Source organism: Juglans microcarpa x Juglans regia, chromosome 2S (genome assembly GCF_004785595.1).
Source record: "Juglans microcarpa x Juglans regia isolate MS1-56 chromosome 2S, Jm3101_v1.0, whole genome shotgun sequence".
NCBI lineage: Eukaryota > Viridiplantae > Streptophyta > Magnoliopsida > Fagales > Juglandaceae > Juglans > Juglans microcarpa x Juglans regia.
In genome coordinates, this window is record NC_054597.1 from 6,924,930 (window position 1) to 6,997,018 (window position 72,089).

At 36.5% G+C, this 72,089-nt stretch overlaps 5 protein-coding genes and 2 pseudogenes across 8 annotated transcripts in view; 3 read left to right on the forward strand and 4 right to left on the reverse strand.

Annotated features, from left to right (window-relative positions):
* Positions 1-2,966: 2,966 nt before the first annotated feature.
* On the reverse strand, positions 2,967-3,914 carry LOC121252424 (uncharacterized mitochondrial protein AtMg00810-like). The gene has a single exon (XM_041152029.1). The coding sequence runs from the start codon at positions 3,912-3,914 to the stop codon at positions 2,967-2,969; it is 948 nt and encodes a 315-aa protein (XP_041007963.1).
* Positions 3,915-17,556: 13,642 nt separating this feature from the next.
* On the forward strand, positions 17,557-20,155 carry LOC121251535 (gibberellin 20 oxidase 1-B-like). Its single transcript, XM_041150806.1, has 3 exons — positions 17,557-18,198; positions 18,690-19,011; positions 19,748-20,155. The coding sequence occupies exons 1-3, from the start codon at positions 17,615-17,617 to the stop codon at positions 20,027-20,029; spliced, it is 1,188 nt and encodes a 395-aa protein (XP_041006740.1). The 5' UTR covers positions 17,557-17,614; the 3' UTR covers positions 20,030-20,155.
* Positions 20,156-26,286: 6,131 nt separating this feature from the next.
* Positions 26,287-27,017, reverse strand: LOC121252907 (annotated as a pseudogene).
* Positions 27,018-28,413: 1,396 nt separating this feature from the next.
* LOC121251962 lies at positions 28,414-35,268 on the reverse strand (annotated as a pseudogene). The gene is made up of 9 exons (XR_005938147.1): positions 34,923-35,268; positions 32,967-34,098; positions 32,737-32,886; positions 30,930-31,200; positions 30,600-30,710; positions 30,344-30,518; positions 29,369-29,642; positions 29,039-29,233; positions 28,414-28,943 (listed from the first exon to the last, which is right to left on the reverse strand). The product of XR_005938147.1 is annotated as a probable methyltransferase PMT26 (transcript).
* A 4,536-nt stretch (positions 35,269-39,804) lies between these two features.
* LOC121253130 (protein trichome birefringence-like 14) lies at positions 39,805-45,875 on the forward strand. Of its 2 annotated transcripts, XM_041153062.1 has the most exons (5): positions 39,806-40,066; positions 42,062-42,346; positions 43,159-43,353; positions 44,461-44,656; positions 44,982-45,875. In XM_041153062.1, exons 2-5 carry the CDS (start codon positions 42,190-42,192, stop codon positions 45,808-45,810), a joined length of 1,377 nt encoding a protein of 458 aa, XP_041008996.1. In that variant the 5' UTR covers positions 39,806-40,066; positions 42,062-42,189; the 3' UTR covers positions 45,811-45,875. The 2 variants fall into 2 exon arrangements, with proteins under 2 accessions (XP_041008997.1, XP_041008996.1); XM_041153063.1 differs by lacking the exon at positions 42,062-42,346 and having other exon boundaries at positions 39,805-40,066.
* Positions 45,876-51,474: 5,599 nt separating this feature from the next.
* LOC121253179 (cell division cycle 5-like protein) lies at positions 51,475-69,880 on the reverse strand. The gene is made up of 4 exons (XM_041153121.1): positions 69,554-69,880; positions 54,249-55,967; positions 53,306-53,587; positions 51,475-52,778 (listed from the first exon to the last, which is right to left on the reverse strand). Exons 1-4 carry the CDS (start codon positions 69,728-69,730, stop codon positions 51,915-51,917), a joined length of 3,042 nt encoding a protein of 1,013 aa, XP_041009055.1. The 5' UTR covers positions 69,731-69,880; the 3' UTR covers positions 51,475-51,914.
* A 1,166-nt stretch (positions 69,881-71,046) lies between these two features.
* LOC121253181 overlaps positions 71,047-72,089 on the forward strand; it is a 7,255-nt gene continuing 6,212 nt past the window's right edge. The window contains exon 1 of one of the 2 annotated variants that reach the window (XM_041153124.1): positions 71,047-71,336. In XM_041153124.1, the coding sequence (XP_041009058.1) occupies positions 71,136-71,336 (201 nt within the window). In that variant the 5' untranslated portion in view covers positions 71,047-71,135. The remainder of the gene's footprint in view (positions 71,337-72,089) is intronic. The other variant, XM_041153123.1, reaches the window with a different exon arrangement.

Genomic DNA, 72,089 nt, shown 5'->3' on the forward strand with positions numbered 1-72,089 from the left:
TGTATTTGCACATTAAATAGTGCGTGCTTTAGGTTGATCTCTTACAGAGCTACTCCTGAGGGCCATGGTTTGAGGATTAATATGTCCTTTGAAGTTTCATGGTGCTTGATTTAAGACTCTTAGCTTATCCTGTGGAGATCAAAATGTGAAGATAAACAAATTTGTTTCCAGACCTTCTATAAGGAATTTTTGGATGAAGTTCCATGTTGCCTTGATGCTAGAGTGAATTGTAAATTTGTTGTTGAGCATGTTTGCTATCAATCTTCCTACTAAAATTGTGTCTGATATGACTTTTGCTGATTCTAGTGCAAGTTCTAGATTTAAATTTTGTCAAGAGAGAGCTTCAGTTTGTGTGATGAGTGAATCCAAATCCATTCGATACTTCTTCAGTATGAGGTGTTTTTTGTGAATGGTTGGCGGGTTCAGCTTGTGAGGGAAGGAGGGTTGTTTGTGGTGGCTGGAACGAAAGCACTACAATGTGCAAAGAGACTCTAGTGAGAGAGTGGCCAAATAGATGCCGTGGATCATGCTACCCCAAAATAGGAAAAATAAAGTATCAAACTATCAATAATCTTATTTTGTAAGGGCTTGTTTGGAAATAGATCTCATCCAAAAATTCTCATCTCATCTCATCCCATATTCTTTCAAAAAATAATTCAAATACAAAATTTTTAAATTAATCGTTACAACTTTTTCAAACTAATCGTTATAACTTTTCCAAACTTTCAAACAAAAAAATAAAAAACAATTCAACTTTTTTAAATTTCAAATAAAAATAATATTATAAAACTATATTTTAACAATATTTTAATTTTATAATATTTTTTATTCAACTTTTTCTCTCTCATTTTTTTAAAATTAAAAAAATACTCAATTATATCTTACTACAATTTATAAAATTCTCTTCTCATCTCACTCATCAATCGAGCCCTTAGAGTTCCTGATATCTAAAAACTAGGATCCATGCCTCACGCATGTGCCATCATGTGTGGAGGACAAAATCCATCAACCCCATTTCGTGATGATATATATGCCAATATCTTATTAGAAGTACGAGAATAGGAATATATATATAATCAGTTTTTAATATATTATTTCAGTAAATATAGACACATGAAGTAGCTAGGTTTTATAAAATTTAATTCTGTATATATAAATTTTTTGAACAGAATAATTATCAACTCACATTAATATATATTTAATATTGTGTCTATTTATGGGTTATGTCATCCAATTTAGTCAAAATATTTGTGAGAAACCCAATTGAAAAACCAGCTCCCATGGTCAAGATAACTCATTGAGTGATACAAAATTTTTATGAAGGCTGCAATAGTAAAATTGTCGCCGCGGTTTGTTAGCTCGGAGACACATAAATCATCTTCCATCTAACGTATAGAAAAGTTCTACTCATCAGTCTTACACTATATATTTATTTTTATTTTTTATATATTTTTTTTTTATCAAGCATGTGATATAAGAATACCGTATAGATCAAATAACTTGATTGCAAAACTACAAAATTATTGTGATAATCATATGTCCATTACCATGACATATCTGTCATCTATAGTAATAATTCGCTAGCTAGCTCAAAACATTAATATATTTTCCAAAGATGCCAACTCAATCGGCTAGCTCCTGCGTTTCAACTGTATTAAGGTTCTTTGGACCATATACCATTAACTAAGAGAATTAGGTTTGATCTTTCCAAGGAAGTAACTTTTCTTTTAAGGCATTAAATGCGTGCCTTGCTTTTTAACCAAAGCGCTATGCCTATTTCTTAGGTTTGTGGAATTTATATTGCTTAGCCAATATTTAACCTTTCTCAGACTTTTATCTCTCGCCGTTTTATTTTAATTAATATCATCTTATCTACTTATTATATATATATTTTAAATTTTTAAATAAAATATAATAAAAAAATTAATTTTTTTAAATTTTAAAATAAAAAATAATATTTTATTCAAATTTTAACTTTTATCTCAACTTATTTGATTTCTACTCACTATCCAAATCTTTCATAACTCATGTCACTTACAAAAAAAAAAAAAAAAAATTTACGTAAAAGGTGAGAGAGCAGAAGTAAATGGAGATGTCATATACGCAAAGTGAAAGGCAATCAAATGTGCAATTCTATGTCATAAGAGCGCGAGACTTAGGTGCATGCAGTATGGAAGTTGTGACAGTCTCTGTTAGTAGATATAGCCTTTTTAAAAGTTGAACGGCTTCAATCTTGGTATTTTATGTGATTGTTGCATGCGACCTCTTTTATTTTTGAAAACAAATTTGAAGGGAAAAATGGGGACTATGCGAGATGATTTTTAGGAGTGAAATTAAGATTACGTTTGGATGTTGAAGTGAGTTGAATTGAGATGATAAAATATTGTTAAGATATTATTTTTTAATATTATTATTATTTTAGAATTTGAAAAAATTAAATTGTTTATTATATTTTGTGTTAGAATTTGAAAAAATTGTAATGATGAGTTGAGATGAATAAAATAACTGTACGTAAGCAAATATAATAAATAGATCATCACCAGAATGTATTACATTGGTACGTAGTATATATTTACAAAGGACGTAAATCTATATAAGTTTAAATAAATCAACTAGAAATGCGAAAAAAAAAAAAACAGAAAATTGAATTTAAATACAACACCAGATAGATTTAAATTCAATATTATCCTATATTTACGTAAGAGTCTCCTCACTAGCCTTCTCATGATGATAGTTAGAATGATCCTTGGTGCATGATATGACTTGCTAACATTCTCCCGCAAGCGAATGGGTGGGTCACAAATCACAAACCATGAGCTTGGTTTTGAGAAAAGAAAATCGATTAGATGTCAAGCCCTTGGTAAAAGTATTGGCAACTTGATCATCGGTAGAAATAGACTTAATGCACATGACATCCTTATTAATCATTTTCTCACGAATAAAATGAAAATCCACCTCAATGTGTTTTATCCGTGCATGAAATATAATATAAGATTAGAATCAAGAGCCAATGCATTAATATTGTCACACCAAATAATAGGAGAAGAATGTAAAGGAATATGAAGATCTCTAAGAATCATACACAGCGGGTAAAGTTCTGCCACTGCAAAGTCCAATGCATGATACTCTGCTTTGGTGCTAGACTGAGATACCATCGGTTGCTTCTTAGCAGACCATGAGATAAGAGATGATCCTAGGAAAACACCATATCTTGTTGTTGAGCGACGATCATCAAGGTCATCAGCCCAATCTGAGTCACTGTAAGTTTGAAGATTAAGGCCATTATGAGTATAATATAAGCCATGGTCAACTGTGCCCTTGAGATAACGAAGAACTTGGTTAGCAGAAGCCCAATGAGCAGAGGTAGGAGCATGAAGATATTGACACAATTGATTGACAGTGGAAGCAATATCAAGACGCGATAAAGTGCAATATTGTAGAGCACTAACAATTTTTCTATACTCGATTGCATCAGATAAAGGATCATGATCACTTGTATTAGCACTTAACTTCGCTCCAGACAAACATGGAGCACTATATGGCTTTGCCCCCACCATGCGTGCACGATGTAAAATATCTAATATATTCTTGCTTTGGCATAGATGAAGTCCATGTGCATCTCTAGTGGCTTGAATACCAAGGAAATAACCAAGAGCTCCAAGATCCTTTAAAGAAAATTCAGTCATGAGCTTTGTAATTAATGAAAAGATAAATGAGTCATGGGTGTCCGTGACCAATAAGTCATCAACATAAATCAAAATATACAGGTGAACTTTATCACCATGAAATGTGAATAGTGATGTGTCCACCTGAGAAGCCACGAATCCGAGATCAAGAAGCCATTGAGACAGGCGAGTATACGAAGCCCGAGGTGCCAGTTTCAAGCCATATAATGCCTTATGAAGACAACACATGTACTCAGGATGATCTGGATTAATGAATCCTTGGGGTTGCTCAATGTAAACTTCTTTATGTAAATGTCCATGTAAAAAGGTGTTAGATAAATCCAATTGTCAGCTTATATTCCACCCAAATTGTATAGCCAATGCCAAAACCAATCTCACTGTGGTAGGTTTAATAACGGGACGACTAAACGTCTCAAAAAAGTCAATGCCATCAATTTTTTGAAACCCTTTTGCTACAAGCTTAGCTTTGTAACGCTCAATGCTACCATCTGCCTTTTGTTTCACTTTGTAAACCCATTTAGTCTGAATGATGTTATGATGTGGAGGCCAGGGGCATAAAGTCCAAGTATCATTAGCTAAGAATAGCATGGCACCACTCAGGGGAAGTAGTAGGTTGAGAATAGCATATGGGCTCAGAACAATAAACTGTGAATGAACGGTTGTGATTGGATATTTAGAAGAGTAAAATGGTTTAAAGTTAGGAAATTGTTTAGGACATAGAGATCCTGTTTGTGTATGTGTGACTATGCAGGTATGGGTGGGTGGAGATAGAGAGGAGATGCAGGTGGTATTATGTAAGATGATGTTTGAAAGGAAGCATGATCCAATTGAGGAGATAAAGCGGTAGTTAAGGGATCATTATCAAAATGGGTAGGCAGATTTGATTCATGTGAGTTTAAATTAAGATAAATTTGGATTGGTAGAGGATGAAGGTTGCAAGTGAGAATGAGTAATTTGTTGTGGAAAGGATTGCATGACACCTTGAGTATTTGAAATTATCGTAGCAAGGTTGGATGGAATGGTACGTAGTGGAGGGTGATGTCATCCAATTTCCTAAATTTGAATTTTGGATTGGTTCTGCATCATTTTTGGAAGGACTTGAGTTAATGGATGAGAAAGGAATTAAAGGAGTATTAATTCATAGTAGCTAGCGCATGAAAGTTTATTTGAGTGTTGGTAGCCTTTGAAAGAGATGGGAATGAGTGTTCATCAAACACCACGTGACGGGACAAATATATATACTTTATTTGACACGGGATCAAGACACCTATATCCCCTATGATTTGAATAATACCCAATGAAAATGCATTTTTTACTCCTAAAAGCAAGTTTGTTCATTGAGTAAGGTCTCTATAACAGATAACACGCATATCCAAAAGTTCTAAGTTGAGAATAATCAGGAGACTTTGCAAAATAATTTGCTAGCTAAATGATGAGTCAAAATTGAGTAACGGCGTAGGGAGTCGATTAATCAAATAGATTGTTGGTAAAAACGCATTAACCCAAAAAGATGTAGGAAGACCTGATTATGCAAGTAGAGATAGATCACCAATTTTCATAATATGACAATGTTTCCTCTCAATAATACCGTTTTGTTGAGAGGTATAGGTCAGACATGTTAAACGATGATATTATATGCCATGCAAGGATAGGAAATTATTGAACTGATGCATGCATGGGAGGTAAATTCACCACTATTGTCAGTTTGGAATTAATGCTTGATTTGAGAAAGAAAATAAATTTTCAACCAAACTCTTGAAATTGAAAAAGCAATAAAATATATCTAATTTATTGATAAGATCAGGATACATCCATGTAAACCTTGAGTAATTGTCGATAAAAATAACATAATACTGAGAACTACCATTTGATGTTACAAGAGATACCCACACATTCAAGTGGACTAATTCTAAAGGACTAGACTAGGAAACACGCTCAGAAGTAGTAAACAGTAACTGTTTACTTTCCCCAAGTTGACAAGAGAAACAAACATAATCTAAATTTAATGAACCATTGACTGGAAGCTGGAAAGAGTCTAAAACAGGTCGTGTGATTGAAGTATAAGGATGGCCAAGTCTTGAATGCGCGCCAAACATACTCCAAACAAAGCGACTTGAGTATGATGCTTATTGATGGAATTATTATTGACACGAACATGATAATGGAATCGGTTAAGATAAAATAGTGAGAATCGGTTAAGGATAAAAAAAAAAAAAAAAAACCATTATGTAAATAAAATCGATTAATGGAAAGCAAGTTTGCCATAATCATGGGACAATGAAGAACATTTTTAAAGCGTAAATGGGAGGAGTGTGGGGTGGCTAGAAAGAAGGAACTTGTACTCTTAATCTAAATACCAAAACCATTACCCACACCACATCATTACCACCATATGGCTCTTGCAAAGTCAAATTACTGAGATAATTAGTAATATGTTGGTTAGCCCCACTATCAGCAAACCAAGTGTTCTTTTCTTGGACTGCATTAGATTGAGCAATCATAGTCGCCAACTCATGTGCTGGAGGATGGCGACCTTGGCAGCTATAATTCATCTGAAGAAAACAATCCAGGGCTTGATGACTGGACTTCCATAAATTTGACCAGGAAGTTAACCCACGTAGATCAAGATAAAGGAGCATTTGGGGTTTGAGAGCTCTACGAGTGAGAAAAGGTTTCCTTCAACTTCTGTGATGGTGGCTTTTGTGAAAATCTTTGAGGATAATGCTTGTTCTGCTTCTTTTGACCACCAGGGTGAGAGGATCTTTTGGCCACCATGGCAAAGGTACTTTCTCGGTGGTGATTTTCCAAGAGTATGTCATAAGACAAAAGTTTGGATTGAAAATCATTAAAGCTCATAGTCTTCTCATGACGAAGAGCAAACAAGCATGAGGTGACAAATGAGTGATAAGAAGGATTTAACCCGGTAAGCACATAGGATATAAGATCTTCGCCATCTACGGGTTTCCCAACGACGGCAAGTAGTTGTTCGGCAAACATCTTAGCCATTTGGAGATAATCCATACAAGATCGACCTTCTTGCTTAAGATTTTGAAGCTGGCGTTTAAGATAATTACTACAGGAACTGAGACTGTGAGTATTGATTGGAGAGAGCTTGCTAAACCTAACGAGCAGTGGTAAGACCATATAGAGTAGACAAAACCTTCTCAACCAAGGTGGCATTAAGCCAACTCAAAACGAATTGGTATTTTTTTTTTTTCCATAGAAGATACTTAGGATTAATATTTACAATACTTTTGCCTGCTAAAAGAGGCAAATATTGAATTGGGAATGGATCACTACCATCAACGAAACCCAGCAAATCATTGCTGCGTAATATCAGCATAACTGTGAGACCCAATTAAGATAACTGGATTCATCCATTTTCACCAAAACCAAGTGGGCAATATTCGGTGGAGTAAAGGTGACAACAACATTTGAAGAGGCCATTGAGGCAACGGAAACAAGAAAACAAAAGGATCAGGCATGAGCCAAAATCTATGATACCTGCATCCATGTAAGCAAATATAATAAAGTGAAGTTTAGTCCAATAGACTAGATTAGATTGTATTACATTGATAGTATATATTTACAAAGGAAGTAAATCTATAGTTGAGATAAACCAACTAGAAATATGATTAAAAAAAAAAAATTTGAATTTAAATACAACACCAGGTAGATGATAGATTTACGTATCAATCTCCTATATTTACGTAACAGTCTCCTCACTAGCCTTCTCATCATGATTGATGATTGTTAGAGTGATCGTTGGTGCATGATATGTAAGACTTGCTAACATACAATGGCCTTGTATATTAAGCCCACGTGTACACCTCTCTTGTTTGTTGTTCGGTTGGACGTACATTAATGGCTCACTTTGGGAACTACAGATAATGTGTTGGATATGATCAATGTTGATGGATTAAGGAGAGTTAACATCGTATCCAATTAGTTGTCTGCCAGCTTGATCGATCTATACCCCCCCCCCCCCCCCCTTTTTTTTTTAATTTCTCTAGGGATCGATCATATATATATATATATATATATATATTAATAATGTTCATGATGACTCAAAAATATTCTAACTTACATGTCTTTCAATTAATAATGTGTTAATATTCCTTGATTGGCAGTTTTTTTTTTTAATAATGTTACTTGTCCTTAACAATGGGTCCCTTTTTTTTTTTTTTTTTTTTTTGTATTTTTACTTGGTGATTAAAGAAATGTTTTTAAATGATGTTGTGATTTTTTTTTTTAAAATATGTAAGGGTATAAAAAATGAATAAAAAATTAAAATAAAAAAGGCCAAATGATCTTATAATCGGGACCCATCCTCGGGCTACATGTTAAGAGCGTCGGTCTAGTTCTTAATTATAAGCCTTCCTCTCCTTAGACCTGAATGATGAAGCATCCTAGCGATCAAGGGAAACACAAGATCTCCTATCACAAGCCTAGATCTGACAATATGAGATTAAAGGTTGGTATTCGAGTTGAATGAAGGTTCAGGTAGGTGTTTAGAATGCAAATAAGAAAATAACATAGAATTGAGTCACTCTTATTCACGGATTGTAAAGAGCCACTCTCTACAAGGAATTCACGAAGTGCACCCTTGTAGCCCAAGTGTAGAGCAAATCACCCTAGCACCGAAAATCTAAAGAACTAAACAAGCCTAGCCGAAATTTCTAAAAGCCAAAGAATGATCCAAAACTAGGCCACAAGGCCTTTATTTATAGGGCTTTCTAGCAAAGTCCCTACACAAATGAAATGCTAAAAACTAGGAAAATAAAGTCTAAAACATAGGAGATAAAGTCTAAAAGCTAATGGATAAAGCCTAAAATGTAGGGATAGACTTCTCCCCTCTTGGTGGCCGGCCACATAGTGCCCTCATGGTGTCTTGGTTCGTCTTAGCTTCATCTTAAACTCTTCCTCTCTCTTTGTCTCTCTAACTCTTAGAGTCAATCTTGGACTCTATCTTATCTTGTGCAATCACTTGAGAGTCCTGCTTGATCTTGTCTCTGTCCTCTCCAACAACCTTATCTTCTAGAAGTATTGAGTCCCCCTCCTTCATGTCTCCTTGGTGGCCATGGGTTGGGCTTGCTTGACCATGGTTGGCCATGGGTTGGTCGTGGCCTTGCTTAGGCCATGGCCTTGGTGTGGCTTGCCATGGCATGCTGTAGATTAGCCTGTGGCTAGCCTCTGGTTGGCCTTCGTGGGCTGCTTATGTGCAGGCCATGTGTGGACGTGACCTGTCCTTGGCTGGTCCTTGGTGCTGCTGAGGTATGGGCCATGGCCTGTCTGTGGCTCGCCCATGGCCTGTTGTGGCATGGTCATGAGAGTGTCCTGCTGGCCGCTGGGCAAGGGTCATGGCACGACCAAGGTTGGCTCATGGCCTGCATGTGGCGTGAGCCATGGTGCCGCTGAGGCTGGGCCATGGCCTGCTCGTGGCATGGGTTCAAGGTGCCATGGTTGGGTCATGGCCAAGGCAAACCTCGGCCTTGGCTGAGCGATAGAGTCCTTCTAAGACCTGGCACGTCTCCCCTAAGTCTTCAAACGCGGCTGCCCAATCACTCCTATTTTCTCTCCCATCACCTTTTCTTCTAGGGTTCTTGTCGCTACACCCTTGGTGGATGTAACACCACTTTTTTTTTCCTCTACAAGCATGCATTATATTGAAAACTGAATTATAGAATACATAGAGTTCAGGATGGTAGCTATGTACCTTACTTGCACGTAATTGGCGAGTAATTATTCTGGTCATGTTTGGTGAGTACACATAATTAGCAAAAAACAACTATTTCTAAACTAACTCTTTAATAGATACATGCAGCCTGCATATATACTGCTACTAATAATAATAAAAAAATAATAATAATAACAATAATGATGCTAGTACAATAATATTATTGTTATTATATATATAAATTTTTTGGGGAGGGAGAAACATATGATCTAATAATATATGATCTTGGTGATTTTCTTCATGACCAAATGAAACTTTTCGATCTATCTTCGGATATGTATTGAATGTTGATCTCTCGATCATGTGTATTTTTAGAAAAAGTAGGTTGATATTGTCATGCATGTCGGATGAGATCATGATCGAGTAGAAATAAAGAGTAATGTTACATACAGTCGTGGAATATTGTGTAAGCGTCACGCAATCGTTTTAAAAAAGAGTGAGGTACTCTACTATTAAAAAATTATTATTTTTATATGAGTATCGTATTTATTCACTTTTTCAAAATGATTACGTAATACTTGCGTACTCGATGACTACAAATATCATTTGATCTCAATAATAAAAGAGACATTAAAGATAGAAGGGAAAAGTGGTTATTTTAATTTATTTGAGAAATTAAGTCACCAAACTAAGGTTTAAAATTAAGGATGGACGCGTGTCCACTCGTCTAAGTTGTTGTCACCTAATTAACTACCAACCATGCAGCTTCCAAACCTTAATTTTCAACGACCTTTCCAATGGACGGTCTTGCAATTTGCATGGCCTTTCCCTTTTCACAGTTTTGCCCTACTAGTCCACCAACATCCTTAATTTGTTGATCTTACTCCTACACTACAATCTTTAATAATTAAGCCCTGATCTTATATAATCATATTTCTTTATATATATATATATATATATTGTTGACAGAATCACCATTGCACAATATCAGGACAATCAACACCAAATCAGCATCATCTTGATTTTAGGAAATTAGTCATAAAATTGTATTTGTAACATATTTTCATACTTGAATAGCCTAGGCTTTGTATCTATTTATTTGATTATTCTTCCATTGTAAAAATTAACTTTTAGAAATACAAAGATTGAATTTTTAACATGGTATCAGAGCCTAAACTGGTCCTCTTTCTCATGCCCAAATGGCCTCCTCCTCTTCAAACCCTACTCCCTCATATCTTCTCCACCCCTCAGACTCACCTAGCCTTATCCTTGTCTCTAGCCTTCTTATAGGGGACAATTTTCTCAAATGACAAAAAGCCATGACCCGTGCCCTTAACGCCAAAATCAAACTCAGTTTTGTTGATGACACCCTCTCCCCACCCGAACCTACCTCTACAGACTGTATCCAGTGGAACCAAATCAAAGATATGGTTCTTACCTGGCTTCTTAATTCCATTAGTCCATCCATTGCCAATTCCCTTGAATTTCATACCGATCCTTGAGAGGTATGGCTTGATCTTTAGTCACGATTTTGCCACGGCAACAATGCCTGCATTTATCACCTCAAAAGAGAATTAGCTCTCCTGCAACAAGAAACCCACTCTGTCCATGAATATTACAACCAAATCAAAAAATTCTAGGATGAACTCAGTCATCTATAGAAAAGCAATGATCTCAAAGAGTTGTAATAACAAGCTGAAGATGAAAGAGTTTACCAATTTTGCTTGGTCTCAACGATTCTTTTTCCCAACTCAGAACCCAAATCCTAGCTATAGAAACCCTACCCCCCATCACAAAAACTTTTTCTATTTTGCTTTAGGAAGAGCAGCAGTGCCTCTTTCATGTGCGGCCACCACCATCGGATGCTCCAGTCCTTGCTGCCCAGTCCACTGGCTCCATGAAAGGCCCTCTGCGATGCATCGAGTACAGTAGAAATGGACATTCCTACAACCGTTGTTGGCGCATAATTGGCTATCCCGTAGGCCATGAACCGCGCAACCAAAAAATCACCCTTTCTTCTCGGCAAACTCCCCACTGGGTTGCCGCCAATGGCTCACCAAGCTTCCTCCTTTGATCTCTCATCGCCTGTCCCTGGTCTCTCACCCGATCTCTACCAAAAATACCCCCGTCGCCTTTTTCCTCTGCTAGTTGCTGATTATAGGTGGTTGATAGTGGGGCAAGCCATCACATGTGTTATGATTGAACCTTGTTCACGCAGCTCACCCCACCTCCTCATACGCAGCATGTAGTTAGTTTACCCACTGGTCAGACTCTCTAAATAGAAGGAATTGACACTTGTCCCTTAACCGAATCCCTAGTTTTACACAATGTCTATTTTGTCCCTCAATTTACTTTTAATCTCCTTTCTGTCCCTCAGCTTACCACTAATAATTCTTGCCTTGTTTCTTTTTCTTCTACTAATTTTTTTTTTTAGGACCCACACTTGACGAGGATGATTGGAGCGGGTGAGCTTTGCAATGGACGGTTTGAACTTATTACGGCTCTTTCTACTCAAATCACTGCCAATAAAATCCTATGGCACCAACGCCTAGGTCACCCTTCCCGCTTTAATATTTCTAGTCTTTTTAATAATAATCCTTGTATTATTTCTGATTGTAATGTCTGTGCTCGCTTTAAACATACTCTACTTTCTTTTCTTTCGCATGCTAATAAAAGCACTTTTGTAGCGCCCCGTACCCAGAAGGGTCGGAGGATTACTACATGTCACTTACCAACATGTCTCTTCAAGCACCTAAAATCTCAAGGATTTCATAAATAGCACACAATCTCATATTACCCAAATAACCACAATACAAACTCCATAAGTCATCATCACAAAATAACATAAACCAAAGGGGTCCAACATTTTCCAATAATCTCAACGAAACATAACGATACATCTTTAAATCTCAATAGGTCCAAACGACTCAAAGTATTTCAATTACTCAAGTTATACCCTTTTTTCTAATAATGGAACTCGACCTTCTATCCATATCTAGACAAGCTCCAATTTCTAATCCTGACCCCCAGCTGGACAATCAATGTCATATGAAAATATAAGAAGATAAGGGGGTGAGTTATCCACAACTCAGTAAGTAGAGAACATATACTAGTATGTAAACATGAGCCAATTTTAGAAAGTTTGGTATGCAGAAATAAATCATTTCATTTTCATATGCACATCTCAAAACATATTGTCAGGAAAATCAGAACGACTTTTAAATCTTTTCATACTCATAAACCAATTTCATATTCAAAAACCGCTTTGGCATAATGTAAATGCACGTCTTTATCTTATTATATCATATCGTATCATATCATATCATGTCATATATCATGTTTAACCCCCGTGGTAGGGTTGTACTATCCCCGGTGGCCAAATCAGGTAGTATCATGTTGTGAAACTTCTCATTTTTCAATCTCGGAGTCCCGAGTGTGCACACAGGAAAGAATACGTAAAATACCACTTTGTTTCCAAAGTGGGTGCTCTCATATCATATCATATCATATCATATTGGTACCAACCATATCAAGAGAACCAATATCATCATATCAGAACCATATTCAAAATCAGATTCAGAACATATAAGTATGCCAAATGTTTATCATATCCATATCATATCAAAACACGTGCAAAATATATTCATATCATTTTCCCATAATCAATAACAGTTCCAAAATATTTCATATCACATGTACAAAAATTCACAGATATTGTATTTGCTCTTTTGCACATTTCAGAAACATGTCAAATATTGCTCATGTCTACACATTTCATGTCAAAAACATTTGTTTTCTCTTTCATACGTATCTCATGAGTGAATGCAAAACATATACTGAAGTTATTTTTCACTTTTTTTTTTTTAAAACAACATGCACATTTTTACAAATCAACCTCAGTTCATTTTTTTTTCTGTAAATTTAGCATATAAATCCCGCTTACTTGGACTTCTTAGCTTTTCGAAAATTTCCTCAAAAGTGCCGAACAAATATTAATCTTCACCTATAAGATAATCACGTAAATTTTCATAAATTTTCTATCAATCTCGTATTTCGATATTCAAGCCTAAAACTTCTAAAATAATCCATTTTTAATTCCTCAAACCCAAAATTCTCATTATTCCTGAAATACCTACATCACTTTCTAACTCATCAATATCCAACTTAATAACTTCGACTAAAACATTTAATTCTAACTTATTTACGATAGAGATCTTACTATAATTTATAATACTAAATAATATAACTATATCGAAATCATCATAAGCAGAAAATCATACTTGTTTTCTATCATACTTGTGTTTAAATAAAAAAATTATTTTAAAATAATTCAAAATAAGATTTTACACTTACCGCTCACTTCAAAAAAATTTATCAGTATTTACATAATAAATATTCTGTTAAAATATCAGTCTCTTACAAAAACCAGCTTAACAATATAAATCCACACGTCTACATCCAAATAAAAACATACTCTACAACCCACGTAATATACTCATGATTTCAAACCCAAAGTACATAATATAAACTCATTAAACTACACCCGAAACAATAAATCTGGAAGGAAATACTATAAGGGGTAAAAAGGTAATAATACTTCTTACTATTCGATTATCGTAAGTTACATATATATATATATAAATATATATATATGTATACACCAGAAAAACTCAACAACATGCAGCTGTAGCACTTACGGAGAGATGGGGGCACGACGGTGTGGAGCTGGCGGTTGCCTACAGCGGATGGGGGGTGGCGCTTGGTCACCGACTACGAGAGAAAGAGAGAGAGACGAGTGAGAGAGGCACACGGTGAGAGAACGAGGGAGAGACCGAGAGAAAACAACCACCAACCGGAAATGACCTGAGCTTACCGTGGGAAAACCTGAGGCGGCGTGCGGCGGATTGGGGTGATGGGGAGTCCTTGCCGGCAGTTTCTGTGGGGTCTCTGCAAGGAGGAGCTTTCGGTGGAGGAGATAGCAGCAGCTTAAGGGGCTGAACTGCTCTGTTTTCAGCTACTAATACAGAGGAATGCAAAGCTTGGCCACGGGGATGCTAGGCAGCGGCTTCGTATGGCTGAGCACGATGGTGAGGTCTGGACTGAGTTTCACAGTGGAGAGTGATGACCGAACGGCTTGGGGTGGCTGAGGGGTGAAGAGAACAGAGGAAATGAAATTAGAGTTGAGAAAAACTTAACATATATATAGGATATAAATAGAAAACAGAACAAACCTAAAACAAAGGGAAGGGAAACGTGCATGGAAAAGGAAAGACGGCGTGAACTCGTGTGACGGAACCTAGAGACGTTATCCACGTATGTGGGTTTAGCAATGATTGGGTTTTACAACTTTTGTGTTTAATCGCATTTTTTGTGATATATGAGGTGGTTATCATACTTCTTCAATTTGTGGTGCTTATTATTTTCTTACAACTACTGATGATTTTTCTCGCACCATTTGGATATATCTCATGCGACATAAAACTGAAACTTATACTCATCTCATGCATTTTTTGCACTTATCCAAAATCAGTTCAACACCATAATTAAAATATTAAGAACTGATAATGGACAAAAATTTCTTTCCCACAAATTTCAAAATTATCTCCATGATCACGGCATCATTCACGAACGTACTTGTGTTGAAACTCCACAACAAAATAGTAAACATCGGCACCCATTGAAAGTCATTCGTAGCCTTTGATTTCAAGCACACTTCCCTCTAAAATTTTGGGGTGATTGTGTTCTTATCGCTACTTATCTCATTAATCACACCCCGAGTCGCATTTTCCCAAATAAATCCCCTTTTGAACTCATTTTTGACACTCCACCACACTACGCTCACTTACGCGAGTTCGGGTGTCTTTGTTATGCTCAAACCCTCCATACTTCCCGCTATAATTTTTGTCCACGTGCCTTTAAATGTATCTTGCTCGGCTATCTCGGTACTCATAAGGCATACAAACTTTACAATCTTGATGCCCAAGTCGTCTTCTATTCATGTGATGTCACTTTTCATGAACAAATATTTCTATTTCAGGATACCCCTGATCTCATAGATACATCTCTTCCAATTATTCCTCTCATTGTTCCTGAACCCATATTACCATCATCTCCTCCTCCTACCTCCACTATCAATCCCTATCCAACCCCTCTGCCACCTTCTCTCTCTTCGTCCTCGTCACACCACTACTCGCCCATCATATCTTCAGGATTATGTTTGTCCGACCAAACACATGGAGCCCACTGCATCCTCACCGGCTGCTTCACCCTCAGGTACTGCTCACCCTTTATCTGTTTTTCTTTCTTATTCTCGTTTTTCACTTTCTCATCTTAATTTTTTAACTGCCCTCACCACTTCTGTTGAGCCTTCCTGTTATTACATTGTTGTTCGCCATCCTCATTGGCGTGAAGCCATGTCTACTGAACTTCATGCTCTTGAATAAAATTCTACTTGGACTTTTGAGCCACTCCCTCCTAGTAAGACACCCATTGGCTGTAAATGGATTTTCAAAACTAAACTCAAGGCCGACGGTTTTATCGAGAGGTACAAAACTCAGCTAGTTGCCAAGGGCTACACTCAGGTTGAAGGCCTTAACTATCACGAGACATTTGCTTCGGTTGCCAAAATAACCATGGTCTGCTGCTTATTGGTAGTCATTGCTACCAAAAATTGGAATATTTATCAACTCGACATCAATAATGCTTTTCTGCATGGCAATCTTGATGAAGAAGTCTATATGACCCCACCACCCGGATATTGCCCTAAGGGGGAGACTTGTGTCTGTCAGCTCAGAAAATCTCTCTATGGCCTCAAGCAAGCCTCCCGCAACTGGTTTTTTAAATTAACAACTGTGCTCTTTGATGCAGGTTTTCATCAATCTCAGGCAGATCATTCTTTATTTACTCTTGTCACCTAGACCAGCATCACCGTTGTTCTCATTTATGTTGATGACATCTTGGTTGCTGACAATGACATCTCTCGGATCGAAGTTTTCAAGAACATTCTATCCACTCATTTTAAAACAAAAGATCTCGGTTCTCTCAAATATTTCCTTGGCTTCGAAGTTGTTCGTTCTTAGACAAACATCTTTCTCAATCAACGCAAATATGCCATTGATATTCTCTCTGATAGTGGCTAACTTGGTGCTCGGATTGCTCGTTTTCCCATGGAACAAAATTTGAAACTCACAGAACATGACGACACTCTTCTCATCGACCCTTCCGCCTATCGCCGACTCGTTGGGCGCCTCATTTATCTGACTATCACTCATCCTTATATTGCCTTTGCAGTGAATATTCTCAGTCAGTTCATATATGCTCCTTGTGTTCCTCACATGCAAGCTGCCACCCGTGTTCTCCGCTACATCAAAGGCAGTCCAGGACAAGACATATTTTTCTCTTCCTCTAACATGTTGCATATTACTGCTTATACGGCTTCAGATTGGGCTAGTTGTCCCACCACTCGTCGATCCACTACAGGCTACTTCATTCAGCTTGGTACCAGTCCTATCTCTTGGCGTACAAAAAAAAGACGACATTGGCTCTTTCCTCTGCTGAAACTGAATATCGTGACATGGCTGTCACCACTTGCGAACTCACATGGTTAAAACAGCTCCCCACTGATCTTAGTGTTCCTCATTTTGAGCCCATCAGGCTATATTGTGACAATCAATCTGCTCTCCACATCGCTCACAATCATGTATTTCATGAGCGCACCAAACACATTGAGATTGACTATTACATTGTTCGTGATAAAATCCGTTCAGGACTCCTCACCGTCGTTCACACTTCCTCACATGAGCAAATTGTCAACATTTTCACTAAAACCTTGGGACAAGAGCTCTTCCATCATTTTCTGCGCAAGTTGGGCATTACGGACCTCTATGCACCAACTTCAGGGGGCGTATTGACAGAATCACCATTGCACAAAATCAGGACAATCAACACCAAATCAGCATCATCTTGATTTTAGGAAATTAGTCATAAAATTGTATTTGTAACATATTTCCATACTTGATCAGTTTCCATAGATAGCCTAGGCCTTGTATCTATTTATTTGATTATTCTTCCATTGTAAAAATTAAGATTCAGAAATACAAAGATTGAATTTTTAACATATATATATATATATATATATAAATATATATATATGTAGTGTACTCTCTGTTTTGTTCTATTTCTCTCTGTCTGTTTGCGCTCCCTAGTTCATAATATATACCTTCTTCTTCAGGCTCCAAAACCCTTTAAAATCATGCCTCTCATAATGGACTCTAGCACTTCGCCACCCATTAATCCTCTGTGTCCATTAATGGATGCTAAAGATCATGAGAATGGAGCTTTCGTTTTCGACTCAGCTCTGATCCAAAAGCAAACCAGCTTGCCTAGCGAATTCATTTGGCCACTACGGGACTTGGCCAATCACAGTAGCACTACTCGAGAAGAGCTCAAAGAACCCATCATTGACTTGGGTGGCTTCATTACAGGTGACAATAATGCAGCAACAGCTCGCGCCGTTGAGCATGTCAGAGCGGCTTGCTTGAACCATGGCTTCTTCCAAGTGACCAACCATGGTGTCGATGTCAGTCTCATTCGTGCCGCGTACGATGAAATCGATGCCATTTTCAAGATGCCTCTCGACAAGAAGCTCAGCCTTTGCAGGAAACCTGGCTGCATCTCAGGGTACTCGGGCGCCCATACAGATCGTTATTCGTCTAAGTTGCCATGGAAAGAGACATTTTCTTTTGGATACCATGAGAATGATGATGATCATGACTCCGTGCCCATGGTAGTTAACTACTTCAATTCTATCTTGGGTGAAGATTTCCAACGAATAGGGTGAGATTATTCATATATATATGTTTGATTATGTGCATCCAGTATTTAATTCATGAATTTTTTATTGTTTGTGTTTTAGGCGCTAGCTAATACTGGCCGGAAATGACAATAAACAAGGCATTTTATGAGTTTTCAAGTCTTAACTTTTATCATGTTCATTCAGCTCACATCTTCTTTTTTGAAACTACTTCTATCATTATTTTCAATAAGAACAAAAAACAACTCCTGTTGACGGGTACTTTGACTCCTGTAACTCATTGAAATTTTTATATCACGCCGGAACAAGACCTAATTCATTTATTAGCTTCCCTGCAGCTTGCTTTGAAAGATTGGTTTTGATTGAAAGTTACATATATCGATGAGAGTAATGCTATGTACACGTTCTAAAAAGAAAAGTCCGGTGCAGTCCTCTATAAAAAAGATCACCGGACTTTTTCTTTTTCTTTTTGTTTTTTTTTTAATCCCTTAATTTGGTCTTTTTCTTTTGATAGTTGGGTTTATCAAAGATACTGTGAAGCCATGAAGGAAGTTTCTCTAGTGATTATGGAGCTCTTGGCAATTAGCTTGGGTGTTGATCGTTTCCACTACAGAAGATTTTTTGAAGACGGAAGCTCAATAATGAGGTGTAACTACTATCCTCCTTGCAAAAAATCTGGCCTCACCCTTGGCACCGGTCCTCACTGCGACCCAACCTCCTTGACCATTCTTCATCAAGATCAAGTTGGAGGCCTTGAAGTTTTTGCAAATAACCAATGGCATGCAATTCGACCTCGTCCAGATGCCCTAGTCATAAACATTGGCGATACCTTTATGGTAAGTACTACGTACGCGTACGTATAATATATATATATATATATATAATGGCATTGCCATACGATTTTAAATCTTTATAATTTATTTTTGATGATATTAATGATCAATGAATTTGAATTAATCGTGCAATCATGCAAAAAGAGTAATCTAGCTAGGTTTACAGTATGAGGCAAGCATATAATATAATATATATACACATATGCATGTGGACAAGTGGGTTATCCCAGCATTAATTATTTTCTGCTAAGATTAAGACATGATCATTTAACGTTCTGAAATGACTAATGATCGACCAATTATAGAGTTTCATGTACATAATATATAATTAAAGATGCTGGCCGCTTGATCTGGCAGTTTAAAAATACTTATAATATATATATTTGAAGTATTTCGAGATCGATCCATAACCACTAGTGGGTCTGGAGTGAATGACTTCCATGCATTTATTTGATCATCTGGGACCATGATCAGCACGAATCCATACTGAATTTATGAATATCTAGGGCTTATGCAACACATATAAGATCAAAATGATCCAAAGTGTAATAGTTTAAAACCCTACCAAGATAATTATTGGACGAACGACTTTTTTTACCAGTAGTAGTTGAGTAAGATGACACGTGGAAGACATGCATGACAATGACAAACAATTAAACAACTGTATGCTGCATGTATATAAAATGTATAAAGCTAATTAATTTTATGATCTGTTTCATGATGTTTTGATATGATCAAGGCGTTATCTAATGGGAAATACAAGAGTTGCCTGCACAGAGCAGTGGTGAACAGGGACAAGGAGAGGAGATCGTTGGTTTACTTTGTGTGCCCAAGAGAGGACAAAGTGGTGAGGCCCCCAAAAGAACTGGTTTGCGGAGAATTAGGGACATTAAGGAACTACCCTGATTTCACATGGTCCGACTTGTTGGAGTTTACACTAAAACACTACAGGGCCGATGTCGCTACCCTCCAAAGCTTCATCCAATGGCTTCTATCCTCCAAACCATCCAACAACTTCTAGTAATTCCTTAACTAATTTGGCTGATCGATCGGTTCTGATGATCATTGCTACCTAGCTAGCTCAGCTCAGCTCTCGGCTCATGATATTTTTCTCCCCAACCCCTTCCTCTTGATCTATGTGTGCGTGTGTGTATATATATATATATATGTATGTATGTGTATATATATGTATATACCCTGATCAAGTGGCTAGCTAGCTGTCTTGTAATCACATATATATAATATATATTATATTATTTGCTTTAGGCATGGTACCTTCTTTCATTGTTTATGAACACGACTTTCACTTTTCAATATATTCATAAATATCTGTTCGCTCTGCATGCGTGTATGGTGTACGTGAATTCGGGCATACGCATGCACTCTGATCTTGTTCATGAAGTAGCATGCATGTGGTCGTATTGTGATCCTCATAATCGAGAGGTGCTTACGCGCGCTCTCTTAATTATCTTGTTGATCAAACGGTTTCTAGTTTTTTTGGTCATTTTTATTACATACGACGACTCATCAACTTGTACATTTATTTCGGTTTCTTCTTCAACTATATTAAAATATATATAGATATATTTATATTATATATATATATATATATTATATAGGGTCTTTATTAGCCATTCGAATTGTAGACAAAATTCAACAACCAATGTTCGTGAGAGGAGCGCGTGGACCCTATTTGTCAGAGCAATTACTCGAGTAGGGGCGCATGCACGCCTGTGTATACGAATTCAGTGCAGAAATCTTGTCATATAAAAACAATAAATGAAGCGTAACGTGATGGGATTTAAACGAAAAAAGAAAGAACTTAGCATCAAGGAAATACATTGATCAGCTGGAAAGTGGAAAATCTTTTCATCCTCCCCCGTATCTATCGATGAACCCCGCGGCCACCTTCCAAGATAAAAAAGTGTAGGAAAATCTTTTCATCTGTGACAACTCATGACTAGATGCCACAAACGTGGAGGCCTCCATATATATAGACGAAACGAATGAACGTACGCTAGCTTAATGAGACATGCTGCCAGTAAAGCTCGGTTTCAGGAGACTAGTTGTCATTATCGTATCACTATAACGAGGACAAGGACTGATGCTGATCAAGGGTTGTCGTCGCATTCTCAAGACGAGCACGAAAAATATATAGTACCTAGGATGGGGCCCAAACAACGAGGACTAAATTAGGAAGATTTTGCATGCGAGGATCGGAGAGAAGATTTGGGAAAGGGAGTCTACGTCCAGTCTGAGCCATGAGATGACTTGGAGATCATCGATATAAATTAATGCAACAAATATTACAGACCAGTGTCAGTGTGGCCATGAGTGGCTACCCTCGTGTATTTTTCAACCATTTTTTTCCCCATTTCTAAGATTGTTCCCGTGATTGGACACTCTTTCAGAGATGCAATATATATATATATGTATATATATGCGCGCGCGACAACTTATAGTTTTTGGCTCGTGCATTCACGTGCGTGTGCATGATTTTTGGGCTAATTTGTTTAGTGGTATCAACTTGCTGGCACGTACATGGGGTCCAGACAAGATTTTGTTTCCGACCTGTTCTTAAGGAACGTACTCGTAGCTAATCAATGGGGCCATAATTATTAACTAAGAAATTAAGTATTATTTGCACTAAAAATTAACTTTTAATTCACAACTTTAGTACCATATATATGTATGTCACGTTCGTCACAGATCGATGATAGTATCATATATATATATATACACATACATACACACCACACATCATGCCTTATATATATATATATATATATATATATATATAGACACAGTACATGATATACACACACACACCACGTTGATTAAACCCGGAGTCGATGACATGGTGAGTCTGCATATATACGTGGTGGCATATATGCACGAGATGAATAGCAGCATTTACTGATGTACGTGTAGCTTGCCGTGATGCTGTGTGGATGCACGGACATGTGCAACATGCATGCAGCTGTGATGGTTGCATATATATGTATGCGTGCGTGCGTGTGTACACATTAATTGAAGAAGTTAAGGCCATGTATATATACATGGATTTGTGCAATGGAACAAGCTAGGCCATTGTGTGCTACCTATTGCCGTTTTGCATATAATATGCCGTGTACATGCAGCCAAAGGGCTAGCTGCTGCTTGGCGTCGAGCCATGCGGCCGACGCCAAGCGGCCGACGCATGAGGCGGCATTATTTCTTGGATACTGGACGTTTATGAGCAATTGTGCAAAGAAATAGACCAGCAAGTGGCTGGTAGTTAATTAAAGGCCGTATTTTGAACAGCACACCGAATAGATCGATGCAGTTCCTAGCTAGCTATGTCGACACTAAAGTGTCGTGCTCGATCCAAACATCAAGAGAGAGAAATAATGCTCATGTGTTGAATAATATTGTTCGTGCGGTTGCCAATGGCTTTGAGGTCGAATATTGGCATGCACCACCCATATAAATCTTTAGGGACCATGCATGCATTAAATACATGATCATTGGAGGTTCAAGTCCTTTAATCCATTATGGACGTAATTGGTCATGTTTCTAAAAATATTACATCCTTCGTAAGACTCGCGGATCGGTAACCATGCATATAATGTGGTATGTAGTCATCATGTTTTGATAACATCATGGTATATACCCTGGCCTAGTCCCTCGATCGGTGTCTAATTGATTAAAGACATATATAGGTGAGCGAGCATTTCTAGGATGTCAAGATTTCTTAGGTCATACATTGAGTTAGCGTAGACAAGACGTGGGGTGAGAAAAATTGGTCTTATTAATTTATTAACCAATTATTCTGTCAACTTTCCCGACAGATCATTAATGGTTTGACACGCGAAATTTCTAAAACGTTGCGATCAACAGCCTCCAATGTCCAAAATTTAAGAGAAGTGTATGCTTTTAACTGCAAAGATATTATATATTGCTTAGGGAAAATAAAATAAAAAAAAAAAAAAAAACTGCAAAGATATTATGGCTTAGGAAAATCAGAAAAAAAAAATGCAAAGATATTATTAAAAGTGAGTTCTAAATTGAAGTTGATTGATATGATATTTCAAATTTTAAAATAGATCTAACGGAAACATAAAATTATATCAATTTATAATTTTTTAATGAAATTTTTTTGTAATTATAATACTGTTCAAATGTCAAATATAATGACATGTTATGAAAATAATTAAAAATTTAAAACGATAAAACTAAAAAAAATGTATTTTAGAAGGAAAAAAACAAAGAAAAAGGGTGCTTGGGAGGGGATTCAATTCCATTTCCGAAGAACAAACCTTTAAAGAAAACATGGATAGATTTGTCGCATCACTGATATATATATTGTGCAAAACCTGACATTAATTTAATAAATATAGATTCAAATTAATTAGTCATGGGCTAAAAAGGAGATAAGGTGGGAACAAGAGGGGCCATGGCCATCACTCCATCCCCTAGAGGGTACAGAAATGACCACTCCAAAGGCACTATTAATTTGATGAGTAAGTGGAGCCCGATATATAGAACCCTAGTCCCGGCAGTATCTCATCAATAAAGTTTTCATATCTTTAGCAATTGACACTTTGTACTAATTAAGAAAATCATACACCTTTCAAATCGATCAATATATAATATTTGATACCTTATGCATGTACTTAACAGTTCGATCTAGCCTGAAAATCGAACCGACTGACTAGAGGGGCGACGAAGAGAACCAGCCAAACCGGGTCTAGTCGGTTAGGCGGTTTGGGGTCGATTTTGGGCTTATAATGATCTATCAGTCCAATTTTAATTTACATCTAAGGAGCTATAAGACCTACCAACTGTTTGGCCGACGAGAAAAGGGAAGAAAATGAAAGAAGAACACAAATTCCAAATGGAAACGAAAATTACAGCTTGACAATGCCAAAGAACATGTTCGAGATTCAACCAAAGAATTACACAATATTCAATGTAACTTACCAAGAGAGTGAGAAGGTTTCAGAGATGAGAGAGAGAGAGAGAGGGGGGGGGGTGTTGGGGCCAGTGAGTTAAGTGTCAACAATGGACAGCTGGAGGGAGAACCGAGAGAGGTTTGAGAGACGAGAGAGAGAGAGAAACGACATTGGAGAGTAAAGATGGGAAATGAAGAAGAGGGGAGGCGGCTCGAGTCGAGGCTTCAGTCCTAACCCAAAATGACATCGAATTAAACCAAATGAAGTTGTTTCAATTATTATTTTTCCGAACAGATTAAAACTATGCCGTTTAACTTAAGTTTTTAATTTACTTAAGTTAAATTGCATTGTTTTATATAAGAATAAAATAATATATATTATACCGGTCGATTCACTGGATTGAACACTGTTCAAACATGAACTAAACCAACCAATATCAATTTCCATCTGTTTGGACCTCCAGCCGACTGGTTCTCCACCGGTTTTGGCTGATTCTGAAATCCTGCGGCCAGTTTAGACCGGGTCAATGATGGTCAGTTCTAGTGGTTCCTGTTCACCCCTAATATTTCGATTCATCTATATATGCCCCCCAACCCCCTCTTGTGTACCACAAGAAAGCTGGTTTTATAATTTGCACGAAAAAAAAAAAAAGGAAAAAAAATCATTCTCACGAAGTTCACAATGGCCGCAATTGAATTATATATGTCAATTGCTCAAAAGAAGTAAAAATAAAAATAAATAATAATCTCTGGGTTTTCTCATTTTTAGAATATGGTCCCTTACAAGAGTTTCAGATTAAAATGATGGAGAAAATATATAAGTTGTAATTTATTTTGTTAAGAATGACCATTTGATAAATTAGTCATTTTCGTATGGAAGTTAAAAAAAAAAAAAGCAATTGATAAATAGGGAGGAAATTAAAGACACAAAACATGAATGCTTTCTATATATATATCATGTATTGGAATTAAGTACTAGTACTTTATGTGCACAGAATTAATTAGAGATAGTATATATTTTGAAACAAATTAAAATGACGGATCGAAAGGGATCATAGGTAATATATTTTTTCAGGTTGGTCATGATCATGTATACGAACATGTCATCTAGCTAGCTAGCTCGATCGATGCCAACATGACATGAGTAGGTTTTGTGTGTGTGTGTTTTCAGTCCTACTGAGACATCAACAATATTAATATATATCTTAACCACTCGATCGGTTGACCATAATACTCTGATGATCCCCATTTAACTTCCTTTTTCAAGTTGCATGATCTTGACTTCATCATGATCTGCGAGAAATCATCATGAATTAATCCTCCTAGTATATATCCTCCATGCATGATTACATGAGCTAGCTGGCCCAACTTCATATTGATACTGCGTAACGAGGAGTTTTCAAGTGAACTCTAAAACCTCGTTTGGGAACACAAATCATCTCATCTCAAAATTTCTTATAATTTCATTCTCATAAACATTACTCAATTAATCCGAGCATTTTTCAATTTTAAATCTTCAAATTTTTAATCTAATCATTACCTAATCATTATCACGTACTTTCACAAACTTCCAAACAAAACACAAAAACAATTCAAAATTTTCAAATTCAAAAACAAAAATAATATTATAACAATATTTTAATTATTTTAAAATATTTTTATTCAACTTCTTCTCTCTCATTTCTCAAAACAAAATAAAATATCTTAACTTAAACTATTTAACTACTATTTACAAATTTTTTTTTATCTCATCTTGTCTCATTCTCCAAGCCTTAAGTTTTAAGCTAGCTAGGGTTTAGGGTGGGTCAGGCTTCTGAAAAATATTAATTCTAATTAATTTGTGGATGCTAAAGATATCGGAATACAGGGAAAGAAAATTAGAGCCATATATGATAGATCCGGAAATAAGCTAAACTGCTAATCTATCTGAAAATAGATTTATTATGCATCAATCACTATTCACTCTCACACTCCATACTTATAATTTTTTTATAGGGTATGTGAGTGTTTTTCATAAGGTGGGGGTGTGGGGTGGTGAATAGTGGTGGATAAAAAGAATTTTTCATCTGAAAAATCACAATTATTGAAAGCAAAATAAAAGTTAAATGGCACTGATGATAACACGTACGGTAAGTACATGGTGATGATGTTCATTGCTGATCACGGTACAATTAAAATTGAACGTTGGAATATGATCATGAAGTACTGCATGCATGTCTAGTGAACCAATGATCGATGCCGATCGATCAGAAGAAGTATTGTTGATATGTGTATAAGAAAATTACATGATTAATACAATATTAGAATCAATATATGTACCATCAAGTAATTAGTTGTATCAAAATTACATGATTAATCCTAGCAAAAAATGAAATTAAAGCACTGTATAAGAGAACAACAGAAGACAATAATTACTGATCTCTCTCTCTCTCTATCTCTCTCTACCAATGAATCAATCTGGTGGTCTTGTGGCTGTAATTGTCTTTGAATTGAATATGGGGAGAACGGCAATTAAGGAGATCGAATGCAGGCCGATCGGCTGCCATGAAAGATATTGGCTGAGATATGAGACAAGTTGTAGAAGAATAGACACAATTATCGTACTGTATATAATTTTGTTCTTGCTGATATTGTTGGTTTTGCCTTTTGCTCAGATGATATTTGTTGCTTTGGAATGTTAACTCTCTCTCCTTCAATCTCTCTAAACTTTTGGAAGTACGTTTTTAGAGGGCTCACGTAGTCCTTGGACCCTAGGGTTGTGATGGCCCATATGATATCATCACCATTGATTGTCTTCCTCCTTTCTCTTTGGCACTTGTCGGAGACTTGGTAACAAAAGCTAATGAGCTCGGAGACACATTCTTGGAGTGTCTCTTTTGCATCCTTTGAGATCTTTCCGTTCGCCGGAATCACTTTCTTCATGATTCTGCCTACATTTGCTATGGGGAGAAAGCGATCTTGTTCTTTGTTGTTGTTGTTGCCGCCATTTATATCTGGTGCTGCTCTTTAAACATGGGCTTTCTAGGCTACCACTGTTGGGTTCATTTCCATGACTCTCTTCATCATCATCTTCCATTGATTTCCTTTAGAGGTTTAAGCCTCGTTTGGATACAGAAACAGTTTTATTTCATCTCATCTTATCATTACAATTTTTTTAAATTTCTATACAAAATATAATAAAAAAATCAACTTTTTTAAATTTTAAAACAATAATAATATTACAAAAAATATTTTACAATATTTTATTTAATTTTTAATTTTCATCTAAAACCATTTTATCTCATCTCACTATCCAAACAGGACCTTAGGTTGCTTTTGGATGTTAAGCTGAGTTGAGTTGAGTTGAGTTGATTTTTTTATGAATAGTAATGAGTTGAGATGATTGAATGAGTTTTGTGGGGATCCACTTGAGATGAGTTTAGGTGTTTTTGAATGTTAAGATAAATTTAGATATATTTATAGAAAATTGTAAAAATGAATGGGTCCCACTATTGAAATCAACTATTCCCCTAACATTCATTCTCACAGCCGGCGCAAAAGACAAACTTTTTGTACAAATCGCACTGCGCCAGAATGCAAAAATAATAAACTACAGCCTGAAGTAATAAACAAGTATGCAGTAGTATGACATTATGGCACCAGCCATGTGGGCCCCATGAGAGAGATGAAAAATATGCAATTAATATTTGTTCGTTACCGAGCCCCACGATGAACTCAATTTTGAACTAGATTCAAACGGTATAAACCGTGTGTTTGGATGCTGAGAGCAGTTTAAAGATAAACTGCACTCAATGCACTTCAGGAACCAAATGGAGCCTTAATCTTTAATACTATTATTGAGAACTTAATGCAGTTTAGATCGATCTAGAACTTGAAATATATAGAATTGAATATTCTGAGCCGCGTAGAACAAAAAAGGCAATAAATAGCACATGCTCAAAACTTGATCAGAAAACATATACATCTCTCTCCCTCTCTCTCTCTCTCTCTCTCTCTCTCTATATATATATATATATATATATCTTTGTGAGATTGGTGTGAGCTTAGCTTAGGAAGGAATATTGAGAATTGTATAGGCCAAGATAAATGGAGAGGTGGGCATAAAGATGAGCAAGTGAAAAGGAAAAAGGAAAACAGGTGTTGGTTGATTTTCACTTTCAGTGCTGTCCCCAGGGACTCGCCCTCTGTGTGGAGCAGCTAATTTAACTGCATGCCATTATATCCAATCTGAGCAACTTTTTTGTTTCTTCGATCATTGGTCAATTTGACTTTTAAAACCAGTGACTTGTTTCTTATTATCATTTGCACTTTGAAGTTTAAACTTCCTATCTCAGACCCTAAATTTCGAAGTGCTCATAAATTACCAAGATTGTGCCAATTGACTAAACATCGATAATACCGAGGCAGCACACAAGCACAACATATCATGACTATGATAAACTACCAAAATCTAGGCTCATTACGCTTTACTCTTGCAAGAATGTTCATTTCTCCATCAATAACTAGTATAGTAATATGATGTTACATGAGTGGAAATCCCGACAGCCACCTCTTACTATATATATATAGAGATCATCAAAACAAGGAAACAAATGATGAAAAATAACAGACTCAGAGTGAGAGACCTATCTAACATGATACATTGGCTAAGGTACAAGCACAGTTACAACTTACAATGAATATCAATTAGCAAGCAGAACAAAAAGAATATCGAATCTCATCGGAGTTGCCGTCTCAAGATCAATAGCGATTCAGGATGTGATCGGATCATGCTTATGCAATTGCATACTGGAGTGTCTCCAATTCGTTAGGTCGCCACATGGACTTCTGAACACACAACAATCCCTCGTTGTCCCTCGAGTAGGTTAAGCGGACCTCCCACTGCATAGACTTCAGCATATTCTCCAGCTCATTAATGGTCTCAACATTGTCACGGACAATAAGCTTCCCCTCTGGCCTGAGGATCCGATCAACCTCCACAACTACACCGGCTAAATTGCACCTGTAAGACTCGCAAAACATTTCAAAATTAGATCACAGCAAATCTAATGAACTATATTTCATGGAGAAGAATGAGAAGTAGAATATTGCGCACACCTCTTTTTAACCTTGGAGAACAGATGGTCTGCATGGAGAAGATCATAGGACCTAGGATACGTGCTAAAGGATTCACACCAGTCATGATATATTCCGAATAGACCTCGTTCATAAATTATGGGTAGTGTATCTGGGGAGTCTATGGCGACCACATTCATGACCCAAATCTTCAAATCTTTCAAGGCTGCAGCAAATCTGCAAGCACAACCAAAAGTTAGAAGGAGATGAGAAAAGCAAAGAGAATAAATAACCTAGTTAGCTAAGACGACTATCCGAACAATCAAAAGAACTACATGCTACACAACCCAGAGGCAAATTCATTTTGCTTACCCTCCATACACAGATCTCATGTCCATGGCATTCCTAATATTTGACCAGTCAACTCCCATCCCAGTAAGATATGACTTGGTCACTACTCGTTTCCAGTGCTCATAGTCTGCAGTGAAATCATCAGGAGCAGCTTTACCATAAACTCCGACCTGGGAGCTCAACAACCAGTACGGTGGTTTTTTCCAACCTAGCGGGCCATTGCTCTGGCCATTGAGACCCACGCTCAGATGTGTCTACAGGTACTTTGTGCATGCATGCTTGCAACGGTACGTTCCTATGCCAAACAAGCAGACAACGGTTAGGTTAGCCACAGCTAGAAAATTATGGAAGTGTTTGGGTTTGCATCAGACAGATACTTTTGGCAAAAATAAGATCACTCTTGATTTTCGCGCGCCCAGAGGGGGGGGGGGGGAGCAGTTTGTGTTGCTTCCTTATCCACAAAAGATTTGTCTTCTTGCACATACTCAGAAACACACAGGATTTCCATCACACACTTGAAAACAAATAACTGGGAATTCGGCCATAACCACAGCAAATCACTTTTATTATAACCAACATAAATCTTTAGCAAATAAACCTCCAGGAAAAACAAAATGTAAATTCTTTTAAATAAACTTCAATCCAAACATCTTTTAAACACCAAAAAAAGTCTCTCCAAAATACAAAATTCATCTAATCATTTGCCTAAGTTTTGGTTAAAGAAAAAAAAAAAAAAAAAAAAAAAAAAAAAAAAAAAAAAAAAAAAACACATCTCACAAAGATTTTATCTATACAACTTTTCAAGTCTACCTTCCCACTTTCACATACACCAATGCAAACTACATTACAAAAATTTGTATTCATAAAACATCTCTACCCGCTTTCATAAAGCCCAAAACCAATCTCAAAATCTTTTCAAGAATGCTAATAAATTACAGAAATTTTCATTTGGAAAGCAGATATAATTTTCATTTCACGGGTAATGAGAAAGGTTACCAGGCTGCGTTTGGATCGTCAGACTCTGGGCAGATAGGAGGCTCACTTTGTGATCTTTTCTCATAGCACTCATTAGAAATAGGCTTCTTAAATGTAGCTGCACCTACTTCATTTACCGTATCCTTGTTGATCGAAACTAGTTCCCAGCACATTGCTTTTGTTAGATCCTTCATTGCTGCAAAAATTTCCCAAAAAATGGACAAGTTAGATTCCATCAATCAAGTCAAGCTATGTCGGGGATTCAGAAATAACCTACCACTCCATATTTCAACATCTTCAGAAGTCTTCCGATAAATTGGAGTAGCAGACCAGACAAAGAAACCACCAGGACGCAACACACGATTCAGCTCCAAAAGAAGTTTACCACCTGCATATTGTAATTAGAAGTTAACTTACAAAGGACCATATCAAGTGGATCCCCCATAGATTATCAAAGCAACTGGTTTCAAGACCCCAAACCATAAAAGTATAATTAAACAAGATTCAAGTTTAGAGTGTGAAAAAACACAAAAACACCATTAACAAATATCCCAAGCTTGAGTTGAGCTCATTTGATCACCACTCTCAAATTAAAACATTGGAATACCTTCTATGTGCCATGGAACTCTACATCGTGCACAATGGACAATATCAAAAACACGGCCGGGAAATGGAAGTCTCTTTGTGCCCATCACAGCGGATAATGCAGGAATTCCCCTTTCAAGTGCAAATTGCACTTGGGCTTCATGCTCATCCTTCGGAGCAAATGACATAGTGAGTACATCTCTATCAAAGAGATAGCCTCCAAAGCTAGCAACTCCACATCCAACATCCAATATCACACGGGAGCGTTTCCCCCAGGCAACATCAGGCACAGACTGCATAAAACATGATAATTAAATTGAGCAAAACTTGTTTGAAGCTGACAAAAAAAAAATTTCCCGATTGTTCCTACAAAACGAAATAGCTACTTCATTCAACCGACCCTCCCCCATTCCAAAGGAAAAGATAAAACAAAATGAATATCATACAAAGAAGAAAAACATATGAACATTTTTCACGCTGAAAATTAATTGAGAATATTTACAGACAGAATATAGATTGTCTTATACTACTTTTCCCAAATTGTCATTTCCAACACTTGGAAATAAACCATGATTTCCTTGCCAAATTAATCTTGTGTACCACATTACTTAAAACTTAGTCTTGGTTTTCTATCAAGCATAGGTGCCTTTCTTATATATGTACCGTGTACTTGGGCTAAGACTATTATTCTCATCAATAAAATTCTTTTTTACCAATAAAAAAAAAAGAATTCACTTTTCTTCCTGGCATTGGAGTTAATACTCCTTCCCCAACAGCCTTATCGTAATTTCCAATTAACACTACAATACTAAATTATTCCAGATAGGCCGGTCGAATCAATTGAAGACCAGGACAACAGTGCTGACTGGAACGTGTATATATAGAAAGTAGACTAAAAGCTTGATGATCTGTGATCCACAATCAGTTGCACTGCAGATGATAATCAGAGTCTAAACCATAAGAAGCAATCATTTTCAAGCATCATACGTTTACTCTGTTTTAGGTATTATTTCAGAGAGTGCTGATCGCCTGCTGCATCTTTGAGCCGGAGAGGCCTGTATAAAAATTCTAGCAACAAATCTCCTACTCAGATGAAACTGCTATTGAAAACGACTCATAAGAATTAGGTTCCAGAACATGATTTTGCCTATTAAGCCATCCCAATGCTAGATCAATTCCCCTCACTCACAAGTTTGAGCCAATAAATATTGTTCATCAGACATCGGGTCACTTAAATCGTGTTTAAAAGGTGAATTTTCCAACCTAGGATTTCGGAACTGAGCTTAGAGAATCATGAAGATATTCCAGAAGGAAACAGCAATATGTGCCAATCAACAGCCAAAGGAATACTACCAAATTAATATTTTTTTTAAAGTAATCAAGTACCCGATTTATATAATTAAAGCACACAAACACCCACACCCACACCCACACCCACACATAATTTTTATTGGTGGCAAGATGTTAGATCCATTAAAAGAGGAACAATCTATAGCTTCCCATGAAAATATCAAGTACTCTGCCGCCTTAGTCTCTAACATTTGCATAACACACTTTGAGGATAAAAAAGACACATGATGAATATAGTAGACCTTTTTATCTAGATAAAATATAATGGATGATATGCATGTAGGATACACATCTATCTACACCTCTAAAATAAGAGGGTTGAGAAGATAGAAGAAAGAAATAAAAAATGCAAGGACAGTACCAACTAAATAAGGTCACAGTAATGCAACCAATTACTGTACAAAGTTCAAGAAGCAAGATTGAACAGCATGAAAGGTACTTGGGATAGAATGGAGTATGACAGGTATCAAATGACTTACGTCCTGTATGAAGTCAATGTAATGAAGAGCACCATGCTTAAATTGGGTGCCACCACCAGGAAACGTAAGATATTCACCAGAGACTTTCACCCAATTCTGATGCCCCTTGATTTGTGCAAGTTTGGTGTGAGGAACATTATAGTACCAGATCTGCAGGAATGCACTTTATCAGTTCATCTAATAAGAAGAATCACCAATTACAAATGAACTTCACATTATTTTATTGATACCTTTTCCCTGCTTGTAGGCCACTCAATTGGGCGTCTATATCCTTCAGGGAGAGAAACAAGGCATGTGGGGGCTTTTTCAGGACAATGCCTCTCTCGATGTTCATAATGCTTGGTACTTCTAAGATTTTTTATTGCTTCCCAATTGTCAAGGCATGGGATGTAATCAGGCCCAGCAGTGACATTGCAAAGTTTCCAACTATAACCAGTCTGTTGCGTAGATGATTTTTGAATGTCCTTCTCATTCTTTGACTCTGTCGCTTGAGTTGACCAAGCCCCACTTTGAGTGGTAGTTTCATTCAGGAGCTCTGACTGAGCCCCAGAAGGAAATACGTTATTTGAACTCTGGTTTTGGGCCTGGCCATTTTCCTTCTTCTCACCAGAGTTTTCATCTGTTTCCTTCTTCTCACTTTGATCCACCTTCTCATCTATCTGACCAACAGCCTTTTCTCCATCCTTTGTTTCCTCTGGGTTCTCTGATTTTTTCTCACTGGAACTCCCTTCAGAACCACCTTGTCCCTCAGAACCATTCTCACCCCCATCTGTTTTAGCCTCCCCACCATCTGAATTGGGCCCTTCATCAGGCTTTTCCTCCAGCTTCTCTTCAGAATTCTCCTCGAACTTCTCTTCAGGCTTCTCCTCGGGCTTCTCTTCAAGCTTTTCCTCAGGCTTCTCTTCAGGATTTTCCTCAGGCGTTTCTTCAGGATTTTCCACGGGCTTCTCTTCAGGATTTTCCACGGGCTTCTCTTCAGGGTTTTCCTCGGGCTTCTCATCAGGTTTCTCATCTTGGGTTTCTTCTGATTTAGAGTGGTTCTCAGAGTTTAAATTACTGTCTCCTTTGGTTGCATCGTCTGGCAAATCACCCGAATTATCCTCAAACTGCCGAGTAACTCCACCATTGCTCTCGCTCACTTGTTCCTTTGCCTCATTCTTATTCTCTTGAGGCACATCCACGTTTTGAACAGGAACCACAGATGATGATGTCATCATCCAAACCCCAACCAAGCAAAGTGCCACGAAAACAACAATTGACACAGTCGAGCAGTAAGATGATGAGGATCTTCTGTTGTCTACTCTAGTATATTTCCCTAACGCCATGATTTCTTACCACAATTCTTCCTGAAAAATTTAACACCTAGAAAATTGAAACATAATTAAACTTATGTCACTTCATTCAAAAAAAGTCGAACAGATCCAACAGCATTGACATATAAGTAAAAAGATCACGCATACAACTAACCACACAATCTATCTACTTATGAGCATTAAATCGACGGAGATATCCAAATTGCACCTGCAATTACAAAAAACTGTTAAATTCTCTCACAGATTCAAACATGGAATGATGAAATCATGAAACATAATAGAAGGACCCATCAACACCAATTAAATAACCGGCCCCAATATTTTAAGGTATTAGGCGGCGAGGCTAATGCATTAGAAAAATTCAATTCCAACCAACGTGGCCCGTGCGACTCTCCGACAGTAATCGCCGAGATCAGCCAATAAGGTTCATAAAGTGGCATCCAAAACCGAACTTTAGAAACACACAGCTTATTCAGATTAAGAAAAGGAAAGAGTAATCACTGTGGACTTAATGTGTGAGAACCTAAATAGATCTGCACCGCATCTAAGCCAAAAATCGCATAAAACAAGAGATTGAAATGTCTCGGCCATGAGAATCACCTCTATGCGACAAGAAACAAACAAAAGCAACAAACTTGCATAAGATCTGCCTCAAAATCGTATAGCATAATATATCAGCAACAAAGAAAAAACGAAAATAAGAAACCCAGCATTGATTTAACTCGAATGCGAGTGTGCTAGATACAAACACAGAAACGCGGTGGGCGTACGCAAATATACACCCAGGAAAAAAAAAAAAAAAGGACATGCAACCGACGGAGTTGAAGCTGATAAGAAATGTTTTTATGTAAACGAATTAAAATTTTGAGATACCTTATGGGGAAAGAATGGAGATGGATCCGAGCAGGGTTGCAGGGCCAGGGGCTAGTCCTCCATAACGTTGGAGAGGAGAGACTGATTGTTGTTGCTCGAGAAAAAAACAGACGATATTTAACAGCAAATAGACAGAGGATCTGAATTGCTTGCTATTCAAACTATTCTATACAGTGTTGAATCGTTAAAAAAATATTCCCATTTACAATATTTCCCAAGAATTTACAGAGAGAGAGAGAGAGAGAGAGAGCGACGGCCTTGGGAGAGCGCAGTGAGAGAAGGTAGCTATCACGGGTACGCCGCGAAATCAGTGGGGATACGTATCAGCCAACAAAAGAAGCCCAAATTCGAGGGGCAGGAAACTTCAAAAACAAGTGATCGTTACTCAGATTTTTTTTTTTAAAGTAATTATATAATTATGTTTTTTCAATGAAGTTACTTAAAAGTTGGTCACATGTCACTCAAAAGTCAAAAGGAAAATAATAAACACGATATTTTTTAAAATTTTATTATATACAAATAAGTTTACATATCGATCTGTATATTAATATTATTACTTTTATATTTTAAATTTAAATTAATATTATTTTTAATAAAATTTACTTTTTAACCAATCATATTAAATGAGTGTACGTATTAATGCGCAGAATCGTTTGCAATTAAATTTTTCTTATTTTTTAAAATATATTTCACAATCGTGTTTAAAAAAATTATTATAAGATATCATATAAAAATAATATTATTTTACAAAAATATTTTATTTTATATCGTGTATGCATAAAACAGAAATGTTAAACTCATCAAAATAGTGTTCCAAAATATGTTCCGAATTCTTTTTTTTTTACTTAATGATTAAGAAAATATTTTTTAATAATATTGTGAATTTTTTTATTTTTTTAAAAATATTTATGATGATTAAAAAAATATATAAAAAATTAAAAATTAAAATGTGCTTGACACACATTCAGAATAAAATTTCGGTAGGTGCAATGTTACTCTTTGTAAAAAGTATTATGAAAAATGTCTAGTGTATTGAACAACACTCTTCACAATATTGCACATGTTCACGTTCGAGCGTTAAATTGATTATGAGATTTGACTAAATTGACCTTTATTCTTTAAAAATTTTAGGTCTGATTTGGATGTAAAAGTCTTTCAATTTATTTCAATTCATCGTATCTAATTCTTATAATTTTTTTAAATTATTATACAAAATATTATTAATAATTATATTTAATAAATTTTAAAATAATAATAATATTAAAAAATAATATTCTAATAATATTTTATTCAACTTTTACCTCAATTTATTATCCAAAACTCATTTTAAATTTTTTTGTCTCTCTAAAATTTTAAGATTGGGTTTAATAAGTGAAATAATCTCATATTCTTTCACTATTATTCATAAACAGTTCATTATTATTTATAAGTTATTAACTAATTTTTTACTATTATTCATAAAATCATAAATCATTTAAGATTATTTCAGCATTTAAACGTATCTTTATTTTTCTTCTCATTCTCTTCCTCCTCTGACGAGTAGACCCATGGCCAATCATGATTATGTTATGTTTTTCTAGATCTATGTAGTTTTGTTGAATTTGTATGTTGTGTTTGGTTTGTGTATTTTCAACTCTCTATAACAGTGAAACTCTATAAAAGCTTGGCACGAAGCACAAAAGCGTTTCAAAAGTGCATAACAGATGGAAGGAACAAATTAACATTTTCTTTAAAATAAAATAAGAAAAATTCTATTCGCGTGTTTAAATAAAATAATAAATTATATATTGACGTGCGATATAAAAAATAATAAATAAAATGTTTTTATAAAGTAATATTGAGAATCAGTCGGTGAATGGACATGAGTCCCGTGACGAAGGAAGGCATTCATTTCCCAATAAGCAATTCCGAATCCAACGCCATTGGGAATGGAAAGTTTTTCTTCTATTCTATTATGTTATATTGAATCAATTAGTGCAATATTTGAGTGAATGTCGGTGGAACGACACGGAATTCAAAGCAATACCGACTAAATACAGACCCTTGAGAATTAATTATAATCACACCCACCGCCTCGCCTCCTACACTACATGGGTCCCATTAGCGTGATTATCGGATTTAAAAATGATTTTACATATTATAAAAATAAAAAAAAAATCTATTCATTATCTCAACTCCTATTATTTTTATTAAAATAATATTAAATAATAAATTTATAAATAAAATATAATAAATAATTTTTAATAATTTATTATCACATCATAAAATAATAAAAAGATGATAAAAATTAAGATTATGAGTAACATTATTTTAAAAATAATATTATTTTATAAAAATATTGCATTTTAAAACATTGGTGTTATTTTTACTAATTGTAAAAAAATAGTAATCTTATTGCAAATTTACGCGTTGATATTAATATATAAGATATTTATTTAATGAAATGATATGAATTAAAATAAAAATAATTTTCATAAAATAGAAGATATTTTTCTTAAATTATTTTTTATTTTCCTTTTCAATAGGAAAAAAAAAATCCTACCGCTCCACACAATCTCACGATTCTAATCAGAGTCGTTGGCCTGGATCAGGTCCCGATGAGGTTGAGGAAATTTTTTCTTCTACTGAAAGGACAATGCGGTTATGATGCTCCGCTCACTATTTATCCGTTTAAGAACAGAGCTGTTTTTACACATTTTCAAATATTTTATTTTTAAATATCATTCAAATATATAACCTATTTTTAATTTCAAATCTTCCATTTTTTTATTTTAATTATTACATAATTATTATAATTTTTTTAAACTTATAAATAATACATAAAAAATAATTTAAATTTTTTAATTTTTAAAATAAAAATAATATTCAAATAATTTTTTTAATTTTATAATATTTTATTCGAATTTTTCCCTCTCGTTTCTTAAAATTCAATAAATCATCTTAATTTAAGTCTCGATAATAAAATGACATGATCTATAAGTAGTAATGAAATAATTTATGAATAGTAGTAAAATTATTTGACTTGAAATGTTTTGTAAAGTTTTGAGAAATGAGAGAGAAAAAGTTAAATCAAAATATTATAAAATTAATATAATTCTTTATTTTAAGATTTGAAAAAGATGAATTTTTTTATGTCTTTTTTTTAAAGTTTAGAAAAATTATATTAATTAGATAATGATTATATGAAAATTTTGAAATTGAAAAGTTTGTTTATGGCCTTCAGATATAAAGATAAGATGGAATGAGATAACATGACATGATATATTTTTATTATCCAAATTAGGCTTTAACTTATTTTATTATTATTTACAAATTATTTAATTATTATTAAAAAATATTTTGAAAAATTCTTAATATCCAGTATATTTTAATGCAACGCGCAAACTTTAGGACGTAGCAAAGCCATCTGGCAGGGTTGAACGTGGAACCAACATTATGCCCATATCGAAACTCATGTGAGTTCCCTCCCAACTACCTCTCCTTTCAAAGGAAATAATAATAATAAAAAAAATCACATCACAACTACTATATAATATAATTTGTAACATTTATTTTTTTATTATATTTTTGTTTAATGTATGATTTTTAATATCCTTTTATTCATGAAACAGACAGTGCATTCAAAAAGGAAAAAGTTATTTTACCTCCCTACTTTCACCGTTTCATTTGATTGTTGGTAAATTTTTTTTTTTTATTTAATAATTAAAAAAGTAATTTTAAATGTATTAATATATTTTTTTATTTTTTAAATATATTTAAATATATTAAAAAAATATAAAAAAAAAATACTATCCAACAATAAAAATGGGGCTGTATAGTAACCCTCCTCATTGAAAAAAGGGTGAGGGGAACATTAGATCTGATGAAAGGGACCGGCTCAATTTAGTTCACTATAATTATATAATAAATACTTAAGTATTATTTATACTTATATATATAATAATAATTAATACCATTATTATATGCTACTCTTCTTATAATTTACAAGTTTTATTCTCTAATGGTAAGTGATATCTATTTTATTATGAGTTATTTGATTTTCAAGCATGCGTGAAAAGTATATTATTTACATCATTTAAATAATAAGATTTTACTTGTTTTCATAATTATTTTTATCTCGTTTCATTTAATTATTATAATTTTTTCAAATTCTCATACAAAATAAAATAAATAATTAAAAATTTTCAAATCTTAAAATAAAAATAATATTAAAAAATATATTTTAATAATATTTTATTCAACTTTCATCTCAACTCATCTCATCTGTAAAAATAAATGAGGCCTACAAATTTATCTGGGTTATCTGTAAGATTTAATTTGTAAAAATTAAATTTTTAAAATTTATCTTCTAAGTTAAATTTTATCATGTAAATGTTTTACTAAATATGATTTATACACCGGCTTGAAAATAAAGTTTTTCTCTTATTATTGAAAACAAATTTCCCGTTTGATTTATTTCTAAATTTATAATTTTTTTTTTTTAATAATTCTCTTCACAAGTCACAACACTTTCAGCCTTTTCAGTTTTCAGTTAGTTTAAAAAGAGAACCATATTTTGTGAAAAATACTTCTTTTGGTCTAAAACATAAAACATATTCTCATTTCTCATTTCTCATTTTTTTTTTTCTAAAATACTTCTTTTGGTCTAAAATATAAAGAGATTTATTGTTAATCATCTTCACACATTATTTTTTTTATTTAATTTATTTAATATTTGTTGGTTTTATTTTTATTAAATTAATTAAATTCTTCTACTCATTATATATACACCACATATTTAATAAAAAATAAATAAAAATAATGTGTAGTACGTGAGATTGATGAGTAGAGTTTTTCAAATATGAAACAAGTTCTCATTTTTGTCATTTTTTCTCCTAAAATTCTAAATTTTAAGGTCACTAGATAATTAGCTGAAAGAATCACCGGTTAGCCGTGAAGGTGTTGCGCACTCGAACGAAAGCAAAGCACCATCTCTCTCTCTCTCTCTCTCTCTCTCATTTTCAAGTTCCGAAACGAGCTATGTTTCTCTTTCACTTTCTCTCTATCCGTAAGCTTTGGATCTGAGATCGTGAAAAGGGTTCAGCTGCAACCATCACAGGTTGCATCATGCAAGACAGAACCCACAAGAGGCTTGGAAATTACAGGTCTTTATTCTTGTTGTGTTCCCTTTTAATCTCATTTCCCTTTCTTTGCCTTTTCTCCTCTTTAGTTATTCAATCTCTATGCGTTTTTGAGGATCCTAATAAATGATTTAGTGTTCAAACATATTGAAGTGGCGGAACACTGTATAATTGGGCTTCTCCCGCGATGAATGCATTCGTACATTTTATGACAACTTTAGAAAAGAATTATTGGATTGGTTCTTAAGAATCCTAGCTGAATTATACTGTACATTTTCATTTTTTTGGCGGGTCCAATTGGGTTCACATCCTTAATTCTATAGAAGATATTGCATAATCTGATGCATTCTGGAATTGGTTTCTAGTCCAAAACTATTTTGGGGTATACTGGTTCCTTTCTTGGGAACACTCAGATTATTTTCACCGTGATGGGTGCTCTTATTATTATTATTATAATTATTTTGATATGTACGAATTTTATTGATATGAATAAAAGACTAGGCGAAGCCTGAGTACATAAGCACCTAGTTAGAGATAAGAAGAAATAAATACAAGAAATTCCTGAATATTAAGCCCATTGAAATCTAAAGATATTATTAATATTGATATTATGGTTTAGAGAAGAAGATGAACTTTTTTAAATAACATCACTAAATCTTACTAAAAAACACAAGGAACACTGCCCAAGTATACCGAGAGTATAGAACGCCTCGGAGGGGAATGAGTATAGGAATTCAGAAAATCTACAAAAGAAGAAAAGCTAAAATTGTTGCGGACAGATGACCACTCATACAATGATTTGAGCGTAAAGGTTTTTAACTCCGGTAATATTCTATAGCGGCCTTCAAAATATGAACATTGTGTTGATTCCATATACTCCGCACTAAGCACAATGGACCCATTGTGCATACATCTTCTCACCAATTGCTCCTGGTTTACCTTCCCAAACCGCCATTAACTCCACCATTGGTTGGGGCATCACCCACTCAACCCCAAGAAGGTGATATCCAGAGGACGCTCCCTAGATTTCTATCAGATCATTTTCCCTTGACACTTGATTGATGGAGTCGCTAGACACAGATGTATTTTAAATATGAAAACATGTGGCTAAAGTTGAGGGCTTTGTCGGGAAAGTGAAATAGTGGTGGCGTCCTATAGCTACCACAAATCCCATTATTTCGTATTGGAAGTAAGTTGCAGGCCTTGAATAAAGATATGAAAAAATTGGTGAGGAGGATTTTGGTTGTATCAAGAATTGGAAAAGATGTTATTGAATGATCTGTGTGGTCTTGATGGGATTGCAGAAGAGAGGTGTCACGAAAGGAGGTTTTTAACATTCAGTTACAATAATTCTGTTTATCATGGAACATGTCTTGTTTTAAGATTATCCACTATATTCTTGTTTATGTCAATTGTATATTTCTCAGAGCCTCAAACTCTCAAAGAAGTTGAACTTGCCTTCAATACAATATAATGCACACTCTGCCTTGATAAAAATAATCCACTATTATAGAAAACGATAAGAAGTCATTTTCCAGAGTTCATGTTCTTTTGGTCTATATTTTTGGTAGTAATAGTTCACCTGCTTTGAAGATTTCATGCAACATAGATAGGTCAATAAGTAAAGCATGACTTGTGACTTCCATCAAGAACAGCTTTTTCTTTTGACACCAATAATAATGGCTTCCATGCAAGGCAGTGTGCTAGGTGTTAGATAGGCGTCCACAATTTTAACCTTACACTTAAGAGTTCAAATTCTTAGTGTGAGTGGTTTCTCCTGGAAAACCATGTTCTTGGTCATGAGAAAAGAATTTCTTTTCTTTTTATTAAATAATTTTTTTTATACAGTGTTGCATATCAGTGAGGGCATAATATATATGTGAGTGCATTAAGCTGCTTAAGAAGTCCCATTAAAAAAGCTGCTCAATAAGTCCCATTTAAAGTTACTTGCTTTCCTGTTTTTTATTTCTGTGTAAAGTCCTTTGATCTTTTATTTATTTATTGGTTTATCTCATGCAGATGAAGCCCCCAATAATTATTGCTTCTGAGTATATGATGGACAATTACTGAATACAACCTGCATAGAAAAATCCGAAGAAGAATCAAGGTCTGCCCAAGGGATCTGTAATTTTAGCATATTAGCAGAGATGAAAGGAGGAAATAATTATAGATTGAGGGGGAGAAATCTTTCTCTCACTTTGGCTGTACTCATTGTAACAACCATAGCACTTTGGGCTTGGGAAAAAAATCCTTTTTCTAATACTCTACCGTCAGCCCAGGAGCGTTATATAATACCTTCATCAGGTTTGTTATTTTGCTTGTCAATAGAATTTCTTCTGTTATTTAAAATGTTATTATTTAAAAAGGAAAGGGGTGCATGGAGTGTACCAAGAAATGTAGGTACAAGACCCGATAAAGAGAACACAAATCTTATGCTCTGAAAATCAGCACTAAAAGATTTCAGTGGTGCATGTGTGTTGGGTCGTGTATGCTCAGCTTGGCTACTAGTTTAAACTGAGTTGGTAAATAAGGCCTCATGTATTGACCATGTAGTATGGATCAAGGATTTCTAGGCTTTCTTTAAGTAGTTTTTTTTGGATAAAAAAGAATTTATTGAATATGAGAAATCCCAAGTACAAATATCAAATGAATCTTGCCATCCAACCAAGGGGAGTCCAACACAAGCCTACACTAGATTACATCAAGCCTTGAACAAGGTGAACCAAATTAGTTAGCTAGCATTAAATATCACATCAGAATAACCCCAAAGTCTTAACTAAATCTCTTTTAAGCAAGAATGTTTTGATATCCTGGAAGGAATTAAGTTTCTCCCTTACCCAATACACAATCTCTGACACCATTTCGTGATACATGGTTAGGTTCCATTAACTTGATGATTTGAAAGTACGTTGGTCCTTGGATAGCAGTGTGTTTAGAGAAACATGTCCACTAAGTGACTGGGTTGTGTGTGCTCAGCTTGGCCACTAGGGTAAAAACTTTGATTTGACTCTTGACTGGTGATGTGTTTAATATGCGAGCTATCTTGTGAGCCTTATTATGTTTTTAACTTACTTTTATGTTTTCAGTCAGCTGATGAATTTTCTATTGTGGCTTAGAGTTTCATTCGGACACCCGAAATGAGTCTGCAGTATCCTGGAATGCAATGGAGAAAATTGGGGAAAATAGTTCACAGGTGATCATTACAGCAGCAGCTAAAGGAGAAGAAAAAAACTTTGGTACTACACCAGTGGATGCTATATCCGCAGGCACTCCTGAAATGATAGACAGTACATCCTCCTCTCAGACTAAATGTACGGTTATTTTCATACTGAATATAAGCATGGTTCTTTGACATTTTATATCAATGCTGCCCTTGTGATTAGATTAGCTGTTTCATCTTGATGACTCAGCTTCATTGGAATTCCAAGCTGTTTCTTCTTCGTGACACAGATAAAATAGAATTCCAAGTTTTTTTTTTGATATGGGAATGCCAAGTATTAATGAATAACTATTCAGTAAAGGTTCATTTTGAAGTCTTTCAAAGAGTCACTGCCCTGTGTTATTAGTACTTGTTCATGGCATCAACTCTCAATTCTTTTGATGGTCTTTTTGGTTAGTTTGGAAGGGGTAGCTATTCCCTTGGCTCACAATCATCTTCAAGTAAGTGATTGTGACATTTTGAATGGCATGGCATATTTTCACATATTATTTTCTTTTTTAAAATTTGATTCTATAATTCTCGGAAGGTGATGAGAAGAACTAGCCAGTCTGTGCAACAGTCTTTCAATCTTACTTTTACTCGTAGTTTTACACTGCCTTTTTTCACATGTTCTTCTCAATTGTTTGTTGTTGAGTTTATATGGCTTACAAGAGGTAAATGAAGCATATATTAGGTCCTCTAGCTTTTTTACACATGCTTACTGGTAGATTTCTTGTGATCACCATCTTGGATAAACATCAAAGATTTGCGTTGTCTCTTATGTTGATTTCATCGAAATGCATTAATCATACACTTGAAATGTAATAATTGATTTTGAGGAACTTATGATTTTTTATATCTGAATTTATTTTTAATATTTAAGGAACTTCTGTTCAGAAAAAAAGGTTTTATTATCATGAAGGGTGGAATTGCTTTGGAGGAGGACAGTACCATCAATTTAAGAGAAGTTATGCTGAAAGTAAAAAATTAATTTAAGTTTATGGGGTTAACATTGTTTGGATATTTATGCAGTTTGTCTGTGAAGTTATTCTGTGGAGTTTAGCAAAAATATAAGGCCCTTTTAAATTCTTGCTTCACACTTTTCTGCTGCCAAAAATTGTTAAAAGGGTCAAACCAGATGTAATTGATGCACAATCCAAAGGTAATTTGCTCACTCTTCAAATCTAAACTAAGTTTGTCCTCTTTTTTTCTTCTGCAGTCTGCAATTATGCTAAGGGTAGATGGGTTGCTGACAGCCGGAGGCCATTGTATTCAGGATTCGGATGTAAACAGTGGTTATCAGGAATGTGGGCATGTAGACTAACACAAAGAGAAGATTTTTCTTTTGAGGGATATCGGTGGCAGCCTGAAAATTGTGAAATGCCAGAGTTTGAGCGGCTCACATTCTTAGAAAGGTGGGTGTCTTTCTTCTGTTATTCTTATTTTTACAAAGTATCGTGACTTGATTGCAGAGCTTACTTGACTGTAATCAAGCATGTACAATGTAGTTAACTTTTAATTTTCTGTTGGCCTCCCACTTGGGTTATTTTTTTAACCATAGACTTCAGGTAGAAGTTTTTTGAGTTATCAATGAACATTTACGCTAATAATCATTGAATCAATATCTGTTCACATGGTTCAGTCTTGAGTTTGAAAGTTAATGCTATGGTTATATACACCAGGCGAGGTGTTTGTTTATGACTTTATGTCGATGGTCTAAAGTATGACTGCAACTTCCAGAATGCAGGACAAAACAATTGCATTTATAGGAGATTCATTGGGGCGGCAGCAGTTCCAGTCTTTAATGTGTATGGCAAGTGGTGGGGAAGAGAGCCCAGAAGTTGAAAATGTGGGCAAAAAGTATGGTCTTGTCAAAGCTCGCGGAGCCATTCGTCCCGATGGCTGGGCTTATCGGTTCCCAAAAACCAATACTACCATCTTATACTACTGGTCAGCAAGTCTGAGTGATTTAGTGCCACTAAATATCTCAGACCGAACCACCGATGTGGCTATGCATCTGGACCGTCCTCCAGCTTTCATGAGACGGTTCCTCAATCAGTTTGATGTGTTGGTTCTAAACACAGGACACCACTGGAACAGGGGTAAGCTCAATGCAAATCGTTGGGTGATGCACGTAGATGGAAAGCGGAATGAAGACAAGAAACTTGCTGAAATTAGGAATGCCAAGAATTTTACAATTTATAGTATTGTCAGATGGGTTGATTCACAACTTCCCTCACATCCCCATCTTAAGGTTTTCTTTAGGACTATCTCACCTAGGCACTTCGTTAATGGGGATTGGAACACTGGGGGAACCTGTGATAATACCATTCCATTGTCAGGTGGAAGTGAAGTTGTGCAGGATGAGTCAAGTGATCCTGTTGTTGAGGGTGCTGTAAAGGGCACAAGAGTAAAGATTTTGGATATAACTGCAATTTCTCAACTGAGAGATGAGGGTCACATGTCCCACTACAGCATTAGAGGAACTACTGGTGTAAACGATTGCTTACATTGGTGCCTACCCGGTATTCCAGACACATGGAATGAGCTCCTCATTGCACAGATATAGCGATTGAATTTGCTATTCTTTAGGGTCTGATATGGCCATTTTTCTCTTATATAATTATACTTCTTTAATGGCAATTAGCTTTCTTACTGGTCTCAGAGTAGTTAAGCACATAGTCCCTGTCCAATATTTTTCAAATATATAGATATATATTTATAGACTTAATTATAAAATTATAATCTAATGTGGAGTTTTTTAAATGTGGTATTCCTCGATTACTAATGGTAACAAATTATGCATATCAGAAGGAAAAAAAAAAAAAAAAAAAAAAAAAAAAAGAAGAAGAAGAAGACAGAAATGATATAGAGGAAATAATAGTGTTTTGGATTTTTTAAATTTCTAATTGTCTAATATTTATTGACATGATATTTTCTAATATATATATATATATTATATATATATATATATTATATATATATATATATATTTATATATATAAGGTATTTTGGAAGGAGTAAACAAGTTATTTTCGTTTTGAATTTATAGAAGACAAGTTTGCTTTCAATATTTGCTTTTGTTTTGTTGCAAAATGTTTTCAACTCTCTGTTATCTTCTAGGAGAAGAGAACTTTTTTTGTACCCAAGCTATACAAACTATTTTTGTTCTATCATTTTCTATATTTTTACTGTTTCTTAACTCTTTCCACACTTGAAAGCAAACTTTTCAGTTTGGTACTGAGAATATTTTACTATTATTTATTATTTTATTATTATTTTTTACTTACTTTTTTACATTATTCATAGAATACTTGAGAATATCTCTACCATTTCATCAACAGTTTGGACCGGAGAAGAATTCACGAATTTCTCTACAAAAAAACCACACCAAGATAATAATAAACTAAAATTAAAAAAAAAAAAAAGATTTGATTATTGTCCTCAATATATATTATTTATTTTTCATAATTATCTCAACTATTACTTGTATTATATATATATATATATGTGCAAATAAGGAATAATGTTTTCTGCCCTGCATTGCGTTGGTTAATCAGTACTTCAGTTGATAACAAGAGCTATACGCGTTAACAAGAAAAATACAACTTGTACAGATTTTTGCATAATTTAATGCTGATTGGTCAGTTCTCTTTTCCCTTTCCTTTTTCCGCAGAAAAAACTAAAAAGGCTAATGTGAACGGATCTTATAGATTGCATGCGTTAGACTTTTGGGTACGTACGTGTATATAGAACTTATCAATCAGCATTAAATTATGCAAAAATCTGTACAAGTTGTATTTTTCTTGTTAACGCGATAGCAAGTTTGCATACCAATCTGCATACAAATATTATTACTTTTATATTCTAAATTTAAATTAGCATTATTTTCAATAAAATCTACTTTCTGACCAATCATATTGAATGAGTGCGCGTATTAGTGCGCATAATCGCTTATAATTAGATTTTTCCATATATATGTATATGAATGCGTGAGTTACGGATGCACTTGATATAATGATTTAAATAAAAAAAATAAAAAATGAATAACTTATTTATTTGAGAAAAGAAAATACAAAGTTAAAGAAAGACAAAAAATAAGATTAAAAAAAATCTAAATTTTAAGAAAGTATGAGCATTACTCTACGTCCATATTAGATTATTTATTTACTCTATATATAATAATAAAATATTATTAATTTAATATTAAGGACCTTTTAGTAAAATATGATCATTCATTAAATTCTACGAGAGAGCTACATGTCAAATGGTTAAGGGTCTTAGGACTTTTTGGTAAAACATGATCATTCACTAAATTCTACAAAGGAGCTACACCTCAAATGATCAAGAGTTTTAAGGGCCTTTTGGTAAAACAAAACTTAACGGAAAAAAGAAAAGTTAACGAAAAAATAACAAAAATTATTATTCACAGTTAGATAATCACTTATTATAATAGAGTAGATATATATATATATATATATTATTGTTTTTGGTTGTCTCGAATCTTGATCGTTAATTTGACGTATGGTAGAGGTGGTGGTGGAGACGCTCAAGTTATAAGTATTTGGGGAAATCCTCTTGAAATTCAAGGATTCGTTATGGGGCAAGTCATGAACTATTTCTGCACATTTACATCGTCATTTCTCCTGTCTCCCAGAAATTTTCGTTGTCAAAACATCAGCTGAGGAGACAGTGACGTTTCAGTTCAATTTTGTCCACAAATTTTGGGTTGGGTTTGAGAGAGCTACTGCCCCCACTGCAAAATTAAGGAGAGTTCACACCAAGTGAAAATTTTTAGAGGTATCCTCTGAAGGGTACCTTATACGTAAGTTCGTGTAATAAAGAGGGATATATTTTACAAGTTCGAGTAGATAAAATTATCTATACAATTTTAAAGTGAACAAATCTCGTATAATTTATTTGAAAAAATACAAAACATATATATATATATAATTATAAAAAAAAAAACTCGCTTCATTATTATATATTTGGGTATTATTTTTTTAAAAAAAATTACGCAGACTTGTGTATCGTGTTCGACTGTATTTAACATTAACATTTCATATATATATATATATATATATATATATATATATATATTCCTATTTGACAATCACTTAAGTTCATTTACTTTGCCTGGTTGATTTAGGAATGGACTTCCAACTTCAATGAATTTGTGTTGAACCTATTTTAAGAGGTATAGTCTGAATTGACTGTTCTGTTTTTTTTATTCTCATTACTAGCTATGACAATTTTTGTTCTACTTGGCCTGTCAGCCTGACTCAACGTCCGGTGGACTTTTAGTTATTTTTGGGGTCTTTTCAGCAGTGTTTGACATCTATCTCGTGCTGGACCTCTCATGATGAAGAAAGGAGAATGAATTGGTTGCTTTTTACCTGGGTGCCGGGGGGGGGGGGGGGGGGGGGGGGGGGGGGGGGGGGGGGGGGGTGGTTTGAAAATTACTTGAAAAAGGAATTTTAATTTCCCAAAGGAATCAAGGATATTGATGAAGTCGGTTCTGTTTAGTGTTTACTTCCAGAAGGTGGCTGTGTGCGCGCTTTAAAGGCAATCTAATTAATTTGGCGTTGAAAAAGGTGGCTGTGGGCACAACATCTCAGGCTATGTATGTCTTCTTCTCCATGTTAAATTATATTGGCTACTCATGTCTTCTTGCCCATGTTATTAATTAAAGTGGAAGATATGAAATGGCTAATTTTTCAAAGAATTTTAATATATATATATTATATTTTTATCAATCTATTCACATGATCTCACCTTGCAGCACTATAAAATTAGAGGATTAGTGAGATGTTCTAAATGATTTTGAGGTTGTCAAATATTTAACAACCTAGATACCTAGATAGCTACCTAGATACCTTAAAGATGCAATTTCCTCGTACTTCTCCTACTGTATGGTCCCCTGATCCTCCATAGGGAAATTGACAAACAACTAATTACACATTTTGACATTTTTATTAGTCCATTTTTTCTCTACTGTCTGAGGTCTTTTCCTATATATATGAGAGATATTTGCTCTACAATGGCCAACTTCTCTCTCTCTCTCTCTCTCTCTCTCTCTGTGTCTCTCATACACTAACACACAGCTTGGATCTTGATGATGATGAAGATGGACCAAAGAAGAGTGGCCAGCATCAATTTCCAAATTCAAGAGCCAAAGATGAAATCAAAGAAGTATATTAGTCGTGCTGTTCCCCCGAAGAGAGGAAGCATCCAGCGTCGGATCTTCTCATGCATTGTCCAGAAGTTGATCAAGAAGATCACTATGCCAAAGCATCCATCAACATGATCATGATCTTTTAATCTGTGCTCAATAACCTTTCCATGATGGGTACAAACAATTCAAGTTAGAGTTTAGAGGCCCGGATCTGAGGCAACGATCAGATGAGTAGGAATACTGCACTACTCGTGGAGATTTGGAGGCTTTAATGTCATGTAAAATATCATGTTGTAGATTAAAACTCGAAGTTCTGTCTGCTTTCAGAATCCCGATCTATATGCTGTGTTGGGGCTTTTGAGTCTTTGACCTTATTTGTTTTTAATTGTCAGTTCAGGCAGGTTAGTTGTCATGTTGGTATATGTATGCTTCTGTATATATACATGTTTTTGTTTACGTACACTTCCCAAAGAACGAATATATATATATATATATATATATATATATATATATATACACGTGCAGTATTATGTTGTTGGTGTTCCTGTTCTTGTTCTAGTTGCCACAAGCCATGTTGTTGGTGTAACTAGTAGCTGTGATCACAACGAAACACCTTAAAAATGCTGCGTTTTCACCAGACAAAGTGTGTGTGTGTGTGTGAGAGAGAGAGAGAGAGAGAAAGAGAGAGAGAGAGAGCCAAACATACAGAAACAGACATACATAACTTTCAGGGAATGGTGAATACAAGCAAGAAAACGTGTGGGGACACCTTTTGCAAAAGATCGGATGGATGAGAATTAGCCATACAATGATATATATTATTTATATATGTAAACTTTTGATCTTAGTTTCAGATCAAAAGTCTGCAAATAACTCACGAATTAATTGGGTATGGCGTCAGATGTGAACTCTCTCTCTCTCTCTCTCTCTCTCTCTCTCTACATACCTGCTTTGGATTTTCCTCATGATCAATGTCGAATTCGCGGAGAAAGAACGTCCTCCTTCGCAAAGTGTGAATGTTTTAGAAAAACATGTTTTTTTTTTAATATATATATATATATATATATATATTTTATTGATTTTATGTATCATTTGGTCAAGATGACATTATATATTTGAGAAATGATATTTATGTGGACGTGTCATGTAATTTTTTTAAAAAAAGTGAATAAATATTATATCTACATGAAAAAATAATAATTTTTTAATAGTATATTTTATTTTTTTCAAAATAATTATACGGTATTTACGCATTCCACGATTGTATGAAAGATTACTTTATATATTTAGATAGTTTGCAGTACTATTGTTTACCGTTTTTAAATAATAGTCAATCGTTGGGGGGTGGGTCGCCTGGGGTGGGATCGATCAAGCACGCTTATAAAATATGTGAATGTTAGGGACAACATTAAATTTTTGTAAGAGTTTGTATGTTGTGTTTAATTGTGATCTCTCTTTAAATTAGATTCTTGTACAAGTGGCCTTTCGATCTTCTTACACGATCTCCCAAATATCAGTTTCCCAACACTCTAATCTCTCTCGTACTGATCAGGTTATGACTTATAATGCGTCTTACACTTTGGCAACAAGCCGAGCTTAAGGTAAAGATGAGTGAGTAGTTAAGGTAATTAAGCTTGCCATCTTGGGTCAAGACTCAGGAGTGGACAAATATACAAGAGAAAAGTAGATATATAATACCCCAACTCAAGGAAGTTTATTAACGTTGAATCTAGTAGTCTTGGTCTCCACAGCCTCAGGGGTGGCTCAATGCTCACACCAAGCTACCATCAATCTGTTCAATGGGGGTGGGTGATGGAAGGAATCAAGGGTTCGCCCCCTCCACCAGCCCCTTCCCTACAGGGGAGTGACAATTTTATTTTATTTTTTGTAAAAATCAAGTGGGTATTTGACGTCCCATTTTATTTTAATGACTATATATGCATCCTACAAGGAAGATTTGACCACAAGGCCATGAATTTTGAATTTTTGACAATTTTCAAAACATAGCAAAATGCAAAACCAAGTATATAGATAGCTGATACAATCGAAACTAGCATGTTATGGGAAAATCTTCAGTAGTTTCTCAATTAATAAAAGTTGAACAGTGAACATGCCCGAACTAAGATGTTATCCTTCACCAGTTTATGTTCTTACCAGACCCTCACTCTCTTCTTGGTGCATGTTTTCACAAAAAACAGTAGAGAATAATTTCCAGTTTTGGTACAAACACGAGACAAAATTATGAGAAATAGAGTATAGACCAAGTACCAAAGGTGCTGGTTACCATGCAGTTTACCCCTTCAACAGCAATAGATACTTCGATTGAGGAGTCCAATTGCCCAGAACTGTAAAATTCAACAGCCGTCCAACTTTGCCATGACCTCTTGGCATTGGCATTGGCATTGGCATTTGTATCTGCCATTTTCAATTGGACTATTGGTAAAATCAACATCCAGGCGAGGCTAATTCTCCTCAACCTTTAATAACACATTTGGTGTTTAATTATCGGTGTGCCCCCCTTCACCACCAGAGACCTGCATGACATCCCCGCCATCACAACTATCATTGCCAGCTGTTTCTGGGACACAATCTTCTCCCTTGCTCAAGCCACCATCAAGGCTCACGGCTTCTGCTACATTTTGTTGATCCCCAGAATATGGATTTTCTTTGGTAACCTCAGTAGTTATATTGGCTCCAGCAACCCCATCACCTGAGTCACTAGCTGTCACCATGCCGGGAACTGCCTTAGGGTTATCTCTACCTGGAAGGGAGAGCTGAATATCAGTACCTTCAAAAGTGTTACCTTGTACTGGTGTGGCGGCCTCTTGCTCCAAAGCAGTAGGGCTACTAGTAGGAAAATTTTCAACCATGCACAGTTGTGGATGCTCGTTCTGGGCATCAACATCCATATCAGATTTTGGACTTGCATAAGCAAGTTCTTGATTGGCATCCATTTGCTGTACAGCATTTCCATCATGTGATGATCCAATTGGATCTGTAGACAGGATAGGTGTATCCGTCACAATGCTCTGCGCAAGAGTCTGATCTTCTGCAGCCTTGGCCAACTCAAGGGTATGATTCTTGGCTGCAATTGCCTCTTGCTCTTCTGCTTGAACTCTGTATTTCTCCATGAGGTTTTGTGTCCTATCTAACTCTGGCACAAGATCTCCATATCGCATCTGTAAAGTTCGTTCCAGCTCCTTTTGCTTCTGAACTTCCTCCCAGAGACTATTTATCCGGTGTGAAGCAGCTAATTGCTCTTGCTTTTGTAAAGCTCTGAAACACTCAAGTTCTGTTGCAGCAGTGTCCATCTGTTTGAGGGTTGCCGCAATCTTTGGCCAGTGAGCTGTTTTAGCTCGTGTCTGAAATCACAATATCCATAAATTTAATAATATTATCAGGTTGATGTTAAAGTACCATGAGTATGACTGAAAAGCAATGGATCTCCAAGTAAAGTTCCCATATTATTAACAGAGGAAAAAGAATGGATCTATTAGTCAAGTCTGCATATCATTAACAGGGGAACACTCCATGAGCTTGATTAAACGATTGTTTATATGTGCTTTTGGAACTACATTGAAATATATGTTCACCTTTTCCATCTAGGCAAATTTTTGTTGGAGAATAATATTTCACATTTTGAAAGACATTTCTGCCCCAATATAGCAGAGGACTTCACTGCAAATATGTGAGCACACACACACATGCAAGTACAGTTTTTTTTTTATAAGTAAAATGCAAGTACAGTTATGGGAGGTATAATAAAAAAGGTTCCAAGGTTAACAGGGAACAAGTCCAAACATATTTCAGCCAAAATCATGCTATAGAGGAAGCAGAATTAAAGCAAAAAGACGCCAGAAACAAAGATTTAGCATCATGGGCCACGTACCTCATAACCATGTGTTAGAACTTTGACCTTATTCTCAAGGCTTTCTGCCTTAGCTTTATCACCATCCATCTTCTTCTTCACATTTTCAAATTCATTCTGCAAAGCTGCAAGCTTCTCCATGTTTCCAGCAACACTTGAGAGACCGTAAGCATTACGGGTAGGAAAGTACATGAGATCATTTAGGCAAGTACTGTGTGCTTCAACAAATTCATCAAGGGATTGATTTTCATGCCCCATTGCCAGGCGAAGATACCGAGCCTCTTCCCCTATCAAAGTATCAGCCTGCTGACAACAATTTTTCTTAGAAGTATGCAAGTGACAAATTCCCAGACATGCTCAGAGGTCCTCTCTAAAAAAATAGAATACTGAGGCACAAGAATATACTTTATCTACCTCAAAAATATTTTTTTTGATAGGTAATCAAGAAATTTTTTTCAAAGAAGTAGGCAAAGCCCAAGTATACAGGGAGTATACATGAGAATAACCTAACTAGAGTTTACAATATCTACCTCAAAAATATTGACTAGCACACAAAATTTAGATCCAATACAGAAAGAAGCATGCATGTTATAAATTTGTCTTCAGTGTCGCTGATATGTTCTTTCAGCCTGAGCTTCCAAAGTGTGATCGACACATGTTTAGGAGACACCAAAAAACTATTTCATGCATTCCCAAAATATTTACCTTCTTTTTATTTTTGAAGTTTATATTATAATATACACATCTTATAGTATAAGAGAGGTTACCAATACATTCCCTTACAGCTCCTTCATAGAATCATCTGAAATAGACCCTTACAAATCCAAATATAAAAGATGACAGTTTCAATTCTGCATTAATGATAGCTTTGGAGACGGGGATAGAATCACTTAAACAAGGCGCTTCCTTTTTTTGCAGGGAAGAAAACAATAACCTACATGATACAGCTAAACTGAATCCATACCTCTTTCAGCTCATCTTCCTCAAAACCATCTATCTCAGGGACATAACCAGGTCCATTTGCAGAGTGCTTGACACTTTTCTTTTTCTCCTTGGTCAGTTTCTTTTCAAGTGGATACTTAGCACTATCATGCTCTAGTAAGCTTAGAAGCTCCTTTCTAATCATTTCATCAGCCTGCTCAATGGATGTAGGAGGAACAAAGGAGCTCTTGTCTTCATCTGCTCTAATAAGAGAATTTCTAATTAGATCCAATGAAGCAGCAGGAGGTCTAGGGAGCTCCCTCTGCAGTACTTTTGATCTCTTCCTAAGTAATGCCTGCTGACGTGCCTCTTCCACAGCCTTTTCTCTAGCTATCCTATCAGACATATCCTCTTCAATCTTCACCTCTGGTTCTTCATTATCTTCTAAAACCGGCTGCATAACTATCTGGTACTCATTCTTCGGCTGTGGAAGATTGATTAGACCTGATCGCAAGTTCCTTCTCAAATCAGCTTGCCTTCTTTGATCAAGTTTGGCACTATCTTGCCCATCCATATCTTCATTAATATGGAGCTCATCCCTGACAGGTGTTCCCTTTGGGGTCATATTAAAATATCCATCTCTTGATGGTGTCATGCCAATTCTAGGAGTAAGACCAACACCTCCAGGAGTGGCTGAAGGAGTTAGCAGAGGGTTTGGCGTTTGGATCTCCCTTTTCTTAGGAGTAACCCCTGAAAAATCTGAGGGGTGCAACTCTGGATTCTGTCCCCCTAATAATGGTGTCTGAGACTCCCTCAACCTGGCTAGATTTTCTGCTTCCATCATAATAGCATCACCCTTACCAGCTGGTGTTCTTTGTGGAGTTCGTAGGGGTGTCATTCCTGGCTGTGGTGTCTGGGAATAATTTGCAAGAAGAGCACGTGTTGCACCACTCCCTTCAGAAAGTTCCTCACTACCCACAAGAATATCACTAGCATAACCCATCTTTGCAATTTCCTCCAATTCATGGTCCGAAATCTGTGGTGCAGGAAGCATAAGTTTTGACCTCTTTCTAACCGTTTCTGGATCATTCAACTTGTTGGCTTGTAGTATAGCTGATGGGGCATCCTGCCTTTGTGCAATTTTATTCTTTGCAATATCTTGCTTTCTTAGTTGTGTTTCCATATCCATTCTCCTTTTCCCTTCAAGTTCTTCAATTGTGGTAGGGAACTGGGCCTGCTCCACTGGTCTATCCTCATCAGCAACATCGTAAAAGCCTGGAGGAGGCTTCTTCTCAAATGGAATCTCAGAGTTATAATCTATGCCCTTCCTTTTCCTTTTGCGTTGCCTAGTGTCAATTCCGGCAGCCTTCAGCTCTCTCCTTTTCTGTAAAGATGCAAGCCTCCTAGCCTCCTCAAGTTGTTTCTCCCTGGCTTTCCTCTTTGCCTTCTTTCCCTTGGTGTTGGCTAAGCGGGCTCGTGCCTCAGAAAGCATTTCCTTTTCATCCTCATCCATATCAATGGGATCTGGACGTGCAGGCTTCGATTCGGGGTTTGGGTCAATCTCTCCTGGACGCAATTTCCGAGGGTCCTCAGCTGCTTCATAATTCTCATCCTTAGCACAAGCTGCATCGAGGAGTTTCTCATACCGCTCAAGGCACTGGGATGGAGTACGACCAACAATCGGGGCAATTGTTCTCCACTGTGTGGGCATGAGTTTTGCAAGATGTAGCAGTTTCTCATCCTCCTCTCTGGTCCACTCAGTCTGCAATAAGCATGAAGATCCAATCATCAGTTCCAGAAAGGTTTCAATGAACTGAAAATTTGTCATAAAAGAAAATATAAACTGAACAAAGTAGGAAAACTAAAATCCAATGTGGATGGAAAACAACCCTACAGATAATGAAGAAATATGCAAGCATACTGCACAAGCACCCATAGATCCATCTTCTGTTAAGATAGTACAGAGATACAGAACAAAACCCATAACAAACCTCGTACATTGATGCAGGTGGCTAAAATCTCACAGATAAGCAAGCTTGTTACCAAAATATTTCAAAATTATGGCCTAAATTTGATGTAGAACCTACTCAATACTACACATAGGCTACTTTTGTTGCTCATCTTAGTTTTTAGTTTTGTTATGTTAGGAAGATGGTGGATTCATATTGGTAATTTGTTCTTCAATTTCAAGAGTCCAGGCTCAATCTGTAATTTCCAGAATTCTGGATGGGCTATACTTTTGGGTCCTTGGGGTTTCATTTGAAGTTATATTATGTTGTTGGGTCCTTAAAGGGTTTACGAGTTATGTACTCAGAACTTAGTAGTCAAAGCCCAAGGAGTCAAGTCTATATAGGTCTAGGCATTAGACACCCATGTGGAGAGAGAGAGAAAGAGAGTGTGTGTGTTTGTGTGGATAGTGGATGTAATGATTTCTACTCATTGAATAATGTGGTTAAATAAATTTTTGGCAAAGATTGCTCACGAGGTTGTGTAACGCCCCAAGGGAGGCCCAAGCCATATCTGGACCTATATTCCAAAGGTGCCAATTAATGGTACAATTTGTGCCCTAAGGGAGGTCCAAGCCACATCTAGGCCTATACTTCAAAAGGACCAGTCAATGGTAAAATTGGAGTCTCATTGGTTCCAAGATGAGATGTTGAGGAACCATAAATGCAATGCATAAGTTTATCTATCATCTCTTATTCCTACATGCCTTTGAACTTCCAAGCAACTTCCTAACAAAGTCCAACAAAGACTAGATTAGAGTTTAGACATAATTGTTCCCTGAAATCCTTTTTTTTTTTTATCAGTAAATAAGAATTTTAATAAAATAGGTGAAGCCAAGTACAGGGAACATATACAAGAGTGACACCTATGCATAAGTGTAAAGATACAAGGAAATCATGTACATTCATCCATTAAAGTCTATTACAATCGACCAATGAAGTAGAGTATGAAAAAATAAAGTTCTACTCTCCATCCATATGGCACCACCATAGACATATCGGTATCATCTTCCACATAGCTGCAATTTGAGTGGTACCTCGAATGCCTTGCCAGTTGGCCAAAAAATCCACAACCCTTCATGGCATCACCCAATAAGCCCTACTCTAGCAAATATATCAATTCACAAACTCATGGCTACGTCACAATGCAGTAAAAAATGATCCACCGACTCTTTCACTGTTCTTGCACATATAACACCAATCCAACACGATGATTTGGCATTTCCGTAATTAACTAAGGTGAGAATCTTCCCTAATGAAGCTATCCATACAAAGAAATAGGCTTTTAGGGGGGGCCTTGGTCCTCCATGTGTTCTTCCATGGGAATGGGCTTGTAGAATGTTTCATAAGGGACTTATAATACGACTGTACAGTAAATCTTCCCTTCTTGGATGGTGACCACAAAATCTTATCAGCTCCTCCATTCACTCTACTATACACCAAATTAAAGAAATCTATAAAAGTGTCAATTTCCCAGTCTTGGACAGCTCTAAGGAACCTGATATTCCATTGGAGAGAGCCACTAGAAAGGTCCATGAGGTCTGCTACTGAAGCCTCCTGTCTTCGTGCGATGCTGTAAATTGTTGGATAAGCTTCCTTGAGGTCTCAATCTCCACATCATAAGTCAGTCCAGAATTTAATTTTAGAATCATCCCCAACTGCCAAACGAGTGTATCGATGGTGGTTTGTCCAGCCTCTTCAGATGTGTTTCCAAAGCCCCACCCCATGAGGTCTGCTCACCTCATTTGAGCACTATCCTCCCCACAATCCACTATATTTTAAATATATGATAACTCTTCACAAAGCTCCCCTTTCCTCATGGTATCTCCATAGCCACTTACCCAATAAAGCCTTGTTAAAAACCAACAAATTACGAATTCCTAGCCTGCCTTCACGTATTTGGGTACAAACTATAGCCCAATTCACCAAGTGAAACTTGAATTCTTCATCTATTCCCCCCCATAGGAAATCTCGTTGCAACTTCTCTAATGAATTAACCACCTTGCATGGTATTGGAAAAAGAGAAAAAGTAGGTAGGTAGATTGGAAATAGTACTTTTTCTCAACGCAACTCTACCAACTTTGGACAAATAAATCATCTTCCAACTCGCCAGATTCCGCTCCATTTTTTCCAACACCCCGTCCTAAATGGACTGCGACTTGAAGGAGGCCAAGGGAAGACTGAGATACTTCATTGGCAAGGTGGAGACTTTGCACCCCAAAATGTTAGCGAAGCTCAAAACACTTGGAACATTTCCAACTGAAACTAATTCTACCTTGGCGAGATTCACTTTTAATCTTGATGCCGCTTCAACACAAGGTAGAAGAGCCCCCAAAGCTTGAATGTGATTGTGAGTAGCACCACAAAATACAAGAGTATCATCCGCAAATAGGAGGTGAGTCATCACAATTTTGCCGATTATCCCCTACTACAAAGCCAGATAGAAATCCACCTCCCACAAGACCTACAGTCATTTTACTAAAAGCTTCCATTATAAAAACAAAAGGAAGTGGGGATAGGGGATCACCTTGCCTCAATCCCCTCGAGCTTCTAAAGAAGCCCCTTGGAGTACCATTCACCCAAATGGAGAAGCGTACTGTGGATATACAAAATTTGATCCAAGAGCACCATCTCCCTCCAAGGCCACACCTCTCAAGCATGTGTAACAAAAAAATCCATTTACTCGATCACATGTCTTCTCCATGTCAAGTTTGCACAATAACCCTGGTACACCTAACTTGATGCAACTCTCTAAGCATTCATTGACAATGAGGACAAAATCAAGGATTTGCTAACCTCGTATGAAGGCATTATGGGGCTTGGAAATGATCTCCAATATCGTACTCAATCTATTACCCAAAACCTTCAAAAGAATTTTGTACATTACACTCACCAAGCTAATAGGGTGAAAATCCTTGATCTCCACCACTTCCAGCTTCTTTGGGATAAGAGCAATGAATTAAGGCTTTTTTTCGAACGTACCTCGTTCATGAAACTTGTGGAAGAAGCTCATGATGTCATCTTTAACTACTTCCCAGCATGCCTTAAAGAAAGCCGTAGTGAACCCATCCAGAATTGGAGCTTTATCACCTGCCATACTTCGCACTACCTTGCAAACCTCCGCCTCCTCAAATGATCTCTCTAGCCAACTTGCTTCATGGTGATCAAGCAACTAAAAAATAAGACCTTCCACGCGTGGTCTCCAAGAGGATTGTTCCGAAAGTAATTGTTCATAGAAGTTGGTAATATGATCCGCAATCTCAGACAAATTCGATGTATCCTCCCATCTACTGATAATGACTCAATGACATTGTACCTTCTATGCGAGTTAGCCATGCGATGGAAGAACTTGGCGCATTTATCCCCTTCTTTTACCCATAAGCCCTTGATTTTTGTCGCCATGAAGTTTTTTCCATTAAAGCCATCCCCTCAATATCCGATGTCACTTGCTGTTTGTGATTCTTCTCTTCTTCTGTGAGACCCCTCTCCTACTCCACGTCCTCCAAAACTTATAAGTCGTCGAAGAGGGACTTTTTTCGGTGTTCCACATTTCCAAAAATCTGCTCATTCCACTTTTCAAGTCCTCCTTGAGGGCTTTTAGCTTGCAGGCCAGCACATAACTAGGGTTGCCCTGTATAAGATAGGTTGACCACCACTGTCTAACTCTCTCAACAAATCCTTCTGACTTCAGCCATATATTTTCAAACTTAAAATATCTTTTACCTCCCTGAATGCCTCCACAATCAATGAGAATGGGTAAGTGTTCCAAACACAACCTTGGGAGCCGTTTCTTGATTAGCTCCAGAAAGTGCGCTCCCCACTCGGGCGAAATGAGGAATCTATTAAGTCTTGACCAAGCTGAATATTCTCTATTGCTGGACCACGTGAAATTGCAACCAACTAGAGGGATGTCTAGAAGTCCTTGCTCATAGATAAAGTCGAAAAAATCTGCCATTGCTGAACTAGAGCTAGGACCTCCTACTCTTTCGCTTGGAAAGCGTGTGACATTAAAATCTCCCCCTATACACCAAGGAAAACTCCATAGGCTACAAAGTCCAACCAATTCATCCTACAAGCTTCTTCTCTCGATATTAGAATTAGGACCATAAATACCAGCGAAAGACCATTGATAACCATCTTCGACATTCTTGGAAGAAGTAGCCACCGTATATTCCCCCACACACTCGTTTATCTTTTCCGCCACCCTTTTATCCCAATTTACCAAAATACCTCCCAAAGCCCCCTTTGAGGGCAAATACAACCATCCCACATGACAACAATTCCACAAACTCTATATTGTGGTAAGGGAGATGAGTTTCATTTTTGTCTCTTGTAAACATACCACATCCGCTTTCCAGCCACACAGCTGATTTTTGACTTTGGTGCGCTTCTCTATCTTGTCCAACCCCCTTATATTCCTCGAGACTATTTTAGCTTCATAAAACCACTGATTTTGCCCTACCCTTCATCCCACCACGACTTGCACTTCCTTCATAACTCACCGAACAAGTAAGTCGCTTCAATTCCCTTGCCCTCTTCTTGTCTGAGTGGCATTTCATGCCCGAATTGGACTGTCCAGCTTCGATTGTAGCAAGAAGAGCCAAAAACTGATCTTCAAAGCCAATGCACGGGAGTCCTACACACATTTGAATTTCCTTGGCTTTAAGTAAAACCCAATCTGAAGCTAAATTCTGGTTTTTTTTTTTTTTTTTTTTTGCGGAATGATTGAATTCAAAGGGGTAGGCTCATCCCAATCCTTGAATTCAATATTCAACCCATCTGCTACCGTCACCTTCTTGTTATTGTGTTCAGAGACTCTAGGTGTGAATATTACCAAAGTGCCAGTCTCGATTTTTGTATCTTGAAACCCCGACAACTTCTCAGTGAACCTTTGAGGTTCTGGTGCATACAAGGTATCAGTGGGACTTCCCTCTATGGCAGAGAAGGTCACACCACCTTGTTCTGCCTCTCTTCCTCTGCCCGAGAGCCACTTCCATGTTGGAAATGGGTTGTTGCATCTTCTAACGCCATCGGCGACTTCAACTCCGGCAAGCCAACATCCAGTAGCCCACCCACTATGTCGCTGCTCTTGGCGATGGGTTATGTGTGACCATCGGCTCCTTTTGACCCTTTTCCACTACCCGATAGCCATTCTTCGCTTCGTTTTCCATCGGTGGCCTCAAATCTAGCAGCCCACGATCGAGGGTACCTCACACCATGTTGCCCGCTTCCGGCGATGCCTTCTGTGTGGTCGCCGACCAATGATTGGAGGTTGTCGGCGTGTCTTTGCTGATAATGGGCACTAGGCCCATTACAGGAGGCTTGTGTTGCTTAGCCTGCAGGCATTTGGGCTGGGCTGGTGCCTTGCCTTTCTTAGCCCAAGTAAATTTTCTTTGGCTCGACCAATGTTTGTCCAAGCTTAGGTGTGGCGGGCTCATGCCTAGGCCTAGGCCCCTATCCATGGTCTTATACATTACATTGACCGAACTCTTCAACTGTAGCAGATCTTGTTTAAGAAGAGGGAGATCTTTAGACCTTTTTGTGTGTCCTCTCTCGGTTAGAGGGCCTTTTACCATTTCAGTGTTATTTCTGTAGAATTGCTCAGGTTGTGCATGTCTCCATCCTACATCCACAACGACTGCCTTCTTTGCCTTCAAAATTCCAGAATTACCCTTCACCTTTGGTATCACCGTTGTTGCTTCTCCTTGAGCACTTGTTTCCGTTTCATCACTGCCAGCAGTAAACCCCGCTGACTGGACCACCTCTACGTAGGACTTAGGCAAATTATTTATCAGCACTTTCTGTGTTGGATAGTGAGATCTTTTTTCTTTTTTTTTTTTTTTGGATCAGTAAGAAGTTTCATTAATATGAATGAAAATAGGCATAACCCATGTACATAGGGAGTATACAATAGAAAACACCTAAATACATTCTCAAAACGCTAAATTAGAGATAAGAACTCATGTACACTATTTCCATTAAGAACAATGGATGAAAACCATAGGAGTAAAGTGTGTAGAAAAAAATTTTGAAACTCTGCCATTATTCGCTCCCTATCTTCAAAGCACCGTGTATTTCTTTCCATCCAAGTACACCACATAATGCACAACGAGATCATCTTCCATGCTACTGCTACTTGGGAACAACCTTGTAGACCCTTCCAACAAGCAAGCAGGTCAGCAATCTTTGCTGGCATAACTCACACAACATCCACTCTACTAAATATCCCATTCCACAACTCTCTCATCACCTCACAATGCAATAATAGATTGTCCACTGATTCTCCATTTTTTTGCACAAATAACACCAACCCATCACAATGAGGCCCCTCTTCCTTAAATTATCCATGGTTAGAATTTTTCCAAGTGCAGCAGTCCACACAAAAAAAAGCCACTTTGGAAGGTATGCGGGACCTCCATATGCTTTTCCACAGGAAATGTACATTACCTTGTGATGCCAAAATTTTACAATATGTCTTGACTGAGAACTTCTTGTTGCCCCTGCACCTCCATTGTAACCTATCGCCCTGTGCCGTTAATCTTCCTGAGGAGTATATAAAGCTAAAAAATTCTGAAACGGTAGACAATTCCCAATCATGGTTATCCCGAGTGAATAAAATATTCCACTGACAAGAGCCTTGGGCAAACACAAGCAGATCCGCTACCGAAGCCTCCCTATTAGCCGCAATGTTATAGAGAGCTGGGAAGGCCCTCTCCAAAGAACACTCTCCACACCAGACATCCTACCAAAATCTTATGCGAGTGCCCTGTCCAACCACAAATCTAATATTGTTTTCAAAGCATTGTCATCCCCCCCTTATATATCTCCACAAACGCACACCATACCCCCCCTTCACTACATTAGTGCACCAACCCCCCAAGCACCTCCATGTCTAGAGTCTACAACTTCCTTCCACAATGACTCCCCTTCCACGTGATATCTTCATAGCCATTTCCCCCAATAACGCTTTATTGAAAGTCCTCAAATTGCGCACACCCAATCCTTCACTCGAAACTAGGGAGCAAACTTTTTCCAATTAACAAGATGGAATTTGGTTTCTCCCCCCAGACCACCCCACAAGAAAGCCCAGAATAACTTCTCGATCCGATGCGCCACCCCTGCAGGCAACGGGAATAGAGATAGAAAATAAGTTGGGAGGTTAGATAAAGTGCTAGTGATTAGTGTAAGTCGCCCTCCCTTGATAGATACAGTCACTTCCACCCAATTAGCCGTTTTTCCACTCTCTCAATAACCCCTTTCCAGGTACCTCTATGTTTGAAAGTGGCCCCCAAAGGGAGGCCCAAATATTTCATAGGTAAAGAAGACACTTCACACCCCCAACATATCTGCTAGTATACTGATATGAGGCACCACACCCACTGCCACCATCTCAGATTTGCCCAAAGTTTACCTTGAGTTCCGTCACGGCCTCGAAGCAAAACAGAAGTGCTCGTATAGCTTGGATTTGACCCACCTCCGCTTCACAAAAGAGAAATGAATCATCTGCAAATAAAAGATGTGAGATCATGATAGAACCATAAGTACCATTGCCCATCGAAAAACCAGTTATAAAGCCACTATCTACAATTGCCTTCACCATCCGCCAAGTGCCTCCATAATAATAACGAATAGAAATGGAGACAATGGGTCCCCTTGTCGCAATCTGCGAGAACTATTAAAGAAACCCGCATGAGTATCATTAACTAGCACTGAGAAACACACAATAGTTACGCAATATCGAATCCATGAAATCCACCTCACCGAAACCACACCTCCCAAGTAAGTAAAGGAGAAAATTCCAATTTACATGATCATAGGCTTTCTCCATATCAAGCTTGCATAGTATGCTTGGTTTTCCCTCCTTCAACCTCTGATCCAAACACTCATTGGCAATAAAAACTGAATCAAGTATCTACCTCCCTTGAACGAAGGCATTTTGAGGCTTTGAAATGATTTGCTCTATTACCACGCTTAACCAGTTAGCTAGAATCTTTGAAACAATTTTGTAAACCCCACTCACTAGGCTAATGGGACTGAAATCATCAACTTCCAACCCTCCCTGTTTCTTCGAAAAGAGGGCTATGAACGTCGCATTCAATCACTTCTCAAACTTTTGGAAAGCATGGAATTCAATAAAGACCCGCATAACATCACTTTTCACAATCTCCCAACAATGTTGAAAAAACTCCATCGAAAACCCATCCGGCCCAAGTGCTTTGTTTTTGGCCATGCTGCTAATGACCTTATGCACCTCATCTTCTTCAAAAGGTCTTTCCAACCAGCTCGCACTCTGCATATCAATGGACTCAAAAGGCAAAACATCGAGCTTTAGCCTCCAACAGGTCGGCTCCGTGAGCAGGTTCTCATAGCAATGAAGGATAGTGAGATCTTAAAAAACCATCCTTTCTCCCTTTATCCAAGCTACCATAAGCTTCCTTCATTGCTTTTGCCATTTTTTTCCACCCTTTCCCCTCCATTCCTTCAGGTATGAAGACAAAATTCCTTTTGCCACCACCGCCATATTCCACCAGCACCATGTATCGACCTTGAGCATTGGAACATCTTTGCACAATGTAGCTTCTATTACCATCCCATGAGGTTGCGAAGAATTCCTTTTTATCTCCAGTCAAGCAATCCTCAAGGGCTCTAATAAACCAGTTCATCGTGAGCATCTCCAAGATCAGAGTTTTTGTAACCTTCCAACTTCTCTCTGCTAAGCAAATCCATTGTCTACCTTCCTCAGACAATTTGAAAACTTAGATTCTATAAGAATTTGTCTCGAGTACACCACGACAATCTCATTGTTAGACACCAACACTCATCCTCAATGAGAGAGTATATGAAGAAGGGGGCAGGGAGAGTGTACGGAATTTTTGGAGTACGGAATTTTTGGAGTATTAAACCAAGTAATCGTTCCCTAAAATCCTACTCCTTAAAAACCACAAAAAGCCAAATTGCTACTCCAAGATTACTGTTCATGGCCCTCGAAAAGCCATCCAAACCGTAAGTTGTTCTTTTGTTTCATCTTCAAATCCAACCCTTCCCTTACATCATTAGAAACCTTAACTTCCCTAATATTTCAAATCCTTTTGTCACCAAAACCCTAGCCCTAGTTACCCCAAAACTCTACAATCACTATGCTGCCCTATAAAACCTTAGGTATTCTAATTTCTACAGGTCCTTCATTGTAGTGGTCCTACGTCAAATTTTGGTATTAGAGCCAAACTATCCCAAATTTGTTATTGATTGAGAGGACGAGTTAAATTAACTTGATAGTGAGGATGAAGAGATATTGTTTGGTTATAGTGCTATGGACTTTGATGATATGGAAGAGTATGGAGTTTAGATGCTTCTTATTTCAGCTCTCAGGTGCACTTTTACTACACCTAAACGAGAGGACAAAGATTGGAGGTGAATAACTATATTTGAAACTTCATCTTCATTGTGACTCAGGCTATAAATGCTCGTTATTAATTGGAGAAGTTTTCGGAACATAGTGTCAACACCCCTTGTGAAATGCTACATGCTTCTAGCCATGTCACAACCACATCCATTCGAGGTGGCTAGGATAGATGGTACTTCTTCATCAAGAATGCAACTTTCTCTCGTTCCTATTATCTAGTAGGGCTTATACTTATCGAACAATAAAAATCTAGTAGGGTTATAGTGACTTCGATTTGATCGATGTGCTCTTAAGACTTACAAACACATCTCAGTTGGTCAACCTAGGATATATGATCATGACATTCACCATTGTGGGAGAGATAGAATAAAAACTTTCTTTTAAACATAGAGGGCATTGTTTTAAAGTCCATGAGTGTGGAGAAGATATATATATATATATATATCAGGAAACAACAAAGACTGCTTCTTTTTCATAAGTAATAAGAAGGAAACAACAAAGACTGCTGCTAAAAGGGTGGAAAGGATGCCAAGTGTTGCTGAAAACTAAGGGTGGGTTTAGATACACAAAACATCTCATCTCATCTCATTTCATCATTACAACATTTTAAAATTCTCATACAAAAATATAATAAACAATTCAACTTTTTCAAATTCCAAAATAAAAATAATACTAAAAAATTATATTCTAACAATATTTTATTTAACTTTCAACAAAACATCTCATCTCATCTTATCTGAACTGTCTATCCAAACCCACCCTAAATCTGTAAGAACATCAAGAGGAAAAGCATCAGTTGAGGGCTGAAATACCAAAACAGCAAGATGAAAGTCCAAGATAGCTAGCTTATGACAAAAATGCGAAAACTATACTTGCTTGGAAAATAAAAATTTCAACAAAGAAGCCAAGAATTAGAGTAAAAATTTCAACAAAGCAGCCAAGAATTAGAGGTCAAACATGCTGTAGCACCAAAACATTTGGATAAATCAGCTACTAGTTAGCCCCTATAATGCATAGAGGTGGAGAAGTCTAACTCAATAGTGTTCCATGCGAATTGATTTAAGGCTATGTTGTCTGTAATAGTAGTTCCCATGAATCATGTTTCATTCTCGAACAATTTACCGCTCGATTAGAAAATAAGGATGTTATGTTATCATCATCATTGCCTCCAGTCAAGAAAAGAAAAAGGATTTTGAAGTGCAAACCCATGCAATGCTAATGTTTCAAGTTTATGATATGCAAAATCTGATTGCTAAACACTGAAAATTTGACGATGAATTTCACCAATCCCCCAGCGCCCAAGAGGGGGGGAGGGGGGGGGGGAGTATGGTCATGCAGGCAGATTTCTATACATGGGCTGCTTTGCTGGTTTGTTGGGTCTTATTTTAGCTTTTATATATAAAAAGGTGTTTATTGATGGATTTGACTTCTTTAGGGTGGGTTTAGTAAACAAAGCACAAGGAGTTCACTATTCAAGTCCTATTGGGTCTATGAAAATGTTCAGTGATAGACTGCTCTTCAGGATTGTGTGATGACAAGGAATAACAAATATGATTTTAAGTAATTCTCCATCAAATCTCAACCATTAACGAAATACAGTTCGCATCCCATGAACAGCCAACCAAACTTGAGTTTGCCTCTTTATTTCATCTCTAAATCCTACACTTCAGTTATCTTCTAAATTGACTCTCAACAATACCATTACTATGTATATATAAATCAACATAACGCTAGAAATAAAATATTATAGATAAAGCATTGTATCACTACAATCAGTTTTCCTATTTTGGTGAATGGCACTCCTGAAGGCTTCTTTACTAGTTCTCGGGGATTGAGGCAAGAGGACCCTTTATCACCTCTCCTCTACATCTTAGTAATGGATGTCTCAAGTAGAATGTTGAATGGAATGGTGGAAGGGGGTTTCATCTCGAGCTTCTCAGTAGGTGGCTCCACTCATGGTAATCTCTCAATTTCTCATCTTTTCTTTGCCGACAACACGCTGATTTTTTGTGAGCCAGTTCTTGATCAGATTCGCTCCCTCGGAGCTCTCTTGCTCTGTTTTGAAGCCGTCTCTGGTCTCAAGGTCAATCTTGCAAAATCTGAAATTGTACAAGTCGGTGCAGTTGAAAACCTAAGCGAATTGGCTGATTTATTGGGCTGCAAGGCGTATCCTTGCCCATGAAGTATCTTGGACTCCCTCTGGGGGCCCCTCACAAATCCAAGGCAATGGGATGGGATTATTGAGAAAACCGAACGCAAACTAGCGGGTTGGAAGCGTCTTTATCTGTCCAAAGAGCACTCTATCTAATCTACCCACATATTTTCTCTCCTTATTCCCCTTGCCTGCAGGTGTGGCGCATAGACTGGAGAAGACCTTCCGTGATTTCCTATGGGGCAATTTGGAGGACACGAAAAAATTCCATTTGATTAAGTGGAATAGGGTATGCACACCTTTACCTAATGGTGGCTTGGGGCTCCGTAATTTGAGAACTTTCAATAAGGCTCTAATAGGTAAATGGTTATGGCGGTATCACAGGGAAAGAGATGCTCTTTGGAGGGAGATTATTGATGTTAAATATGGGTCCATGCGGGGAGGTTGGTGTTCCAATTAAGTAAGAGGGCTCTATGGCGTGGGTTTGCGGAAATTTATACGCAATGGCTGGGCAGATCTTCTTGCTAACTGCAGGTTTGCAGTGGGTAGAGGCACTCAAGTCAGTTTCTGGCACAACACTTGGTGTGGTGAGGTTACTCTAAAGACCACTTTTCCCTCTCTTTTCAGGATTGTGTTTGATAAGGAAGCTACAGTTGTTGACAATTTGGACAATCCTGCATAGTGGTCAGTGACATTCATTAGAGCGGATTGGGAACTAGGGGATATTACTAATTTTCACAGCGTGCTGCATGCGCTAAATATACATGCTGATGGAGAGGATCGCTTGCTTTGGTCACCCTAAGGAATAAGAGATTCTCAGTGTGTTCTTTTTTTATGGTTTTATCGCCACAACCCTCCAACGCATTCCCCTAGAAGTGCATTTGGAGGACTAAAGCTCCTTTAAAAGTGGCTTTTTTTGTTTGGCTAGCATCACACGGGAGTATTCTGACTAATGATAAGTTGAGAAGGCACAGCCTCTTCCTAACAGAATGGTGCTTTATGTGCAAACACGATAGTGAGTCAGCGGATCATCTACTCCTTCATTGCGAAGTAGTTAAGGTTCTATGGGATGACATCTTCACAAGGCTAGATATGGCATGGGTAATGCCTAGAAGTGTGACAGAGCTTCTGGCAAGTTGGAGAGGGCTTTGGGGTAAGGGACAGATCGCGGTTATTTGGAAAATGGTACCTCTTTGTCTAATGTGGTGCACTTGGAACCAAAGAAATACTCGCTGTTTTGAGGAGAAAGAGCGTGCACCGGAAGGGCTTAGGGACTTTTTCTATCATACTTTATTACTTTGGGCCTCTTCTATTGTACTGAATGGCACTTCTTTCAACTACCTTTACGCTGCTTTTCACAGCCCTTAACTTGTACTTGGGCACTAATGTATACGCCTGTGTACTCGGGCCTTGCCCTTATCTTGATCTAATACATTTCTTTTACTTATAAAAAAAAAAAAAAGAAATAAAATATTAAAACAAAAAGAAGCCCTTAAAGAGTCAACACTCAATTCTTATTCTCTACCTCACTCTTCTCAATTCAGATAAATCTATCATTGGTATTATTATGACCCTCCCAAAAAAAGGAGAAAGAACCGTACAGCATCACACTTCAACTTTCGCTCTACAATGCGGCAAATAAATTTTGTTAAAAATTTTCATGAATAAGGGTGACCAAAAGGGAAAAACTGAAGAAAACTGATTTTTTCTTTTGGATAAGTAACAATAATTTCATTATAAACACAACGAGATACGAGAAAGTCGCCGAGCTAGAAATAACAGTCTACCTTTTTTATGGAAGGGTCGAGCCACTCATACCAACGAGCCTTACACTGCTTGGCGGACTTACGAACGAGGAGAGACGAGATCCGGGCCCACTGATTTTTCCCATACTTCATCACAGCCGCCTTGAGGATCTCATCCTCCGTGTTCTTCCAGACGCCTCCCTTTATCATTATCCTCATCTTGATCCCTTAATGCGATAGCTCCTCTCCTTTTCTCTGTGTGTTCTAGGGTTTTAAGCTCTATAGGGCTTTGAGGAAGAAGAAGAAGAAGGAAACAACGAAGATGAAAGTGGTGAGAGAGAGAGAGAGAGAGAGAGAGAGAGGGTGGAAAATGAAATATTTATGTATGAGAAATTATACAAAACACTCTTTTCCGGAGTACTAAAATACATTGAGAAAATACAACTAAATGAATATTACAAATAAAACATATTAACAGTGCTTTTTAATTAATTTTTTATTCTTGATAAAAATAATATTTACTTTTTTAGAGTTTTTAATTTTTATAATTTAATCCCTTTGAGAAGTTTGGTGCATTTGTTTTAAATTATTAAAAATTTAAAATACTTTACTATTAATTAAATTGCTTAGGATAAAGAATTAGAAAATTGAATACTAGATCAAATCATTGGGAGTAAGCATAGGCAAGATGAATTAAAAATTAAAAAGTTATTTGACCAAAGATGATAAATTTGAGATATAAAGTAAAATTAAAAAAGAAAAACGCAATACAAAAGATAAAATGTTATGGGGAGCTAAGACAAATAGCAAGCTTAATATTAAATAATATTATTCATTATTCTAAGTTTATAATTTGTAGTCAAACTAATTAATACAAAGTTGTGACTAATGACGACAAATATTAAAAAGCAATGCTTGTGAACTTAAGGCATTGTTTGTTTTTATGATTATTCTCATCTCTTATAATTATTACAATTTTTTTAAATTTTAATATAAAATAAAATAAATAATTTAACTTTTTCAAATCTTAAAATCAAAATAAAAATATATATATATATTCTAACAATATTTTATTTAACTTTTAACTTTTATCTCATTTTATCTCATCTCATTTGTGAAAACAAGCTAGTCCAACTTGATTAGATATTTTAAGTATTCAAATGAGACATTTACTCTTGACTGGTGTCTTCCTTTGTAGTTATAAACTAAATTAGCCCTATATACGTATATTAGTTCTGAAAAAAATATTATAACATAAAATTTATAAACTGACGTAGTTAAATCTGATGCATCATATTATAAATATATTTTTACTATAAAAAGATCTAGCATGTCACATATGTAATCTCATCAATTTGTGAACTTGATAATTTTTGTCAGTTAACTTTTGTTCTCTTTCTTTAATTATTATCTTTTTATTATTTATTAATGTGAACTCATTCCCTCCAAAAAAAATTTATTTTTTGATAGTGTATATATATATATATATATATATATTTAATCAGTGTCGGTAAGTTTTTTGAAATGAGATATGGTAGAAGCTTGTTTGGTGGTATTTCACGTCTCACCTTTTTTGTATGGTTGGTCAACTACGTGGTCATAGAGCTTGGAAAGCAAGCCGCGAATGTCTACGGGGTTTGAAGGCTTCGAGCCCATATTTGGCGAACCCAAGGTACAGTGGGCCACCGCACAGGATTCCCTGTCGCTTCGTCCCTTTCTGTTTCGCGTCCATGCTCCTGATCCTTCCCACCTCCGAATCCATGTCACTGATTTCAACTCTAATACGTGGGAGGCCGTACGCTCGGTGGTGCAGCTCGAGGACATGGTGAGCTTCTTGGTTTGCCCAAGTTTGCTCCAGTTTCTGTTTGGATGTTAATAAATAAGTGGAAATGAAATGAAAGGGTTGAAAAGGAGATAAAGTTGTTCAGTTTATTTTTCATTTTTATTTTGCCGTTTTTGAAGCTTAGATTCCTTAATTCCATAATGTGTATGCTTATGGCCACATCCCTTTGTTTGGTTGTCTAGAAAGTAGGAAAGAGAAAGAATCAAAGCATTGAGTCGAGTCCTATATGTTATGCAAATGTCCTTTTTTTTTTTCATTCAAACTTTAACAAGGGAGGTGAGTACATTTTTCAAAACCAGTCGGCTGTTAGAATTCAATTCTAAAACCACGAGATAAGTGAGAAAACTCCTTTTCTTTTGTTCTTTGGGGAAAGGGGGCGGGGGGTTGCAGTGTTTAATTTTGTCAATTTGGTCTCTTCAACTATGAAGAACATAGGCAAAAAGAGCCTCAAGTTGTGAGTGAAGGTTTATTTTAATACTTAAGATATGTTACTTATAAAAAAAAAAAAAAAAACTTTAGATATGCTTGTCTCACTTTAGAATGCAATTTCTTATCTTTTACCCCTTCTTTGCAATTTCAAAGCATACCTGTTTTTTATTCTATAAAACCGAGATTTGTCAGACTCGAGGAAATATTTTTGCTCATTGCTAAGGCCCCCTTTTGGATTTACCTATTTACTATACTTGCTTATTCTATTTCCAATTGGGGATAAATACTTAAGTTTAGAGATGTATT

What these genes read in the sequence shown, in the direction of transcription:
- LOC121251535 (XM_041150806.1), top strand. Translation starts at nt 17,615, where the DNA reads ATGCCTCTCATAATGGACTCTAGCACTTCGCCACCCATTAATCCTCTG. An exon ending in GAAGATTTCCAACGAATAGG is followed by an intron (nt 18,199 to 18,689) that starts GTGAGATTATTC and finishes TTCTTTTGATAG; the next exon opens with TTGGGTTTATCAAAGATACT. An exon ending in ACATTGGCGATACCTTTATG is followed by an intron (nt 19,012 to 19,747) that starts GTAAGTACTACG and finishes GATATGATCAAG; the next exon opens with GCGTTATCTAATGGGAAATA.
- LOC121253130 (XM_041153062.1), top strand. Translation starts at nt 42,190, where the DNA reads ATGAAAGGAGGAAATAATTATAGATTGAGGGGGAGAAATCTTTCTCTC. An exon ending in TTATATAATACCTTCATCAG is followed by an intron (nt 42,347 to 43,158) that starts GTTTGTTATTTT and finishes ATTGTGGCTTAG; the next exon opens with AGTTTCATTCGGACACCCGA. An exon ending in CGGCTCACATTCTTAGAAAG is followed by an intron (nt 44,657 to 44,981) that starts GTGGGTGTCTTT and finishes TGCAACTTCCAG; the next exon opens with AATGCAGGACAAAACAATTG.
- LOC121253179 (XM_041153121.1), bottom strand. Translation starts at nt 69,730, where the DNA reads ATGAGGATAATGATAAAGGGAGGCGTCTGGAAGAACACGGAGGATGAG. An exon ending in TCGACCCTTCCATAAAAAAG is followed by an intron (nt 55,968 to 69,553) that starts GTAGACTGTTAT and finishes TGCTTATTGCAG; the next exon opens with ACTGAGTGGACCAGAGAGGA. An exon ending in AGGAAGATGAGCTGAAAGAG is followed by an intron (nt 53,588 to 54,248) that starts GTATGGATTCAG and finishes TGTTGTCAGCAG; the next exon opens with GCTGATACTTTGATAGGGGA.
- LOC121252424 (XM_041152029.1), bottom strand. Translation starts at nt 3,914, where the DNA reads ATGTGTTGTCTTCATAAGGCATTATATGGCTTGAAACTGGCACCTCGG.